Source organism: Anas platyrhynchos, chromosome 17 (assembly GCF_047663525.1).
Source record: "Anas platyrhynchos isolate ZD024472 breed Pekin duck chromosome 17, IASCAAS_PekinDuck_T2T, whole genome shotgun sequence".
NCBI classification, from domain to species: Eukaryota; Metazoa; Chordata; class Aves; order Anseriformes; family Anatidae; genus Anas; species Anas platyrhynchos.
The window spans coordinates 5,693,159-5,764,270 of NC_092603.1; positions in this window are offsets into that span (position 1 = coordinate 5,693,159).

Sequence of the window (71,112 nt, forward strand, 5' to 3'; positions counted from 1 at the left end):
CCCTCCGGGTTCGCTGTTTCCGAGCATCCCTAAACATAGCCCTAGCCGGCATCGAAGACGAATGAAAAATCAGGCCCCAGACAATGCGTTGCGAGCCCTTTTCGCCCATCCAAAAGTGCCCCCAAAGGAAGGCTTTGGGTACAAGAGAACTCCCCAGGGGAGCCTCTACGCAGCCCCACATGCAACTGGACCCTCCGGGTTTGCTGTTCCTGAGCAAACCTAAACGTAGCCCTAGCCGTCATCGGAGACGAATGAAAAATCAGGCCCCAGGAAAGGTGTTGCGAGCCCCATTTCGCCATTCCAGAAGTGCCCCCAAAGGAAGGCTTTGGGTACAAGAGAACTCCCCAGGGGAGCCTCTACGCAGCCCCACATGCAACTGGACCCTCCGGGTTTGCTGTTCCTGAGCAAACCTAAACGTAGCCCTAGCCGGCATCGATGACGACTGAAAAATCAGGCCCCAGGAAAGGTGTTGCGAGCCCCATTTCGCCATTCCAGAAGTGCCCCCAAAGGAAGGCTTTGGGTACAAGTGAACTCCCCAGGGTTGCCTGTACGCAGCCCCACATGCAACTGGACCCTCCAGGTTCGCTGTTTCCGAGCATCCCTAAACATAGCCCTAGCCGGCATCGAAGACGAATGAAAAATCAGGCCCCAGAAAATGCGTTGCGAGCCCTTTTCGCCCATCCAAAAGTGCCTCCAAAGGAAGGCTTTGGGTACAAGAGAACTCCCCAGGGGAGGCTTTACGCAGCCCCACATGCAACTGGACCCTCCGGGTGTGATTTTTCCGAGCAACCCTAAATATATCCCTAGCCAGCATGGGATAAGACTGAAAACCCGAGCCCCAGAAATCGCGTTGAAAGACCCTTTGGACCATCCAAAAGTATCACCAAAGGTAGGCTTTGGGTACAAGTGAACTCCCCAGGGTTGCCTCTACGCAGCACCACATGCACGTGGACCCTCCGGGTTCGCTGTTTCCGACCATCCCTAAACTTACCCTAGCCAGCATCGAAGACGAATGAAAAATCAGGCCCCAGAAAATACGTTCCGAGCCCTTTTCGCCAAACAAAAAGTGCCCCCAAAGGAAGGCTTTGGGTACAAGTGAACTCCCCAGGGGAGCCTTTACGCAGCCCCACATGCAACTGGACCCTCCGGGTTCGCTGTTTCCGAGCATCCCTAAACATAGCCCTAGCCGGCATCGAAGACGAATGAAAAATCAGGCCCCAGAGAATGCGTTGCGAGCCCTTTTCGCCCATCCAAAAGTGCCCCCAAAGGAAGGCTTTGGGTACAAGAGAACTCCCCAGGGGAGCCTTTACGCAGCCCCACATGCAACTGGACCCTCCGGGTTCGCTGTTCCTGAGCAAACCGAAACGTAGCCCTAGCCGTCATCGGAGACGACTGAAAAATCAGGCCCCAGGGAATGCGTTGCGAGCCCCTTTGGACCATCCAAAAGTGCCCCCAAAAGAAGGCTTTGGATACAAGTGAACTCCCCAGGGGAGCCTTCACGCAGCCCCACATGCAACTGGACCCTTCAGGTTCGATTTTTCCGAGCAACCTCAAATACATCCCTAGCCGGCATGGGAGAAGACTGAAAACCCGGGCCCCAGAAATCGCGTTGCAAGCCCCCTTGGACCATCCAAAAGTGTCACCAAAGGAAGGCTTTGGGTACAAGTGAACTCCCCAGGGGAGCCTTCACGCAGCCCCACATGCAACTGGACCCTCCGGGTTCGCTGTTCCTGAGCGAACCTAAATATATCCCTAGACGGCATGGGAGAAGACTGAAAATCAGCCCCAGAAAACGCGTTGCAAGCCCCATTGGACCATCCAAAAGTGCCCCCAAAGGAAGGCTTTGGGTACAAGTGAACTCCCCAGGGGAGCCTTTACGCAGCCCCACATGCACCTGGACCCTCCGGGTTCGCTGTTTCCGAGCATCCCTAAACATAGCCCTAGCCAGCATCGAAGACAACTGAAAAATCAGGCCCCAGGAAATACGTTCCGAGCCCTTTTCGCCCATCCAAAAGTGTCTCCAAAGGAAGGCTTTGGGTACAAGTGAACTCCCCAGGGGAGCCTTTACGCAGCCCCACATGCAACTGGACCCTCCGGGTTCGCTGTTCCTGAGTAAACCTAAACGTAGCCCTAGCTGTCATCGGAGACGACTGAAAAATCAGGCCCCAATAAATACGTTGCAAGCCCCTTTGGACCATCCAAAAGTGCCCCCAAAGGAAGGCTTTGGATACAAGTGAACTCCCCAGGGGAGCCTTAACACAGCCCCACATGACACTGGACCCTTCAGGCTCGATTTTTCCGAGCAACCCTAAATATATCCCTAGCCAGCATGGGAGAAGACTGAAAACCCGGGCCCCAGAAATCGCGTTGCAAGCCCCTTTGGACCATCCAAAAGTGTCACCAAAGGAAGGCTTTGGGTATAAGAGAACTCCCCAGGGGAGCCTTTACGCAGCCCCATATGACACTGGACCCTTCGGGTTTGATTTTTCCGAGCAACCATAAATATATCCGTAGCAGGCATGGGAGAAACTGAAAAAGCGGTCCCCAGAAAACGAGTTGCAAGCCCCATTGGACCATCCAAAACTGTCACCAAAGGAAGGCTTTGGGTACAAGAGAACTCCCCAGGGGAGCCTTTACGCAGCCCGACATGCAACTGGACCCTCCGGGTTCGCTGTTTCCGAGCATCCCTAAACATAGCCCTAGCCGGCATCGAAGACGAATGAAAAATCAGGCCCCAGACAATGCGTTGCGAGCCCTTTTCGCCCATCCAAATGTGTCCCCAAAGGAAGGCTTTGGGTACAAGAGAACTCCCCAGGGGAGCCTCTACGCAGCCCCACATGCAACTGGACCCTCCGGGTTTGCTGTTCCTGAGCAAACCTAAACGTAGCCCTAGCCGTCATCGGAGACGACTGAAAAATCAGGCCCCAGGGAATGCTTTGCGAGCCCCTTTGGACCATCCAAAAGTGTCACCAAAGTAAGTCTTTGGGTACAAGTGAACTCCCCAAGGGAGCCTTTACGCAGCCCCACATGCAACTGGACCCTCCAGGTTCGCTGTTTCCGAGCATCCCTTAACATAGCCCTAGCCGGCATCGATGACGACTGAAAAATCAGGCCCCAGGAAAGGTGTTGCGAGCCCCATTTCGCCATTCCAGAAGTGCCCCCAAAGGAAGGCTTTGGGTACAAGTGAACTCCCCAGGGGAGCCTCTACGCAGCCCCACATGCAACTGGACCCTCCAGGTTCGCTGTTTCCGAGCATCCCTAAACATAGCCCTAGCCGGCATCGAAGACGAATGAAAAATCAGGCCCCAGAAAATGCGTTGCGAGCCCTTTTCGCCCATCCAAAAGTGCCTCCAAAGGAAGGCTTTGGGTACAAGAGAACTCCCCAGGGGAGGCTTTACGCAGCCCCACATGCAACTGGACCCTCCGGGTGTGATTTTTCCGAGCAACCCTAAATATATCCCTAGCCAGCATGGGAGAAGACTGAAAACCCGAGCCCCAGAAATCGCGTTGAAAGACCCTTTGGACCATCCAAAAGTATCACCAAAAGTAGGCTTTGGGTACAAGTGAACTCCCCAGGGGAGCCTTTACGCAGCCCCACATGCAACTGGACCCTCCGGGTTCGCTGTTCCTGAGCAAACCGAAACGTAGCCCTAGCCGTCATCGGAGACGACTGAAAAATCAGGACCCAGGAAATGCGTTCTGAGCCCTTTTCGCCCATCCAAAAGTGCCCCCAAAAGAAGGCTTTGGATACAAGTGAACTCCCCAGGGGAGCCTTCACGCAGCCCCACATGCAACTGGACCCTCCGGGTTCGCTGTTCCTGATCGAACCTAAATATATCCCTAGCCGGCATGGGAGAAGACTGAAAAACCGAGCCCCAGAAAACGCGTTGCAAGCCCCTTTGGACCATCCAAAAGTGCCCCCAAAGGAAGGCTTTGGGTACAAGTGAACTCCCCAGGGGAGCATTTACGCAGCCCCACATGCAACTGGATCCTCCGGGTTCGCTGTTTCCGAGCATCCCTAAACATAGCCCTAACCGGCAAAGACGAATGAAAAATCAGGCCCCAGGAAATGCGTTCTGAGCCCTTTTCGCCCATCCAAAAGTGCCCCCAAAGGAAGGCTTTGGGTACAAGTGAACTCCCCAGGGGAGCCTTTACGCAGCCCCACGTGCAACTGGACCCTCCGGGTTCGCTGTTCCTGAGCAAACCTAAATATATCCCTAGTCGGCATGGGAGAAGACTGAAAATCAGGCCCCTGAAAACGCGTTGCAAGCCCCTTTGGAGCATCAAAAAGTGCCCCCAAAGGAAGACTTTGGATACAAGTGAACTCCCCAGGGGAGCCTTTACGCAGCCCCACATGCAACTGGACCCTCCGGGTTCGCTGTTTCCGAGCATCCCTAAACATAGCACTAGCCGGCATCGAAGACGACTGAAAAATCAGGCCCCAGAAGATGCGTTCCCAGCCCCTTTCGCCCTTCCAAATGTGCCCCCAAAGGAAGGCTTTGGGTACAAGTGAACTCCCCAGGGGAGCCTTTACGCAGCCCCACGTGCAACTGGACCCTCCGGGTTCGCTGTTCCTGAGCAAACCAAAATATATCCCTAGCCGGCCTGGCAGAAGACTGAATAACTGGACCCCAGAAAACGCGTTGCAAGTCCCTTTGGACCATCCAAAAGTGTCACCAAAGGAAGGCTTTGGGTACAAGAGAACTCCCCAGGGGAGCCTTTACGCAGCCCCACATGCAACTGGACCCTCCGGGTTCGCTGTTCCTGAGCAAACCTAAACGTAGCCCTAGCCGTCATCGGAGACGAGTGAAAAATCAGGCCCCAGGAAATGCATTCCGAGCCCTTTTCGTCCATCCAAAAGTGCCCCTAAAGGAAGGCTTTATGTACAAGTCAACTCCCCAGAGGAGCCACTACGCAGCCCCACATGCAACTGGACCCTCCGGGTTCGCTGTTCCTGAGCGAACCTAAATATATCCCTAGACGGCATGGGAGAAGACTGAAAATCAGCCCCAGAAAACGCGTTGCAAGACCCTTTGGACCATCCAAAAGTGCCCCCAAATGAAGGCTTTGGGTACAAGAGAACTCCCCAGGGGAGCCTTTACGCAGCCCCACATGCAACTGGACCCTCCGGGTGTGATTTTTCCGAGCAACCCTAAATATATCCCTAGCCAGCATGGGATAAGACTGAAAACCCGAGCCCCAGAAATCGCGTTGAAAGACCCTTTGGACCATCCAAAAGTATCACCAAAGGTAGGCTTTGGGTACAAGTGAACTCCCCAGGGTTGCCTCTACGCAGCACCACATGCACGTGGACCCTCCGGGTTCGCTGTTTCCGACCATCCCTAAACTTACCCTAGCCAGCATCGAAGACGAATGAAAAATCAGGCCCCAGAAAATACGTTCCGAGCCCTTTTCGCCAAACAAAAAGTGCCCCCAAAGGAAGGCTTTGGGTACAAGTGAACTCCCCAGGGGAGCCTTTACGCAGCCCCACATGCAACTGGACCCTCCGGGTTCGCTGTTTCCGAGCATCCCTAAACATAGCCCTAGCCGGCATCGAAGACGAATGAAAAATCAGGCCCCAGAGAATGCGTTGCGAGCCCTTTTCGCCCATCCAAAAGTGCCCCCAAAGGAAGGCTTTGGGTACAAGAGAACTCCCCAGGGGAGCCTTTACGCAGCCCCACATGCAACTGGACCCTCCGGGTTCGCTGTTCCTGAGCAAACCGAAACGTAGCCCTAGCCGTCATCGGAGACGACTGAAAAATCAGGCCCCAGGGAATGCGTTGCGAGCCCCTTTGGACCATCCAAAAGTGCCCCCAAAAGAAGGCTTTGGATACAAGTGAACTCCCCAGGGGAGCCTTCACGCAGCCCCACATGCAACTGGACCCTTCAGGTTCGATTTTTCCGAGCAACCTCAAATACATCCCTAGCCGGCATGGGAGAAGACTGAAAACCCGGGCCCCAGAAATCGCGTTGCAAGCCCCCTTGGACCATCCAAAAGTGTCACCAAAGGAAGGCTTTGGGTACAAGTGAACTCCCCAGGGGAGCCACTACGCAGCCCCACATGCAACTGGACCCTCCGGGTTCGCTGTTCCTGAGCGAACCTAAATATATCCCTAGACGGCATGGGAGAAGACTGAAAATCAGCCCCAGAAAACGCGTTGCAAGCCCCATTGGACCATCCAAAAGTGCCCCCAAAGGAAGGCTTTGGGTACAAGTGAACTCCCCAGGGGAGCCTTTACGCAGCCCCACATGCACCTGGACCCTCCGGGTTCGCTGTTTCCGAGCATCCCTAAACATAGCCCTAGCCAGCATCGAAGACAACTGAAAAATCAGGCCCCAGGAAATGCGTTCCGAGCCCTTTTCGCCCATCCAAAAGTGTCTCCAAAGGAAGGCTTTGGGTACAAGTGAACTCCCCAGGGGAGCCTTTACGCAGCCCCACATGCAACTGGACCCTCCGGGTTCGCTGTTCCTGAGTAAACCTAAACGTAGCCCTAGCTGTCATCGGAGACGACTGAAAAATCAGGCCCCAATAAATACGTTGCAAGCCCCTTTGGACCATCCAAAAGTGCCCCCAAAGGAAGGCTTTGGATACAAGTGAACTCCCCAGGGGAGCCTTAACACAGCCCCACATGACACTGGACCCTTCAGGCTCGATTTTTCCGAGCAACCCTAAATATATCCCTAGCCAGCATGGGAGAAGACTGAAAACCCGGGCCCCAGAAATCGCGTTGCAAGCCCCTTTGGACCATCCAAAAGTGTCACCAAAGGAAGGCTTTGGGTATAAGAGAACTCCCCAGGGGAGCCTTTACGCAGCCCCATATGACACTGGACCCTTCGGGTTTGATTTTTCCGAGCAACCATAAATATATCCGTAGCAGGCATGGGAGAAACTGAAAAACCGGTCCCCAGAAAACGAGTTGCAAGCCCCATTGGACCATCCAAAAGTGTCACCAAAGGAAGGCTTTGGGTACAAGAGAACTCCCCAGGGGAGCCTTTACGCAGCCCGACATGCAACTGGACCCTCCGGGTTCGCTGTTTCCGAGCATCCCTAAACATAGCCCTAGCCGGCATCGAAGACGAATGAAAAATCAGGCCCCAGACAATGCGTTGCGAGCCCTTTTCGCCCATCCAAATGTGTCCCCAAAGGAAGGCTTTGGGTACAAGAGAACTCCCCAGGGGAGCCTCTACGCAGCCCCACATGCAACTGGACCCTCCGGGTTTGCTGTTCCTGAGCAAACCTAAACGTAGCCCTAGCCGTCATCGGAGACGACTGAAAAATCAGGCCCCAGGGAATGCTTTGCGAGCCCCTTTGGACCATCCAAAAGTGTCACCAAAGTAAGTCTTTGGGTACAAGTGAACTCCCCAAGGGAGCCTTTACGCAGCCCCACATGCAACTGGACCCTCCAGGTTCGCTGTTTCCGAGCATCCCTTAACATAGCCCTAGCCGGCATCGATGACGACTGTAAAATCAGGCCCCAGGAAAGGTGTTGCGAGCCCCATTTCGCCATTCCAGAAGTGCCCCCAAAGGAAGGCTTTGGGTACAAGTGAACTCCCCAGGGGAGCCTCTACGCAGCCCCACATGCAACTGGACCCTCCAGGTTCGCTGTTTCCGAGCATCCCTAAACATAGCCCTAGCCGGCATCGAAGACGAATGAAAAATCAGGCCCCAGAAAATGCGTTGCGAGCCCTTTTCGCCCATCCAAAAGTGCCTCCAAAGGAAGGCTTTGGGTACAAGAGAACTCCCCAGGGGAGGCTTTACGCAGCCCCACATGCAACTGGACCCTCCGGGTGTGATTTTTCCGAGCAACCCTAAATATATCCCTAGCCAGCATGGGAGAAGACTGAAAACCCGAGCCCCAGAAATCGCGTTGAAAGACCCTTTGGACCATCCAAAAGTATCACCAAAGGTAGGCTTTGGGTACAAGTGAACTCCCCAGGGGACCCTTTACGCAGCCCCACATGCAACTGGACCCTCCGGGTTCGCTGTTCCTGAGCAAACCGAAACGTAGCCCTAGCCGTCATCGGAGACGACTGAAAAATCAGGACCCAGGAAATGCGTTCTGAGCCCTTTTCGCCCATCCAAAAGTGCCCACAAAAGAAGGCTTTGGATACAAGTGAAATCCCCAGGGGAGCCTTCACGCAGCCCCACATGCAACTGGACCCTCCGGGTTCGCTGTTCCTGAGCGAACCTAAATATATCCCTAGATGGCATGGGAGAAGACTGAAAATCAGCCCCAGAAAACGCGTTGCAAGCCCCTTTTCGCCATTCCAAAAGTGCCCCCAAAGGAAGGCTTTGGGTACAAGTGAACTCCCCAGGGGAGCCTTTACGCAGCCCCACATGCACCTGGAACCTCCGGGTTCGCTGTTTCCGACCATCCCTAAACTTACCCTAGCCAGCATCGAAGACGAATGAAAAATCAGGCCCCAGAAAATACGTTCCGAGCCCTTTTCGCCAAACAAAAAGTGCCCCAAAAGTAAGGCTTTGGGTACAAGAGAACTCCCCAGGGGAGCCTTTACGCAGCCCCACATGCAACTGGACCCTCCGGGTTCGCTGTTCCTGAGCAAACCTAAATATATCCCTAGCCGGCATGGGAGAAGACTGAAAAACCGAGCCCCAGAAAACGCGTTGCAAGCCCCTTTGGACCATCCAAAAGTGCCCCCAAAGGAAGGCTTTGGGTACAAGTGAACTCCCCAGGGGAGCATTTACGCAGCCCCACATGCAACTGGATCCTCCGGGTTCGCTGTTTCCGAGCATCCCTAAACATAGCCCTAACCGGCAAAGACGAATGAAAAATCAGGCCCCAGGAAATGCGTTCTGAGCCCTTTTCGCCCATCCAAAAGTGCCCCCAAAGGAAGGCTTTGGGTACAAGTGAACTCCCCAGGGGAGCCTTTACGCAGCCCCACGTGCAACTGGACCCTCCGGGTTCGCTGTTCCTGAGCAAACCTAAATATATCCCTAGTCGGCATGGGAGAAGACTGAAAATCAGGCCCCTGAAAACGCGTTGCAAGCCCCTTTGGAGCATCAAAAAGTGCCCCCAAAGGAAGACTTTGGATACAAGTGAACTCCCCAGGGGAGCCTTTACGCAGCCCCACATGCAACTGGACCCTCCGGGTTCGCTGTTTCCGAGCATCCCTAAACATAGCACTAGCCGGCATCGAAGACGACTGAAAAATCAGGCCCCAGAAGATGCGTTCCCAGCCCCTTTCGCCCTTCCAAATGTGCCCCCAAAGGAAGGCTTTGGGTACAAGTGAACTCCCCAGGGGAGCCTTTACGCAGCCCCACGTGCAACTGGACCCTCCGGGTTCGCTGTTCCTGAGCAAACCAAAATATATCCCTAGCCGGCCTGGCAGAAGACTGAATAACTGGACCCCAGAAAACGCGTTGCAAGTCCCTTTGGACCATCCAAAAGTGTCACCAAAGGAAGGCTTTGGGTACAAGAGAACTCCCCAGGGGAGCCTTTACGCAGCCCCACATGCAACTGGACCCTCCGGGTTCGCTGTTCCTGAGCAAACCTAAACGTAGCCCTAGCCGTCATCGGAGACAAGTGAAAAATCAGGCCCCAGGAAATGCATTCCGAGCCCTTTTCGCCCATCCAAAAGTGCCCCTAAAGGAAGGCTTTATGTACAAGTCAACTCCCCAGAGGAGCCTTTACGCAGCCCCACTTGCAACTGGACCCTCCGGGTTCGCTGTTCCTGAGCGAACCTAAATATATCCCTAGACGGCATGGGAGAAGACTGAAAATCAGCCCCAGAAAACGCGTTGCAAGACCCTTTGGACCATCCAAAAGTGCCCCCAAATGAAGGCTTTGGGTACAAGTGAACTCCCCAGGGGAGCATTTACGCAGCCCCACATGCAACTGGACCCTCCGGGTTCGCTGTTTCCGAGCATCCCTAAACATACCCCTAGCCGACATCGAAGACGAATGAAAAATCAGGCCCCAGGAAATGCGTTGCGAGCCCTTTTCGCCCATCCAAAAGTGCCCCCAAAGGAAGGCTTTGGGAACAAGTGAACTCCCCAGGGGAGCCTTTACGCAGCCCCACGTCCAACTGGACCCTCCGGGTTCGCTGTTCCTGAGCAAACCTATATATATCCCTAGCCGGCATGGGAGAAGACTGAAAATCAGGCCCCGGAAAACGCGTTGCAAGCCCCTTTGGACCATCCAAAAGTGCCCCCAAAGGAAGGCTTTGGATACAAGTGAACTCCCCAGGGGAGCCTTTACGCAGCCCCACATGCAACTGGACCCTCCGGGTTCGCTGTTCCTGAGCAAACCTAAACATAGCCCTAGCCGGCATTGAAGACGAATGAAAAATCAGGCCCCAGAAAAATGCGTTGCGAGCCCTTTTTGCCCATCCAAAAGTGCCCCCAAGGGAAGGCTTTGGGTACAAGAGAACTCCCCAGGGGAGCCTTTACGCAGCCCCACATGCAACTGGACCCTCCGGGTTTGCTGTTCCTGAACAAATCTAAACGTAGCCTTAGCCGTCATCGGAGACGAGTGAAAAATCAGGCCCCAGGAAATGCGTTCCGAGCCCCTTTGGAGCATCCAATAGTACCCCCAAAGGAAGGCTTTGGGTACAAGAGAACTCCCCAGGGGAGCCTTTGCGAAGCCCTACATGCAACTGGACCCTCTGGGTTCGCTGTTCCTGAGCAAACCTAAACGTAGCCCTAGCCGTCACCAGAGACGAGTGAAAAATCAGGCCCCAGGAAATGCGTTCCGAGTCCTTTTCGCCTATCCAAAAGTGCCCCAAAAGGAAGGCTTTGGGTAGAAGTGAACTCCCCAGGGGAGCCTTTACGCAGCCCCACATGCAACTGGACCCTCCGGGTTCGCTGTTTCCGAGCATCCCTAAACATAGCCCTAGCCGGCATCGAAGATGAATGAAAAATCAGGCCCCAGGAAAGGTGTTGCGAGCCCCGTTTCGCCATTCCAAAAGTGCCCCCAAAGGAAGGCTTTGGGTACAAGTGAACTCCCCAGGGGAGCCTTTACGCAGCCCCACATGCAACTGGACCCTCCGGGTTCGCTGTTCCTGAGCAAACCGAAACGTAGCCCTAGCTGTCATCGGAGACGACTGAAAAATCAGGCCCCAATAAATACGTTGCAAGCCCCTTTGGACCATCCAAAAGTGCCCCCAAAGGAAGGCTTTGGATACAAGTGAACTCCCCAGGGGAGCCTTTACACAGCCCCACATGACACTGGACCCTTCGGGTTCGATTTTTCCGAGCAACCCTAAATATATCCCTAGCCGGCATGGGAGAAGACTGAAAAACCGGGCCCCAGAAAACGCGTTGAAAGACCCTTTGGACCATCCAAAAGTGCCCCCAAAGGAAGGCTTTGGGTACAAGTGAACTCCCCAGGGTTGCCTCTACGCAGCACCACATGCACCTGGACCCTCCGGGTTCGCTGTTTCCGACCATCCCTAACCTTACCCTAGCCAGCATCGAAGACGAATGAAAAATCAGGCCCCAGAAAACACGTTCCGAGCCCTTTTCGCCAAACAAAAAGTGCCCCCAAAGGAAGGCTTTGGGTACAAGTGAACTCCCCAGGGGAGCCTTTACGCAGCCCCACATGCAACTGGACCTTCCGGGTTCGCTGTTTCCGAACATCCCTAAACATAGCCCTAGCCGGCATCGGAGACGAGTGAAAAATCAGGACCCAGGAAATGCGTTCCGAGCCCTTCTCGCCCATCCAAAAGTGCCCCCAAAGGAAGGCTTTGGGAACAAGTGAACTCCCCAGGGGAGCCTTTACGCAGCCCCACGTGCAACTGGACCCTCCGGGTTCGCTGTTCCTGAGCAAACCTAAATATATCCCTAGCCGGCATGGGAGAAGACTGAAAATCAGGCCCCTGAAAACGCGTTGAAAGCCCCTTTGGACAATCCAAAAGTGCCCCCAAAGGAAGGCTTTGGATACAAGTGAACTCCCCAGGGGAGCCTTTACGCAGCCCCACATGCAACTGGACCCTCCGGGTTCGCTGTTCCTGAGCAAACCTAAACATAGCCCTAGCCGGCATCGAAGACGAATGAAAAATCAGGCCCCAGAAAATGCGTTCCGAGCCCTTTTCGCCCATCCAAAAGTGTCTCCAAAGGAAGGCTTTGGGTACAAGTGAACTCCCCAGGGGAGCCTTTACGCAGCCCCACATGCAACTGGACCCTCCGGGTTTGCAGTTCCTGAACAAATCTAAACGTAGCCTTAGCCGTCATAGGAGACGAGTGAAAAATCAGGCCCCAGGAAATGCGTTCCGAGCCCCTTTGGAGCATCCAATAGTACCCCCAAAGGAAGGCTTTGGGTACAAGAGAACTCCCCAGGGGAGCCTTTGCGAAGCCCCACATGCAACTGGACCCTCTGGGTTCGCTGTTCCTGAGCAAACCTAAACGTAGCCCTAGCCGTCACCAGAGACGAGTGAAAAATCAGGCCCCAGGAAATGCGTTACGAGCCCTTTTCGCCCATCCAAAAGTGCCCCCAAAGGAAGGCTTGATGTACAAGTCAACTCCCCAGAGGAGACTATACACAGCCCCATATGGAACTGGACCCTCCGGGTTCGCTGTTTCCGAGCATCCCTAAACATAGCCCTAGCCGGCATCGAAGACGAATGAAAAATCAGGCCCCAGGCAATGCGTTCCGAGTCCTTTTCGCCTATCCAAAAGTGCCCCAAAAGGAAGGCTTTGGGTAGAAGTGAACTCCCCAGGGGAGCCTTTACGCAGCCCCACATGCAACTGGATCCTCCGGGTTCGCTGTTTCCGAGCATCCCTAAACATAGCCCTAGCCGGCATCGAAGATGAATGAAAAATCAGGCCCCAGGAAATGCGTTCTGAGCCCTTTTCGCCCATCCAAAAGTGCCCCCAAAGGAAGGCTTTGGGTACAAGTGAACTCCCCAGGGGAGCCTTTACGCAGCCCCACGTGCAACTGGACCCTCCGGGTTCACTGTTCCTGATCGAACCTAAATATATCCCTAGCCGGCATGGGAGAAGACTGAAAAACCGGGCCCCAGAAAACACGTTGCAAGCCCCTTTGGACCATCCAAAAGTGCCCCCAAAGGAAGGCTTTGGGTACAAGTGAACTCCCCAGGGGAGCCTTTACGCAGCCCCACATGCAACTGGACCCTCCGGGTTCGCTGTTTCCGAGCATCCCTAAACATAGCACTAGCCGGCATCGAAGACGACTGAAAAATCAGGCCCCAGAAGATGCGTTCCCAGCCCCATTCGCCCTTCCAAAAGTGCCCCCAAAGGAAGGCTTTGGGTACAAGTGAACTCCCCAGGGGAGCCTTTACGCAGCCCCACGTGCAACTGGACCCTCCGGGTTCGCTGTTCCTGAGCAAACCTTAACGTAGCCCTAGCCGTCATCGGAGACGACTGAAAAATCAGGCCCCAGGAAATGCATTCCGAGCCCTTTTCGCCCATCCAAAAGTGCCCCTAAAGGAAGGCTTTATGTACAAGTCAACTCCCCAGAGGAGCCTATACACAGCCCCATATGGAACTGGACAATCCGGGTTCGCTGTTTCCGTGCATCCCTAAACATAGCCCTAGACGGCATCGAAGACGAATGAAAAATCAGGCCCCAGGCAATGCGTTCCGAGTCCTTTTAGCCTATCCAAAAGTGCCCCCAAAGGAAGGCTTTGGGTACAAGTGAACTCCCCAGGGGAGCCTTTACGCAGCCCCACATGCAACTGGACCCTCCGGGTTCGCTGTTCCTGAGCAAACCAAAATATATCCCTAGCCGGCCTGGCTGAAGACTGAATAACTGGACCCCAGAAAACGCGTTGCAAGCCCCTTTGGACCATCCAAAAGTGCCCCCAAAGGAAGGCTTTGGGTACAAGAGAACTCCCCAGGGGAGCCTTTACGCAGCCCCACATGCAACTGGTCCCTCCGGGTTCGCTGTTCCTGAGCAAACCTTAACGTAGCCCTAGCCGTCATCGGAGACGAGTGAAAAATCAGGCCCCAGGAAATGCATTCCGAGCCCTTTTCGCCCATCCAAAAGTGCCCCCAAAGGAAGGCTTTATGTACAAGTCAACTCCCCAGAGGAGCCTATACACAGCCCCATATGGAACTGGACAATCCGGGTTCGCTGTTTCCGAGCATCCCTAAACATAGCCCTAGCTAGCATCGATGACGACTGAAAAATCAGTCCCCAGGAAAGGTGTTGCGAGCCCCGTTTCGCCATTCCAAAAGTGCCCCCAAAGGAAGGCTTTGGGTACAAGTGAACTCCCCAGGGGAGCCTTTACGCAGCCCCACATGCAACTGGACCCTCCGGGTTCGCTGTTTCCGAGCATCCCTAAACATAGCCCTAGCCGGCATCGAAGACGAATGAAAAATCAGGCCCCAGAAAATGCGTTCCGAGCCCTTTTCGCCAAACAAAAAGTGCCCCCAAAGGAAGGCTTTGGGTAACAAGTGAACTCCCCAGGGGAGCCTTTACGCAGCCCCACATGCAACTGGACCCTCCGGGTTCGCTGGTTCCGAGCATCCTTAAACATATCCCTAGCAGGCATCGAAGACGACTGAAAAATCAGGCCCCAGGAAATGCGTTCCGAATCCTTTTCGCCTATCCAAAAGTGCCCCAAAAAGAAGGCTTTTGGTACAAGAGAACTCCCCGGGGGAGCCTTTACGCAGCCCCACATGCAACTGGACCCTCCGGGTTCGCTGTTCCTGAGCAAACCTAAACGTAGCCCTGGCCGTCATAGGAGAAGACTGAAAAATCAGGCCCCAGGAAATGCGTTGCGAGCCCCTTTTCGCCCATCCAAAAGTACCCCCAAAGGAAGGCTTTGGGTACAAGTGAACTCCCCAGGGGAGCCTTTACGCAGCCCCACATGCAACTGGACCCTCTGGGTTCGATTTCTCCGAGCAACCCTAAATATAACCCTAGTCGGCATGGGAGACGAGTAAAAAATCAGGCCCCAGGAAATGCGTTGCGAGAACCTTTCACCCTTTCCAAAAGTACCCCCAAAGGAAGGCTTTGGGTACATCTGAAGTTCCCAGGGAAGCCTTTACGCAGCCCCACATGCAACTGGACCCTCCGGTTTCGCTGTTTCCGAGCATCCCTAAACATAGCCCTAGTCGGCATGGGAGAAGAGTGAAAAATCAGGCCCCAGGAAATGCGTTGCGAGCCCTTTTCGCCCATCAAAAAGTGCCCCCAAAGGAAGGCTTTGGATACAAGTGAACTCCCCAGGGGAGCCTTTACGCAGCCCCACATGCAACTGGACCCTAAGGGTTCGATTTTTCCGAGCAACCCTCAATATATCCCTAGCCGGCATCGGAGACGACTGAAAAATCAGGCCCCAGGAAATGCGTTGCAAGCCCCTTTGGACCATCCAAAAGTGCCCCCAAAGGAAGGCTTTGGGTACAAGTGAACTCCCCAGGGGAGCCTTTACGCAGCCCCACATGCAACTGGACCCTCCGGGTTCGCTGTTCCTGAGCAAACCTAAACGTAGCCCTAGCCGTCATCGCAGACGAGTGAAAAATCAGGCCCCAGGAAATGCGTTGCGAGCCCCTTTGGACCATCCAAAAGTGCCCCCAAAGGAAGGCTTTGGGTAAAAGTGAACTCCCCAGGGGAGCCTTTAGGCAGCCCCACATGCAACTGGACCCTCCAGGTTCGCTGTTTCCGAGCATCCCTAAACATAGCCCTAGCTAGCATCGATGACGACTGAAAAATCAGTCCCCAGGAAAGGTGTTGCGAGCCCCGTTTCGCCATTCCAAAAGTGCCCCCAAAGGAAGGCTTTGGGTACAAGTGAACTCCCCAGGGGAGCCTTTACGCAGCCCCACATGCAACTGGACCCTCCGGGTTCGCTGTTTCCGAGCATCCCTAAACATAGCCCTAGCCGGCATCGAAGACGAATGAAAAATCAGGCCCCAGAAAATGCGTTCCGAGCCCTTTTCGCCAAACAAAAAGTGCCCCCAAAGGAAGGCTTTGGGTAACAAGTGAACTCCCCAGGGGAGCCTTTACGCAGCCCCACATGCAACTGGACCCTCCGGGTTCGCTGTTTCCGAGCATCCTTAAACATAGCCCTAACAGGCATCGAAGACGACTGAAAAATCAGGCCCCAGGAAATGCGTTCCGAGTCCTTTTCGCCTATCCAAAAGTGCCCCAAAAAGAAGGCTTTGGGTACAAGAGAACTCCCCAGGGGAGCCTTTACGCAGCCCCACATGCAACTGGACCCTCCGGGTTCGCTGTTCCTGAGCAAACCTGAACGTAGCCCTGGCCGTCATAGGAGAAGACTGAAAAATCAGGCCCCAGGAAATGCGTTGCGAGCCCCTTTTCGCCCATCCAAAAGTACCCCCAAAGGAAGGCTTTGTGTACAAGTGAACTCCCCAGGGGAGCCTTTACGCAGCCCCACATGCAACTGGACCCTCCGGTTTCGCTGTTTCCGAGCATCCCTAAACATAGCCCTAGTCGGCATGGGAGAAGAGTGAAAAATCAGGCCCCAGGAAATGCGTTGCGAGCCCTTTTCGCCCATCAAAAAGTGCCCCCAAAGGAAGGCTTTGGATACAAGTGAACTCCCCAGGGGAGCCTTTACGCAGCCCCACATGCAACTGGACCCTCAGGGTTCGATTTTTTCGAGCAACCCTAAATATATCCCTAGCCGGCATCGAAGACGACTGAAAAATCAGGCCCCAGGAAATGCGTTGCAAGCCCCTTTGGACCATCCAAAAGTACCCCCAAAGGAAGGCTTTGGGTACAAGTGAACTCCCCAGGGGAGCCTTTACGCAGCCCCACATGCAACTGGACCCTCTGGGTTCGATTTCTCCGAGCAACACTAAATATAACCCTAGTCGGCATGGGAGACGAGTGAAAAATCAGGCCCCAGGAAATTCGTTGCGAGCCCCTTTCACCCTTTCCAAAAGTACCCCCAAAGGAAGGCTTTGGGTACATCTGAAGTTCCCAGGGGAGCCTTTACGCAGCCCCACATGCAACTGGACCCTCCGGGTTCGCTGGTTCCGAGCATCCTTAAACATATCCCTAGCAGGCATCGAAGACGACTGAAAAATCAGGCCCCAGGAAATGAGTAGCGAGCCCCTTTCGCCCATCCAAAAGTGCCCCCAAAGGAAGGCTTAGGGTACGAGAGAACTCCCCAGGGGAGCCTTTACGCAGCCCCACATGCAACTGGACCCTACGGGTTCGCTGTTTCCGAGCATTCCTAAACATAGCCCTAGCAGGCATCGAAGACGACTGAAAAATCAGGCCCCAGGCAATGCGTTCCGAGTCCTTTTCGCCTATCCAAAAGTGCCCCAAAAGGAAGGCTTTGGGTACAAGAGAACTCCCCAGGGGAGCTTTTACGCAGCCCCACATGCAACTGGACCCTCCGGGTTCGCTGTTCCTGAGCAAACCTAAACGTAGCCCTAGCCATCATCGCAGACGAGTGAAAAATCAGGCCCCAGGAAATGCGTTCCGAGCCCCTTTGGACCATCCAAAAGTGCCCCCAAAGGAAGGCTTTGGGTAAAAGTGAACTCCCCAGGGGAGCCTTTAGGCAGCCCCACATGCAACTGGACCCTCCAGGTTCGCTGTTTCCGAGCATCCCTAAACATAGCCCTAGCCAGCATCGATGACGACTGAAAAATCAGTCCCCAGGAAAGGTGTTGCGAGCCCCTTTTCGCCATTCCAAAAGTGCCCCCAAAGGAAGGCTTTGGGTACAAGTGAACTCCCCAGGGGAGCCTTTACGCAGCCCCACATGCAACTGGACCCTCCGGGTTCGCTGTTTCCGAGCATCCCTAAACATAGCCCTAGCCGGCATCGAAGACGAATGAAAAATCAGGCCCCAGAAAATGCGTTCCGAGCCCTTTTCGCCAAACAAAAAGTGCCCCCAAAGGAAGGCTTTGGGTAACAAGTGAACTCCCCAGGGGAGCCTTTACGCAGCCCCACATGCAACTGGACCCTCCGGGTTCGCTGTTTCCGAGCATCCTTAAACATAGCCCTAACAGGCATCGAAGACGACTGAAAAATCAGGCCCCAGGAAATGCGTTCCGAGTCCTTTTCGCCTATCCAAAAGTGCCCCAAAAAGAAGGCTTTGGGTACAAGAGAACTCCCCAGGGGAGCCTTTACGCAGCCCCACATGCAACTGGACCCTCCGGGTTCGCTGTTCCTGAGCAAACCTAAACGTAGCCCTGGCCGTCATCGGAGAAGTATGAAAAATCAGGACCCAGGAAATGCGTTGCGAGCCCCTTTCACCCTTTCCAAAAGCACCCCCAAAGGAAGGCTTTGGATACAAGTGAACTCCCCAGGGGAGCCTTTACGCAGCCCCACATGTAACTGGACCCTAAGGGTTCGATTTTTCCGAGCAACCCTAAATATATCCCTAGCCGGCATCGGAGACGACTGAAAAATTAGGCCCCAGGAAATGCGTTGCGAGCCCCTTTCGCCCATCCAAAAGTGCCCCCAAAGGAAGGCTTTGGGTACGAGAGAACTCCCCAGGGGAGCCTTTACGCAGCCCCACATGCAACTGGACCCTCCGGGTTCGCTCTTTCCGAGCAACCCTAAATATATCCCTAGCCGGCGTGGGAGAAGACTGAAAAACCGAACCCCAGAAAACGCGTTGCAAGCCCCTTTGGACCATCCAAAAGTGTCACCAAAGGAAGGCTTTGGGTACAAGTGAACTCCCCAGGGGAGCCTTTACGCAGCCCCACATGCAACTGGATCGTAAGGGTTCGATTTTTCCGAGCAACCCTAAATATATCCCAAGCCGGCATCGGAGACGACTGAAAAATCAGGCCCAAGGAAATGCGTTGCGAGCCCTTTTCGCCCATCCAAAAGTGCCCCCAAAGGAAGGCTTTGGGTACAAGTGAACTCCCCAGGGGAGCCTTTACGCAGCCCCACATGCAACTAGACCCTTCGGGTTCGATTTTTCCGAGCAAACCTAAATATATCCCTAGCCGGCATGGGAGAACACTGAAATCCCGGGCCCCAGAAATCGCGTTGCAAGCCCCTTTGGACCATCCAAAAGTACCCCCAAAGGAAGGCTTTGGGTACAAGTGAACTCCCCAGGGGAGCCTTTACGCAGCCCCACATGCAACTGGACCCTCCGGGTTCGCTGTTCCTGAGCAAACCTAAACGTAGCCCTAGCCGTCATCGCAGACGAGTGAAAAATCAGGCCCCAGGAAATGCGTTGCGAGCCCCTTTGGACCATCCAAAAGTGCCCCCAAAGGAAGGCTTTGGGTAAAAGTGAACTCCCCAGGGGAGCCTTTAGGCAGCCCCACATGCAACTGGACCCTCCAGGTTCGCTGTTTCCGAGCATCCCTAAACATAGCCCTAGCTAGCATCGATGACGACTGAAAAATCAGTCCCCAGGAAAGGTGTTGCGAGCCCCGTTTCGCCATTCGAATAGTGCCCCCAAAGGAAGGCTTTGGGTACAAGTGAACTCCCCAGGGGAGCCTTTACGCAGCCCCACATGCAACTGGACCCTCCGGGTTCGCTGTTTCCGAGCATCCCTAAACATAGCCCTAGCCGGCATCGAAGACGAATGAAAAATCAGGCCCCAGAAAATGCGTTCCGAGCCCTTTTCGCCAAACAAAAAGTGCCCCCAAAGGAAGGCTTTGGGTAACAAGTGAACCCCCCAGGGGAGCCTTTACGCAGCCCCACATGCAACTGGACCCTCCGGGTTCGCTGTTTCCGAGCATCCTTAAACATAGCCCTAACAGGCATCGAAGACGACTGAAAAATCAGGCCCCAGGAAATGCGTTCCGAGTCCTTTTCGCCTATCCAAAAGTGCCCCAAAAAGAAGGCTTTGGGTACAAGAGAACTCCCCAGGGGAGCCTTTACGCAGCCCCACATGCAACTGGACCCTCCGGGTTCGCTGTTCCTGAGCAAACCTAAACGTAGCCCTGGCCGTCATAGGAGAAGACTGAAAAATCAGGCCCCAGGAAATGCGTTGCAAGCCCCTTTGGACCATCCAAAAGTACACCCAAAGGAAGGCTTTGGGTACAAGTGAACTCCCCAGGGGAGCCTTTACGCAGCCCCACATGCAACTGGACCCTCTGGGTTCGATTTCTCCAAGCAACGCTAAATATAACCCTAGTCGGCATGGGAGACGAGTGAAAAATCAGGCCCCAGGAAATTCGTTGCGAGCCCCTTTCACCCTTTCCAAAAGTACCCCCAAAGGAAGGCTTTGGGTACATCTGAAGTTCCCAGGGGAGCCTTTACGCAGCCCCACATGCAACTGGACCCTCCGGGTTCGCTGTTTCCGAGCATCCCTAAACATAGCCCTAGTCGGCTTTGGAGAAGAGTGAACAATCAGGCCCCAGGAAATGCGTTCCGAGCCCTTTTCGCCAAACAAAAAGTGCCCCCAAAGGAAGGCTTTGGGTACAAGTGAACTCCCCAGGGGAGCCTTTACGCAGCCCCACATGCAACTGGACCCTCCGGGTTCGCTGGTTCCGAGCATCCTTATACATTACCCTAGCAGGCATCGAAGACGACTGAAAAATCAGGCCCCAGGAAATGCGTTCCGAGCCCTTTTCGCCAAACAAAAAGTGCCCCAAAAAGAAGGCTTTGGGTACAAGAGAACTCCCCAGGGGAGCCTTTACGCAGCCCTACATGCAACTGGACCCTCCGGGTTCGCTGTTCCTGAGCAAACCTAAACGTAGCCCTGGCCGTCATCGGAGAAGACTGAAAAATCAGGACCCAGGAAATGCGTTGCGACCCTTTTCCGCCCATCCAAAAGTGCCCCCAAAGGAAGGCTTTGGGTACAAGTGAACTCCCCAGGGGAGCCTTTACGCAGCCCCACATGCAACTGGACCCTCTGGGTTCGATTTCTCCGAGCAACCCTAAATATAACCCTAGTCGGCATGGGAGACGACTGAAAAATCAGGCCCCAGGAAATGCGTTGCGAGCCCCTTTGGACCATCCAAAAGTGCACCCAAAAGAAGGCATTGGGTACAAGAAAACTCCCCAGGGGAGCCTTTACGCAGCCCCACATGCAACTGGACCCTCCGGGTTCGCTGTTCCTGAGTAAACCTAAACGTAGCCCTAGCTGTCATCGGAGACGACTGAAAAATCAGGCCCCAATAAATACGTTGCAAGCCCCTTTGGACCATCCAAAAGTGCCCCCAAAGGAAGGCTTTGGATACAAGTGAACTCCCCAGGGGAGCCTTAACACAGCCCCACATGACACTGGACCCTTCAGGCTCGATTTTTCCGAGCAACCCTAAATATATCCCTAGCCAGCATGGGAGAAGACTGAAAACCCGGGCCCCAGAAATCGCGTTGCAAGCCCCTTTGGACCATCCAAAAGTGTCACCAAAGGAAGGCTTTGGGTATAAGAGAACTCCCCAGGGGAGCCTTTACGCAGCCCCATATGACACTGGACCCTTCGGGTTTGATTTTTCCGAGCAACCATAAATATATCCGTAGCAGGCATGGGAGAAACTGAAAAAGCGGTCCCCAGAAAACGAGTTGCAAGCCCCATTGGACCATCCAAAACTGTCACCAAAGGAAGGCTTTGGGTACAAGAGAACTCCCCAGGGGAGCCTTTACGCAGCCCGACATGCAACTGGACCCTCCGGGTTCGCTGTTTCCGAGCATCCCTAAACATAGCCCTAGCCGGCATCGAAGACGAATGAAAAATCAGGCCCCAGACAATGCGTTGCGAGCCCTTTTCGCCCATCCAAATGTGTCCCCAAAGGAAGGCTTTGGGTACAAGAGAACTCCCCAGGGGAGCCTCTACGCAGCCCCACATGCAACTGGACCCTCCGGGTTTGCTGTTCCTGAGCAAACCTAAACGTAGCCCTAGCCGTCATCGGAGACGACTGAAAAATCAGGCCCCAGGGAATGCTTTGCGAGCCCCTTTGGACCATCCAAAAGTGTCACCAAAGTAAGTCTTTGGGTACAAGTGAACTCCCCAAGGGAGCCTTTACGCAGCCCCACATGCAACTGGACCCTCCAGGTTCGCTGTTTCCGAGCATCCCTTAACATAGCCCTAGCCGGCATCGATGACGACTGAAAAATCAGGCCCCAGGAAAGGTGTTGCGAGCCCCATTTCGCCATTCCAGAAGTGCCCCCAAAGGAAGGCTTTGGGTACAAGTGAACTCCCCAGGGGAGCCTCTACGCAGCCCCACATGCAACTGGACCCTCCAGGTTCGCTGTTTCCGAGCATCCCTAAACATAGCCCTAGCCGGCATCGAAGACGAATGAAAAATCAGGCCCCAGAAAATGCGTTGCGAGCCCTTTTCGCCCATCCAAAAGTGCCTCCAAAGGAAGGCTTTGGGTACAAGAGAACTCCCCAGGGGAGGCTTTACGCAGCCCCACATGCAACTGGACCCTCCGGGTGTGATTTTTCCGAGCAACCCTAAATATATCCCTAGCCAGCATGGGAGAAGACTGAAAACCCGAGCCCCAGAAATCGCGTTGAAAGACCCTTTGGACCATCCAAAAGTATCACCAAAAGTAGGCTTTGGGTACAAGTGAACTCCCCAGGGGAGCCTTTACGCAGCCCCACATGCAACTGGACCCTCCGGGTTCGCTGTTCCTGAGCAAACCGAAACGTAGCCCTAGCCGTCATCGGAGACGACTGAAAAATCAGGACCCAGGAAATGCGTTCTGAGCCCTTTTCGCCCATCCAAAAGTGCCCCCAAAAGAAGGCTTTGGATACAAGTGAACTCCCCAGGGGAGCCTTCACGCAGCCCCACATGCAACTGGACCCTCCGGGTTCGCTGTTCCTGATCGAACCTAAATATATCCCTAGCCGGCATGGGAGAAGACTGAAAAACCGAGCCCCAGAAAACGCGTTGCAAGCCCCTTTGGACCATCCAAAAGTGCCCCCAAAGGAAGGCTTTGGGTACAAGTGAACTCCCCAGGGGAGCATTTACGCAGCCCCACATGCAACTGGATCCTCCGGGTTCGCTGTTTCCGAGCATCCCTAAACATAGCCCTAACCGGCAAAGACGAATGAAAAATCAGGCCCCAGGAAATGCGTTCTGAGCCCTTTTCGCCCATCCAAAAGTGCCCCCAAAGGAAGGCTTTGGGTACAAGTGAACTCCCCAGGGGAGCCTTTACGCAGCCCCACGTGCAACTGGACCCTCCGGGTTCGCTGTTCCTGAGCAAACCTAAATATATCCCTAGTCGGCATGGGAGAAGACTGAAAATCAGGCCCCTGAAAACGCGTTGCAAGCCCCTTTGGAGCATCAAAAAGTGCCCCCAAAGGAAGACTTTGGATACAAGTGAACTCCCCAGGGGAGCCTTTACGCAGCCCCACATGCAACTGGACCCTCCGGGTTCGCTGTTTCCGAGCATCCCTAAACATAGCACTAGCCGGCATCGAAGACGACTGAAAAATCAGGCCCCAGAAGATGCGTTCCCAGCCCCTTTCGCCCTTCCAAATGTGCCCCCAAAGGAAGGCTTTGGGTACAAGTGAACTCCCCAGGGGAGCCTTTACGCAGCCCCACGTGCAACTGGACCCTCCGGGTTCGCTGTTCCTGAGCAAACCAAAATATATCCCTAGCCGGCCTGGCAGAAGACTGAATAACTGGACCCCAGAAAACGCGTTGCAAGTCCCTTTGGACCATCCAAAAGTGTCACCAAAGGAAGGCTTTGGGTACAAGAGAACTCCCCAGGGGAGCCTTTACGCAGCCCCACATGCAACTGGACCCTCCGGGTTCGCTGTTCCTGAGCAAACCTAAACGTAGCCCTAGCCGTCATCGGAGACGAGTGAAAAATCAGGCCCCAGGAAATGCATTCCGAGCCCTTTTCGTCCATCCAAAAGTGCCCCTAAAGGAAGGCTTTATGTACAAGTCAACTCCCCAGAGGAGCCACTACGCAGCCCCACATGCAACTGGACCCTCCGGGTTCGCTGTTCCTGAGCGAACCTAAATATATCCCTAGACGGCATGGGAGAAGACTGAAAATCAGCCCCAGAAAACGCGTTGCAAGACCCTTTGGACCATCCAAAAGTGCCCCCAAATGAAGGCTTTGGGTACAAGAGAACTCCCCAGGGGAGCCTTTACGCAGCCCCACATGCAACTGGACCCTCCGGGTGTGATTTTTCCGAGCAACCCTAAATATATCCCTAGCCAGCATGGGATAAGACTGAAAACCCGAGCCCCAGAAATCGCGTTGAAAGACCCTTTGGACCATCCAAAAGTATCACCAAAGGTAGGCTTTGGGTACAAGTGAACTCCCCAGGGTTGCCTCTACGCAGCACCACATGCACGTGGACCCTCCGGGTTCGCTGTTTCCGACCATCCCTAAACTTACCCTAGCCAGCATCGAAGACGAATGAAAAATCAGGCCCCAGAAAATACGTTCCGAGCCCTTTTCGCCAAACAAAAAGTGCCCCCAAAGGAAGGCTTTGGGTACAAGTGAACTCCCCAGGGGAGCCTTTACGCAGCCCCACATGCAACTGGACCCTCCGGGTTCGCTGTTTCCGAGCATCCCTAAACATAGCCCTAGCCGGCATCGAAGACGAATGAAAAATCAGGCCCCAGAGAATGCGTTGCGAGCCCTTTTCGCCCATCCAAAAGTGCCCCCAAAGGAAGGCTTTGGGTACAAGAGAACTCCCCAGGGGAGCCTTTACGCAGCCCCACATGCAACTGGACCCTCCGGGTTCGCTGTTCCTGAGCAAACCGAAACGTAGCCCTAGCCGTCATCGGAGACGACTGAAAAATCAGGCCCCAGGGAATGCGTTGCGAGCCCCTTTGGACCATCCAAAAGTGCCCCCAAAAGAAGGCTTTGGATACAAGTGAACTCCCCAGGGGAGCCTTCACGCAGCCCCACATGCAACTGGACCCTTCAGGTTCGATTTTTCCGAGCAACCTCAAATACATCCCTAGCCGGCATGGGAGAAGACTGAAAACCCGGGCCCCAGAAATCGCGTTGCAAGCCCCCTTGGACCATCCAAAAGTGTCACCAAAGGAAGGCTTTGGGTACAAGTGAACTCCCCAGGGGAGCCACTACGCAGCCCCACATGCAACTGGACCCTCCGGGTTCGCTGTTCCTGAGCGAACCTAAATATATCCCTAGACGGCATGGGAGAAGACTGAAAATCAGCCCCAGAAAACGCGTTGCAAGCCCCATTGGACCATCCAAAAGTGCCCCCAAAGGAAGGCTTTGGGTACAAGTGAACTCCCCAGGGGAGCCTTTACGCAGCCCCACATGCACCTGGACCCTCCGGGTTCGCTGTTTCCGAGCATCCCTAAACATAGCCCTAGCCAGCATCGAAGACAACTGAAAAATCAGGCCCCAGGAAATGCGTTCCGAGCCCTTTTCGCCCATCCAAAAGTGTCTCCAAAGGAAGGCTTTGGGTACAAGTGAACTCCCCAGGGGAGCCTTTACGCAGCCCCACATGCAACTGGACCCTCCGGGTTCGCTGTTCCTGAGTAAACCTAAACGTAGCCCTAGCTGTCATCGGAGACGACTGAAAAATCAGGCCCCAATAAATACGTTGCAAGCCCCTTTGGACCATCCAAAAGTGCCCCCAAAGGAAGGCTTTGGATACAAGTGAACTCCCCAGGGGAGCCTTAACACAGCCCCACATGACACTGGACCCTTCAGGCTCGATTTTTCCGAGCAACCCTAAATATATCCCTAGCCAGCATGGGAGAAGACTGAAAACCCGGGCCCCAGAAATCGCGTTGCAAGCCCCTTTGGACCATCCAAAAGTGTCACCAAAGGAAGGCTTTGGGTATAAGAGAACTCCCCAGGGGAGCCTTTACGCAGCCCCATATGACACTGGACCCTTCGGGTTTGATTTTTCCGAGCAACCATAAATATATCCGTAGCAGGCATGGGAGAAACTGAAAAACCGGTCCCCAGAAAACGAGTTGCAAGCCCCATTGGACCATCCAAAAGTGTCAACAAAGGAAGGCTTTGGGTACAAGAGAACTCCCCAGGGGAGCCTTTACGCAGCCCGACATGCAACTGGACCCTCCGGGTTCGCTGTTTCCGAGCATCCCTAAACATAGCCCTAGCCGGCATCGAAGACGAATGAAAAATCAGGCCCCAGACAATGCGTTGCGAGCCCTTTTCGCCCATCCAAATGTGTCCCCAAAGGAAGGCTTTGGGTACAAGAGAACTCCCCAGGGGAGCCTCTACGCAGCCCCACATGCAACTGGACCCTCCGGGTTTGCTGTTCCTGAGCAAACCTAAACGTAGCCCTAGCCGTCATCGGAGACGACTGAAAAATCAGGCCCCAGGGAATGCTTTGCGAGCCCCTTTGGACCATCCAAAAGTGTCACCAAAGTAAGTCTTTGGGTACAAGTGAACTCCCCAAGGGAGCCTTTACGCAGCCCCACATGCAACTGGACCCTCCAGGTTCGCTGTTTCCGAGCATCCCTTAACATAGCCCTAGCCGGCATCGATGACGACTGTAAAATCAGGCCCCAGGAAAGGTGTTGCGAGCCCCATTTCGCCATTCCAGAAGTGCCCCCAAAGGAAGGCTTTGGGTACAAGTGAACTCCCCAGGGGAGCCTCTACGCAGCCCCACATGCAACTGGACCCTCCAGGTTCGCTGTTTCCGAGCATCCCTAAACATAGCCCTAGCCGGCATCGAAGACGAATGAAAAATCAGGCCCCAGAAAATGCGTTGCGAGCCCTTTTCGCCCATCCAAAAGTGCCTCCAAAGGAAGGCTTTGGGTACAAGAGAACTCCCCAGGGGAGGCTTTACGCAGCCCCACATGCAACTGGACCCTCCGGGTGTGATTTTTCCGAGCAACCCTAAATATATCCCTAGCCAGCATGGGAGAAGACTGAAAACCCGAGCCCCAGAAATCGCGTTGAAAGACCCTTTGGACCATCCAAAAGTATCACCAAAGGTAGGCTTTGGGTACAAGTGAACTCCCCAGGGGACCCTTTACGCAGCCCCACATGCAACTGGACCCTCCGGGTTCGCTGTTCCTGAGCAAACCGAAACGTAGCCCTAGCCGTCATCGGAGACGACTGAAAAATCAGGACCCAGGAAATGCGTTCTGAGCCCTTTTCGCCCATCCAAAAGTGCCCACAAAAGAAGGCTTTGGATACAAGTGAACTCCCCAGGGGAGCCTTCACGCAGCCCCACATGCAACTGGACCCTCCGGGTTCGCTGTTCCTGAGCGAACCTAAATATATCCCTAGATGGCATGGGAGAAGACTGAAAATCAGCCCCAGAAAACGCGTTGCAAGCCCCTTTTCGCCATTCCAAAAGTGCCCCCAAAGGAAGGCTTTGGGTACAAGTGAACTCCCCAGGGGAGCCTTTACGCAGCCCCACATGCACCTGGAACCTCCGGGTTCGCTGTTTCCGACCATCCCTAAACTTACCCTAGCCAGCATCGAAGACGAATGAAAAATCAGGCCCCAGAAAATACGTTCCGAGCCCTTTTCGCCAAACAAAAAGTGCCCCAAAAGTAAGGCTTTGGGTACAAGAGAACTCCCCAGGGGAGCCTTTACGCAGCCCCACATGCAACTGGACCCTCCGGGTTCGCTGTTCCTGAGCAAACCTAAATATATCCCTAGCCGGCATGGGAGAAGACTGAAAAACCGAGCCCCAGAAAACGCGTTGCAAGCCCCTTTGGACCATCCAAAAGTGCCCCCAAAGGAAGGCTTTGGGTACAAGTGAACTCCCCAGGGGAGCATTTACGCAGCCCCACATGCAACTGGATCCTCCGGGTTCGCTGTTTCCGAGCATCCCTAAACATAGCCCTAACCGGCAAAGACGAATGAAAAATCAGGCCCCAGGAAATGCGTTCTGAGCCCTTTTCGCCCATCCAAAAGTGCCCCCAAAGGAAGGCTTTGGGTACAAGTGAACTCCCCAGGGGAGCCTTTACGCAGCCCCACGTGCAACTGGACCCTCCGGGTTCGCTGTTCCTGAGCAAACCTAAATATATCCCTAGTCGGCATGGGAGAAGACTGAAAATCAGGCCCCTGAAAACGCGTTGCAAGCCCCTTTGGAGCATCAAAAAGTGCCCCCAAAGGAAGACTTTGGATACAAGTGAACTCCCCAGGGGAGCCTTTACGCAGCCCCACATGCAACTGGACCCTCCGGGTTCGCTGTTTCCGAGCATCCCTAAACATAGCACTAGCCGGCATCGAAGACGACTGAAAAATCAGGCCCCAGAAGATGCGTTCCCAGCCCCTTTCGCCCTTCCAAATGTGCCCCCAAAGGAAGGCTTTGGGTACAAGTGAACTCCCCAGGGGAGCCTTTACGCAGCCCCACGTGCAACTGGACCCTCCGGGTTCGCTGTTCCTGAGCAAACCAAAATATATCCCTAGCCGGCCTGGCAGAAGACTGAATAACTGGACCCCAGAAAACGCGTTGCAAGTCCCTTTGGACCATCCAAAAGTGTCACCAAAGGAAGGCTTTGGGTACAAGAGAACTCCCCAGGGGAGCCTTTACGCAGCCCCACATGCAACTGGACCCTCCGGGTTCGCTGTTCCTGAGCAAACCTAAACGTAGCCCTAGCCGTCATCGGAGACAAGTGAAAAATCAGGCCCCAGGAAATGCATTCCGAGCCCTTTTCGCCCATCCAAAAGTGCCCCTAAAGGAAGGCTTTATGTACAAGTCAACTCCCCAGAGGAGCCACTACGCAGCCCCACTTGCAACTGGACCCTCCGGGTTCGCTGTTCCTGAGCGAACCTAAATATATCCCTAGACGGCATGGGAGAAGACTGAAAATCAGCCCCAGAAAACGCGTTGCAAGACCCTTTGGACCATCCAAAAGTGCCCCCAAATGAAGGCTTTGGGTACAAGTGAACTCCCCAGGGGAGCATTTACGCAGCCCCACATGCAACTGGACCCTCCGGGTTCGCTGTTTCCGAGCATCCCTAAACATACCCCTAGCCGACATCGAAGACGAATGAAAAATCAGGCCCCAGGAAATGCGTTGCGAGCCCTTTTCGCCCATCCAAAAGTGCCCCCAAAGGAAGGCTTTGGGAACAAGTGAACTCCCCAGGGGAGCCTTTACGCAGCCCCACGTCCAACTGGACCCTCCGGGTTCGCTGTTCCTGAGCAAACCTATATATATCCCTAGCCGGCATGGGAGAAGACTGAAAATCAGGCCCCGGAAAACGCGTTGCAAGCCCCTTTGGACCATCCAAAAGTGCCCCCAAAGGAAGGCTTTGGATACAAGTGAACTCCCCAGGGGAGCCTTTACGCAGCCCCACATGCAACTGGACCCTCCGGGTTCGCTGTTCCTGAGCAAACCTAAACATAGCCCTAGCCGGCATTGAAGACGAATGAAAAATCAGGCCCCAGAAAAATGCGTTGCGAGCCCTTTTTGCCCATCCAAAAGTGCCCCCAAGGGAAGGCTTTGGGTACAAGAGAACTCCCCAGGGGAGCCTTTACGCAGCCCCACATGCAACTGGACCCTCCGGGTTTGCTGTTCCTGAACAAATCTAAACGTAGCCTTAGCCGTCATCGGAGACGAGTGAAAAATCAGGCCCCAGGAAATGCGTTCCGAGCCCCTTTGGAGCATCCAATAGTACCCCCAAAGGAAGGCTTTGGGTACAAGAGAACTCCCCAGGGGAGCCTTTGCGAAGCCCTACATGCAACTGGACCCTCTGGGTTCGCTGTTCCTGAGCAAACCTAAACGTAGCCCTAGCCGTCACCAGAGACGAGTGAAAAATCAGGCCCCAGGAAATGCGTTCCGAGTCCTTTTCGCCTATCCAAAAGTGCCCCAAAAGGAAGGCTTTGGGTAGAAGTGAACTCCCCAGGGGAGCCTTTACGCAGCCCCACATGCAACTGGACCCTCCGGGTTCGCTGTTTCCGAGCATCCCTAAACATAGCCCTAGCCGGCATCGAAGATGAATGAAAAATCAGGCCCCAGGAAAGGTGTTGCGAGCCCCGTTTCGCCATTCCAAAAGTGCCCCCAAAGGAAGGCTTTGGGTACAAGTGAACTCCCCAGGGGAGCCTTTACGCAGCCCCACATGCAACTGGACCCTCCGGGTTCGCTGTTCCTGAGCAAACCGAAACGTAGCCCTAGCTGTCATCGGAGACGACTGAAAAATCAGGCCCCAATAAATACGTTGCAAGCCCCTTTGGACCATCCAAAAGTGCCCCCAAAGGAAGGCTTTGGATACAAGTGAACTCCCCAGGGGAGCCTTTACACAGCCCCACATGACACTGGACCCTTCGGGTTCGATTTTTCCGAGCAACCCTAAATATATCCCTAGCCGGCATGGGAGAAGACTGAAAAACCGGGCCCCAGAAAACGCGTTGAAAGACCCTTTGGACCATCCAAAAGTGCCCCCAAAGGAAGGCTTTGGGTACAAGTGAACTCCCCAGGGTTGCCTCTACGCAGCACCACATGCACCTGGACCCTCCGGGTTCGCTGTTTCCGACCATCCCTAACCTTACCCTAGCCAGCATCGAAGACGAATGAAAAATCAGGCCCCAGAAAACACGTTCCGAGCCCTTTTCGCCAAACAAAAAGTGCCCCCAAAGGAAGGCTTTGGGTACAAGTGAACTCCCCAGGGGAGCCTTTACGCAGCCCCACATGCAACTGGACCTTCCGGGTTCGCTGTTTCCGAACATCCCTAAACATAGCCCTAGCCGGCATCGGAGACGAGTGAAAAATCAGGACCCAGGAAATGCGTTCCGAGCCCTTCTCGCCCATCCAAAAGTGCCCCCAAAGGAAGGCTTTGGGAACAAGTGAACTCCCCAGGGGAGCCTTTACGCAGCCCCACGTGCAACTGGACCCTCCGGGTTCGCTGTTCCTGAGCAAACCTAAATATATCCCTAGCCGGCATGGGAGAAGACTGAAAATCAGGCCCCTGAAAACGCGTTGAAAGCCCCTTTGGACAATCCAAAAGTGCCCCCAAAGGAAGGCTTTGGATACAAGTGAACTCCCCAGGGGAGCCTTTACGCAGCCCCACATGCAACTGGACCCTCCGGGTTCGCTGTTCCTGAGCAAACCTAAACATAGCCCTAGCCGGCATCGAAGACGAATGAAAAATCAGGCCCCAGAAAATGCGTTCCGAGCCCTTTTCGCCCATCCAAAAGTGTCTCCAAAGGAAGGCTTTGGGTACAAGTGAACTCCCCAGGGGAGCCTTTACGCAGCCCCACATGCAACTGGACCCTCCGGGTTTGCAGTTCCTGAACAAATCTAAACGTAGCCTTAGCCGTCATAGGAGACGAGTGAAAAATCAGGCCCCAGGAAATGCGTTCCGAGCCCCTTTGGAGCATCCAATAGTACCCCCAAAGGAAGGCTTTGGGTACAAGAGAACTCCCCAGGGGAGCCTTTGCGAAGCCCCACATGCAACTGGACCCTCTGGGTTCGCTGTTCCTGAGCAAACCTAAACGTAGCCCTAGCCGTCACCAGAGACGAGTGAAAAATCAGGCCCCAGGAAATGCGTTACGAGCCCTTTTCGCCCATCCAAAAGTGCCCCCAAAGGAAGGCTTGATGTACAAGTCAACTCCCCAGAGGAGACTATACACAGCCCCATATGGAACTGGACCCTCCGGGTTCGCTGTTTCCGAGCATCCCTAAACATAGCCCTAGCCGGCATCGAAGACGAATGAAAAATCAGGCCCCAGGCAATGCGTTCCGAGTCCTTTTCGCCTATCCAAAAGTGCCCCAAAAGGAAGGCTTTGGGTAGAAGTGAACTCCCCAGGGGAGCCTTTACGCAGCCCCACATGCAACTGGATCCTCCGGGTTCGCTGTTTCCGAGCATCCCTAAACATAGCCCTAGCCGGCATCGAAGATGAATGAAAAATCAGGCCCCAGGAAATGCGTTCTGAGCCCTTTTCGCCCATCCAAAAGTGCCCCCAAAGGAAGGCTTTGGGTACAAGTGAACTCCCCAGGGGAGCCTTTACGCAGCCCCACGTGCAACTGGACCCTCCGGGTTCACTGTTCCTGATCGAACCTAAATATATCCCTAGCCGGCATGGGAGAAGACTGAAAAACCGGGCCCCAGAAAACACGTTGCAAGCCCCTTTGGACCATCCAAAAGTGCCCCCAAAGGAAGGCTTTGGGTACAAGTGAACTCCCCAGGGGAGCCTTTACGCAGCCCCACATGCAACTGGACCCTCCGGGTTCGCTGTTTCCGAGCATCCCTAAACATAGCACTAGCCGGCATCGAAGACGACTGAAAAATCAGGCCCCAGAAGATGCGTTCCCAGCCCCATTCGCCCTTCCAAAAGTGCCCCCAAAGGAAGGCTTTGGGTACAAGTGAACTCCCCAGGGGAGCCTTTACGCAGCCCCACGTGCAACTGGACCCTCCGGGTTCGCTGTTCCTGAGCAAACCTTAACGTAGCCCTAGCCGTCATCGGAGACGACTGAAAAATCAGGCCCCAGGAAATGCATTCCGAGCCCTTTTCGCCCATCCAAAAGTGCCCCTAAAGGAAGGCTTTATGTACAAGTCAACTCCCCAGAGGAGCCTATACACAGCCCCATATGGAACTGGACAATCCGGGTTCGCTGTTTCCGTGCATCCCTAAACATAGCCCTAGACGGCATCGAAGACGAATGAAAAATCAGGCCCCAGGCAATGCGTTCCGAGTCCTTTTAGCCTATCCAAAAGTGCCCCCAAAGGAAGGCTTTGGGTACAAGTGAACTCCCCAGGGGAGCCTTTACGCAGCCCCACATGCAACTGGACCCTCCGGGTTCGCTGTTCCTGAGCAAACCAAAATATATCCCTAGCCGGCCTGGCTGAAGACTGAATAACTGGACCCCAGAAAACGCGTTGCAAGCCCCTTTGGACCATCCAAAAGTGCCCCCAAAGGAAGGCTTTGGGTACAAGAGAACTCCCCAGGGGAGCCTTTACGCAGCCCCACATGCAACTGGTCCCTCCGGGTTCGCTGTTCCTGAGCAAACCTTAACGTAGCCCTAGCCGTCATCGGAGACGAGTGAAAAATCAGGCCCCAGGAAATGCATTCCGAGCCCTTTTCGCCCATCCAAAAGTGCCCCCAAAGGAAGGCTTTATGTACAAGTCAACTCCCCAGAGGAGCCTATACACAGCCCCATATGGAACTGGACAATCCGGGTTCGCTGTTTCCGAGCATCCCTAAACATAGCCCTAGCTAGCATCGATGACGACTGAAAAATCAGTCCCCAGGAAAGGTGTTGCGAGCCCCGTTTCGCCATTCCAAAAGTGCCCCCAAAGGAAGGCTTTGGGTACAAGTGAACTCCCCAGGGGAGCCTTTACGCAGCCCCACATGCAACTGGACCCTCCGGGTTCGCTGTTTCCGAGCATCCCTAAACATAGCCCTAGCCGGCATCGAAGACGAATGAAAAATCAGGCCCCAGAAAATGCGTTCCGAGCCCTTTTCGCCAAACAAAAAGTGCCCCCAAAGGAAGGCTTTGGGTAACAAGTGAACTCCCCAGGGGAGCCTTTACGCAGCCCCACATGCAACTGGACCCTCCGGGTTCGCTGGTTCCGAGCATCCTTAAACATATCCCTAGCAGGCATCGAAGACGACTGAAAAATCAGGCCCCAGGAAATGCGTTCCGAATCCTTTTCGCCTATCCAAAAGTGCCCCAAAAAGAAGGCTTTTGGTACAAGAGAACTCCCCGGGGGAGCCTTTACGCAGCCCCACATGCAACTGGACCCTCCGGGTTCGCTGTTCCTGAGCAAACCTAAACGTAGCCCTGGCCGTCATAGGAGAAGACTGAAAAATCAGGCCCCAGGAAATGCGTTGCGAGCCCCTTTTCGCCCATCCAAAAGTACCCCCAAAGGAAGGCTTTGGGTACAAGTGAACTCCCCAGGGGAGCCTTTACGCAGCCCCACATGCAACTGGACCCTCTGGGTTCGATTTCTCCGAGCAACCCTAAATATAACCCTAGTCGGCATGGGAGACGAGTAAAAAATCAGGCCCCAGGAAATGCGTTGCGAGAACCTTTCACCCTTTCCAAAAGTACCCCCAAAGGAAGGCTTTGGGTACATCTGAAGTTCCCAGGGAAGCCTTTACGCAGCCCCACATGCAACTGGACCCTCCGGTTTCGCTGTTTCCGAGCATCCCTAAACATAGCCCTAGTCGGCATGGGAGAAGAGTGAAAAATCAGGCCCCAGGAAATGCGTTGCGAGCCCTTTTCGCCCATCAAAAAGTGCCCCCAAAGGAAGGCTTTGGATACAAGTGAACTCCCCAGGGGAGCCTTTACGCAGCCCCACATGCAACTGGACCCTAAGGGTTCGATTTTTCCGAGCAACCCTCAATATATCCCTAGCCGGCATCGGAGACGACTGAAAAATCAGGCCCCAGGAAATGCGTTGCAAGCCCCTTTGGACCATCCAAAAGTGCCCCCAAAGGAAGGCTTTGGGTACAAGTGAACTCCCCAGGGGAGCCTTTACGCAGCCCCACATGCAACTGGACCCTCCGGGTTCGCTGTTCCTGAGCAAACCTAAACGTAGCCCTAGCCGTCATCGCAGACGAGTGAAAAATCAGGCCCCAGGAAATGCGTTGCGAGCCCCTTTGGACCATCCAAAAGTGCCCCCAAAGGAAGGCTTTGGGTAAAAGTGAACTCCCCAGGGGAGCCTTTAGGCAGCCCCACATGCAACTGGACCCTCCAGGTTCGCTGTTTCCGAGCATCCCTAAACATAGCCCTAGCTAGCATCGATGACGACTGAAAAATCAGTCCCCAGGAAAGGTGTTGCGAGCCCCGTTTCGCCATTCCAAAAGTGCCCCCAAAGGAAGGCTTTGGGTACAAGTGAACTCCCCAGGGGAGCCTTTACGCAGCCCCACATGCAACTGGACCCTCCGGGTTCGCTGTTTCCGAGCATCCCTAAACATAGCCCTAGCCGGCATCGAAGACGAATGAAAAATCAGGCCCCAGAAAATGCGTTCCGAGCCCTTTTCGCCAAACAAAAAGTGCCCCCAAAGGAAGGCTTTGGGTAACAAGTGAACTCCCCAGGGGAGCCTTTACGCAGCCCCACATGCAACTGGACCCTCCGGGTTCGCTGTTTCCGAGCATCCTTAAACATAGCCCTAACAGGCATCGAAGACGACTGAAAAATCAGGCCCCAGGAAATGCGTTCCGAGTCCTTTTCGCCTATCCAAAAGTGCCCCAAAAAGAAGGCTTTGGGTACAAGAGAACTCCCCAGGGGAGCCTTTACGCAGCCCCACATGCAACTGGACCCTCCGGGTTCGCTGTTCCTGAGCAAACCTGAACGTAGCCCTGGCCGTCATAGGAGAAGACTGAAAAATCAGGCCCCAGGAAATGCGTTGCGAGCCCCTTTTCGCCCATCCAAAAGTACCCCCAAAGGAAGGCTTTGTGTACAAGTGAACTCCCCAGGGGAGCCTTTACGCAGCCCCACATGCAACTGGACCCTCCGGTTTCGCTGTTTCCGAGCATCCCTAAACATAGCCCTAGTCGGCATGGGAGAAGAGTGAAAAATCAGGCCCCAGGAAATGCGTTGCGAGCCCTTTTCGCCCATCAAAAAGTGCCCCCAAAGGAAGGCTTTGGATACAAGTGAACTCCCCAGGGGAGCCTTTACGCAGCCCCACATGCAACTGGACCCTCAGGGTTCGATTTTTTCGAGCAACCCTAAATATATCCCTAGCCGGCATCGAAGACGACTGAAAAATCAGGCCCCAGGAAATGCGTTGCAAGCCCCTTTGGACCATCCAAAAGTACCCCCAAAGGAAGGCTTTGGGTACAAGTGAACTCCCCAGGGGAGCCTTTACGCAGCCCCACATGCAACTGGACCCTCTGGGTTCGATTTCTCCGAGCAACACTAAATATAACCCTAGTCGGCATGGGAGACGAGTGAAAAATCAGGCCCCAGGAAATTCGTTGCGAGCCCCTTTCACCCTTTCCAAAAGTACCCCCAAAGGAAGGCTTTGGGTACATCTGAAGTTCCCAGGGGAGCCTTTACGCAGCCCCACATGCAACTGGACCCTCCGGGTTCGCTGGTTCCGAGCATCCTTAAACATATCCCTAGCAGGCATCGAAGACGACTGAAAAATCAGGCCCCAGGAAATGAGTAGCGAGCCCCTTTCGCCCATCCAAAAGTGCCCCCAAAGGAAGGCTTAGGGTACGAGAGAACTCCCCAGGGGAGCCTTTACGCAGCCCCACATGCAACTGGACCCTACGGGTTCGCTGTTTCCGAGCATTCCTAAACATAGCCCTAGCAGGCATCGAAGACGACTGAAAAATCAGGCCCCAGGCAATGCGTTCCGAGTCCTTTTCGCCTATCCAAAAGTGCCCCAAAAGGAAGGCTTTGGGTACAAGAGAACTCCCCAGGGGAGCTTTTACGCAGCCCCACATGCAACTGGACCCTCCGGGTTCGCTGTTCCTGAGCAAACCTAAACGTAGCCCTAGCCATCATCGCAGACGAGTGAAAAATCAGGCCCCAGGAAATGCGTTCCGAGCCCCTTTGGACCATCCAAAAGTGCCCCCAAAGGAAGGCTTTGGGTAAAAGTGAACTCCCCAGGGGAGCCTTTAGGCAGCCCCACATGCAACTGGACCCTCCAGGTTCGCTGTTTCCGAGCATCCCTAAACATAGCCCTAGCCAGCATCGATGACGACTGAAAAATCAGTCCCCAGGAAAGGTGTTGCGAGCCCCTTTTCGCCATTCCAAAAGTGCCCCCAAAGGAAGGCTTTGGGTACAAGTGAACTCCCCAGGGGAGCCTTTACGCAGCCCCACATGCAACTGGACCCTCCGGGTTCGCTGTTTCCGAGCATCCCTAAACATAGCCCTAGCCGGCATCGAAGACGAATGAAAAATCAGGCCCCAGAAAATGCGTTCCGAGCCCTTTTCGCCAAACAAAAAGTGCCCCCAAAGGAAGGCTTTGGGTAACAAGTGAACTCCCCAGGGGAGCCTTTACGCAGCCCCACATGCAACTGGACCCTCCGGGTTCGCTGTTTCCGAGCATCCTTAAACATAGCCCTAACAGGCATCGAAGACGACTGAAAAATCAGGCCCCAGGAAATGCGTTCCGAGTCCTTTTCGCCTATCCAAAAGTGCCCCAAAAAGAAGGCTTTGGGTACAAGAGAACTCCCCAGGGGAGCCTTTACGCAGCCCCACATGCAACTGGACCCTCCGGGTTCGCTGTTCCTGAGCAAACCTAAACGTAGCCCTGGCCGTCATCGGAGAAGTATGAAAAATCAGGACCCAGGAAATGCGTTGCGAGCCCCTTTCACCCTTTCCAAAAGCACCCCCAAAGGAAGGCTTTGGATACAAGTGAACTCCCCAGGGGAGCCTTTACGCAGCCCCACATGTAACTGGACCCTAAGGGTTCGATTTTTCCGAGCAACCCTAAATATATCCCTAGCCGGCATCGGAGACGACTGAAAAATTAGGCCCCAGGAAATGCGTTGCGAGCCCCTTTCGCCCATCCAAAAGTGCCCCCAAAGGAAGGCTTTGGGTACGAGAGAACTCCCCAGGGGAGCCTTTACGCAGCCCCACATGCAACTGGACCCTCCGGGTTCGCTCTTTCCGAGCAACCCTAAATATATCCCTAGCCGGCGTGGGAGAAGACTGAAAAACCGAACCCCAGAAAACGCGTTGCAAGCCCCTTTGGACCATCCAAAAGTGTCACCAAAGGAAGGCTTTGGGTACAAGTGAACTCCCCAGGGGAGCCTTTACGCAGCCCCACATGCAACTGGATCGTAAGGGTTCGATTTTTCCGAGCAACCCTAAATATATCCCAAGCCGGCATCGGAGACGACTGAAAAATCAGGCCCAAGGAAATGCGTTGCGAGCCCTTTTCGCCCATCCAAAAGTGCCCCCAAAGGAAGGCTTTGGGTACAAGTGAACTCCCCAGGGGAGCCTTTACGCAGCCCCACATGCAACTAGACCCTTCGGGTTCGATTTTTCCGAGCAAACCTAAATATATCCCTAGCCGGCATGGGAGAACACTGAAATCCCGGGCCCCAGAAATCGCGTTGCAAGCCCCTTTGGACCATCCAAAAGTACCCCCAAAGGAAGGCTTTGGGTACAAGTGAACTCCCCAGGGGAGCCTTTACGCAGCCCCACATGCAACTGGACCCTCCGGGTTCGCTGTTCCTGAGCAAACCTAAACGTAGCCCTAGCCGTCATCGCAGACGAGTGAAAAATCAGGCCCCAGGAAATGCGTTGCGAGCCCCTTTGGACCATCCAAAAGTGCCCCCAAAGGAAGGCTTTGGGTAAAAGTGAACTCCCCAGGGGAGCCTTTAGGCAGCCCCACATGCAACTGGACCCTCCAGGTTCGCTGTTTCCGAGCATCCCTAAACATAGCCCTAGCTAGCATCGATGACGACTGAAAAATCAGTCCCCAGGAAAGGTGTTGCGAGCCCCGTTTCGCCATTCGAATAGTGCCCCCAAAGGAAGGCTTTGGGTACAAGTGAACTCCCCAGGGGAGCCTTTACGCAGCCCCACATGCAACTGGACCCTCCGGGTTCGCTGTTTCCGAGCATCCCTAAACATAGCCCTAGCCGGCATCGAAGACGAATGAAAAATCAGGCCCCAGAAAATGCGTTCCGAGCCCTTTTCGCCAAACAAAAAGTGCCCCCAAAGGAAGGCTTTGGGTAACAAGTGAACCCCCCAGGGGAGCCTTTACGCAGCCCCACATGCAACTGGACCCTCCGGGTTCGATTTCTCCGAGCAACCCTAAATATAACCCTAGTCGGCATGGGAGACGAGTAAAAAATCAGGCCCCAGGAAATGCGTTGCGAGAACCTTTCACCCTTTCCAAAAGTACCCCCAAAGGAAGGCTTTGGGTACATCTGAAGTTCCCAGGGAAGCCTTTACGCAGCCCCACATGCAACTGGACCCTCCGGTTTCGCTGTTTCCGAGCATCCCTAAACATAGCCCTAGTCGGCATGGGAGAAGAGTGAAAAATCAGGCCCCAGGAAATGCGTTGCGAGCCCTTTTCGCCCATCAAAAAGTGCCCCCAAAGGAAGGCTTTGGATACAAGTGAACTCCCCAGGGGAGCCTTTACGCAGCCCCACATGCAACTGGACCCTAAGGGTTCGATTTTTCCGAGCAACCCTCAATATATCCCTAGCCGGCATCGGAGACGACTGAAAAATCAGGCCCCAGGAAATGCGTTGCAAGCCCCTTTGGACCATCCAAAAGTGCCCCCAAAGGAAGGCTTTGGGTACAAGTGAACTCCCCAGGGGAGCCTTTACGCAGCCCCACATGCAACTGGACCCTCCGGGTTCGCTGTTCCTGAGCAAACCTAAACGTAGCCCTAGCCGTCATCGCAGACGAGTGAAAAATCAGGCCCCAGGAAATGCGTTGCGAGCCCCTTTGGACCATCCAAAAGTGCCCCCAAAGGAAGGCTTTGGGTAAAAGTGAACTCCCCAGGGGAGCCTTTAGGCAGCCCCACATGCAACTGGACCCTCCAGGTTCGCTGTTTCCGAGCATCCCTAAACATAGCCCTAGCTAGCATCGATGACGACTGAAAAATCAGTCCCCAGGAAAGGTGTTGCGAGCCCCGTTTCGCCATTCCAAAAGTGCCCCCAAAGGAAGGCTTTGGGTACAAGTGAACTCCCCAGGGGAGCCTTTACGCAGCCCCACATGCAACTGGACCCTCCGGGTTCGCTGTTTCCGAGCATCCCTAAACATAGCCCTAGCCGGCATCGAAGACGAATGAAAAATCAGGCCCCAGAAAATGCGTTCCGAGCCCTTTTCGCCAAACAAAAAGTGCCCCCAAAGGAAGGCTTTGGGTAACAAGTGAACTCCCCAGGGGAGCCTTTACGCAGCCCCACATGCAACTGGACCCTCCGGGTTCGCTGTTTCCGAGCATCCTTAAACATAGCCCTAACAGGCATCGAAGACGACTGAAAAATCAGGCCCCAGGAAATGCGTTCCGAGTCCTTTTCGCCTATCCAAAAGTGCCCCAAAAAGAAGGCTTTGGGTACAAGAGAACTCCCCAGGGGAGCCTTTACGCAGCCCCACATGCAACTGGACCCTCCGGGTTCGCTGTTCCTGAGCAAACCTGAACGTAGCCCTGGCCGTCATAGGAGAAGACTGAAAAATCAGGCCCCAGGAAATGCGTTGCGAGCCCCTTTTCGCCCATCCAAAAGTACCCCCAAAGGAAGGCTTTGTGTACAAGTGAACTCCCCAGGGGAGCCTTTACGCAGCCCCACATGCAACTGGACCCTCCGGTTTCGCTGTTTCCGAGCATCCCTAAACATAGCCCTAGTCGGCATGGGAGAAGAGTGAAAAATCAGGCCCCAGGAAATGCGTTGCGAGCCCTTTTCGCCCATCAAAAAGTGCCCCCAAAGGAAGGCTTTGGATACAAGTGAACTCCCCAGGGGAGCCTTTACGCAGCCCCACATGCAACTGGACCCTCAGGGTTCGATTTTTTCGAGCAACCCTAAATATATCCCTAGCCGGCATCGAAGACGACTGAAAAATCAGGCCCCAGGAAATGCGTTGCAAGCCCCTTTGGACCATCCAAAAGTACCCCCAAAGGAAGGCTTTGGGTACAAGTGAACTCCCCAGGGGAGCCTTTACGCAGCCCCACATGCAACTGGACCCTCTGGGTTCGATTTCTCCGAGCAACACTAAATATAACCCTAGTCGGCATGGGAGACGAGTGAAAAATCAGGCCCCAGGAAATTCGTTGCGAGCCCCTTTCACCCTTTCCAAAAGTACCCCCAAAGGAAGGCTTTGGGTACATCTGAAGTTCCCAGGGGAGCCTTTACGCAGCCCCACATGCAACTGGACCCTCCGGGTTCGCTGGTTCCGAGCATCCTTAAACATATCCCTAGCAGGCATCGAAGACGACTGAAAAATCAGGCCCCAGGAAATGAGTAGCGAGCCCCTTTCGCCCATCCAAAAGTGCCCCCAAAGGAAGGCTTAGGGTACGAGAGAACTCCCCAGGGGAGCCTTTACGCAGCCCCACATGCAACTGGACCCTACGGGTTCGCTGTTTCCGAGCATTCCTAAACATAGCCCTAGCAGGCATCGAAGACGACTGAAAAATCAGGCCCCAGGCAATGCGTTCCGAGTCCTTTTCGCCTATCCAAAAGTGCCCCAAAAGGAAGGCTTTGGGTACAAGAGAACTCCCCAGGGGAGCTTTTACGCAGCCCCACATGCAACTGGACCCTCCGGGTTCGCTGTTCCTGAGCAAACCTAAACGTAGCCCTAGCCATCATCGCAGACGAGTGAAAAATCAGGCCCCAGGAAATGCGTTCCGAGCCCCTTTGGACCATCCAAAAGTGCCCCCAAAGGAAGGCTTTGGGTAAAAGTGAACTCCCCAGGGGAGCCTTTAGGCAGCCCCACATGCAACTGGACCCTCCAGGTTCGCTGTTTCCGAGCATCCCTAAACATAGCCCTAGCCAGCATCGATGACGACTGAAAAATCAGTCCCCAGGAAAGGTGTTGCGAGCCCCTTTTCGCCATTCCAAAAGTGCCCCCAAAGGAAGGCTTTGGGTACAAGTGAACTCCCCAGGGGAGCCTTTACGCAGCCCCACATGCAACTGGACCCTCCGGGTTCGCTGTTTCCGAGCATCCCTAAACATAGCCCTAGCCGGCATCGAAGACGAATGAAAAATCAGGCCCCAGAAAATGCGTTCCGAGCCCTTTTCGCCAAACAAAAAGTGCCCCCAAAGGAAGGCTTTGGGTAACAAGTGAACTCCCCAGGGGAGCCTTTACGCAGCCCCACATGCAACTGGACCCTCCGGGTTCGCTGTTTCCGAGCATCCTTAAACATAGCCCTAACAGGCATCGAAGACGACTGAAAAATCAGGCCCCAGGAAATGCGTTCCGAGTCCTTTTCGCCTATCCAAAAGTGCCCCAAAAAGAAGGCTTTGGGTACAAGAGAACTCCCCAGGGGAGCCTTTACGCAGCCCCACATGCAACTGGACCCTCCGGGTTCGCTGTTCCTGAGCAAACCTAAACGTAGCCCTGGCCGTCATCGGAGAAGTATGAAAAATCAGGACCCAGGAAATGCGTTGCGAGCCCCTTTCACCCTTTCCAAAAGCACCCCCAAAGGAAGGCTTTGGATACAAGTGAACTCCCCAGGGGAGCCTTTACGCAGCCCCACATGTAACTGGACCCTAAGGGTTCGATTTTTCCGAGCAACCCTAAATATATCCCTAGCCGGCATCGGAGACGACTGAAAAATTAGGCCCCAGGAAATGCGTTGCGAGCCCCTTTCGCCCATCCAAAAGTGCCCCCAAAGGAAGGCTTTGGGTACGAGAGAACTCCCCAGGGGAGCCTTTACGCAGCCCCACATGCAACTGGACCCTCCGGGTTCGCTCTTTCCGAGCAACCCTAAATATATCCCTAGCCGGCGTGGGAGAAGACTGAAAAACCGAACCCCAGAAAACGCGTTGCAAGCCCCTTTGGACCATCCAAAAGTGTCACCAAAGGAAGGCTTTGGGTACAAGTGAACTCCCCAGGGGAGCCTTTACGCAGCCCCACATGCAACTGGATCGTAAGGGTTCGATTTTTCCGAGCAACCCTAAATATATCCCAAGCCGGCATCGGAGACGACTGAAAAATCAGGCCCAAGGAAATGCGTTGCGAGCCCTTTTCGCCCATCCAAAAGTGCCCCCAAAGGAAGGCTTTGGGTACAAGTGAACTCCCCAGGGGAGCCTTTACGCAGCCCCACATGCAACTAGACCCTTCGGGTTCGATTTTTCCGAGCAAACCTAAATATATCCCTAGCCGGCATGGGAGAACACTGAAATCCCGGGCCCCAGAAATCGCGTTGCAAGCCCCTTTGGACCATCCAAAAGTACCCCCAAAGGAAGGCTTTGGGTACAAGTGAACTCCCCAGGGGAGCCTTTACGCAGCCCCACATGCAACTGGACCCTCCGGGTTCGCTGTTCCTGAGCAAACCTAAACGTAGCCCTAGCCGTCATCGCAGACGAGTGAAAAATCAGGCCCCAGGAAATGCGTTGCGAGCCCCTTTGGACCATCCAAAAGTGCCCCCAAAGGAAGGCTTTGGGTAAAAGTGAACTCCCCAGGGGAGCCTTTAGGCAGCCCCACATGCAACTGGACCCTCCAGGTTCGCTGTTTCCGAGCATCCCTAAACATAGCCCTAGCTAGCATCGATGACGACTGAAAAATCAGTCCCCAGGAAAGGTGTTGCGAGCCCCGTTTCGCCATTCGAATAGTGCCCCCAAAGGAAGGCTTTGGGTACAAGTGAACTCCCCAGGGGAGCCTTTACGCAGCCCCACATGCAACTGGACCCTCCGGGTTCGCTGTTTCCGAGCATCCCTAAACATAGCCCTAGCCGGCATCGAAGACGAATGAAAAATCAGGCCCCAGAAAATGCGTTCCGAGCCCTTTTCGCCAAACAAAAAGTGCCCCCAAAGGAAGGCTTTGGGTAACAAGTGAACCCCCCAGGGGAGCCTTTACGCAGCCCCACATGCAACTGGACCCTCCGGGTTCGCTGTTTCCGAGCATCCTTAAACATAGCCCTAACAGGCATCGAAGACGACTGAAAAATCAGGCCCCAGGAAATGCGTTCCGAGTCCTTTTCGCCTATCCAAAAGTGCCCCAAAAAGAAGGCTTTGGGTACAAGAGAACTCCCCAGGGGAGCCTTTACGCAGCCCCACATGCAACTGGACCCTCCGGGTTCGCTGTTCCTGAGCAAACCTAAACGTAGCCCTGGCCGTCATAGGAGAAGACTGAAAAATCAGGCCCCAGGAAATGCGTTGCAAGCCCCTTTGGACCATCCAAAAGTACCCCCAAAGGAAGGCTTTGGGTACAAGTGAACTCCCCAGGGGAGCCTTTACGCAGCCCCACATGCAACTGGACCCTCTGGGTTCGATTTCTCCAAGCAACGCTAAATATAACCCTAGTCGGCATGGGAGACGAGTGAAAAATCAGGCCCCAGGAAATTCGTTGCGAGCCCCTTTCACCCTTTCCAAAAGTACCCCCAAAGGAAGGCTTTGGGTACATCTGAAGTTCCCAGGGGAGCCTTTACGCAGCCCCACATGCAACTGGACCCTCCGGGTTCGCTGTTTCCGAGCATCCCTAAACATAGCCCTAGTCGGCTTTGGAGAAGAGTGAACAATCAGGCCCCAGGAAATGCGTTCCGAGCCCTTTTCGCCAAACAAAAAGTGCCCCCAAAGGAAGGCTTTGGGTACAAGTGAACTCCCCAGGGGAGCCTTTACGCAGCCCCACATGCAACTGGACCCTCCGGGTTCGCTGGTTCCGAGCATCCTTATACATTACCCTAGCAGGCATCGAAGACGACTGAAAAATCAGGCCCCAGGAAATGCGTTCCGAGCCCTTTTCGCCAAACAAAAAGTGCCCCAAAAAGAAGGCTTTGGGTACAAGAGAACTCCCCAGGGGAGCCTTTACGCAGCCCTACATGCAACTGGACCCTCCGGGTTCGCTGTTCCTGAGCAAACCTAAACGTAGCCCTGGCCGTCATCGGAGAAGACTGAAAAATCAGGACCCAGGAAATGCGTTGCGACCCTTTTCCGCCCATCCAAAAGTGCCCCCAAAGGAAGGCTTTGGGTACAAGTGAACTCCCCAGGGGAGCCTTTACGCAGCCCCACATGCAACTGGACCCTCTGGGTTCGATTTCTCCGAGCAACCCTAAATATAACCCTAGTCGGCATGGGAGACGACTGAAAAATCAGGCCCCAGGAAATGCGTTGCGAGCCCCTTTGGACCATCCAAAAGTGCACCCAAAAGAAGGCATTGGGTACAAGAAAACTCCCCAGGGGAGCCTTTACGCAGCCCCACATGCAACTGGACCCTCCGGGTTCGCTGTTCCTGAGGAAACCTAAATATATCCCTAGCTGGCATGGGAGAAGACTGAAAAACCCGGCCCCAGAAAACGCGTTGCAAGCCCCTTTGGACCATCCAAAAGTGCCCGCAAAGGAAGGCTTTGGATACAAGTGAACTCCCCAGGGGAGCCTTTAGGCAGCCCCACATGCAACTGGACCCTCCGGTTTTGCTGTTTCCGAGCATCCCTAAACATAGCCCTAGCCGGCATCGAAGACGACTGAAAAATCAGGCCCCAGGAAATGCGTTGCGAGCCACTTTGGACCATCGAAAAGTGCCCCCAAAGGAAGGCATTGGGTACAAGAAAACTTCCCAGGAGAGCCTTTACGCAGCCCCACATGCAACTGGACCCTACGGGTTCGATGTTTCCGAGCATCCCTAAACATAGCCCTAGCTTTGGGTACAAGAGAACTCCCCAGGGGAGCCTTTACGCAGCCCCACATGCAACTGGACCCTCCGGGTTCGCTGTTCCTGAGCATACCTAAATATATCCCTAGCCGGCATGGGAGAAAACTGAAAAACCGCGCCCCAGAAAACGCGTTGCAAGCCCCTTTGGACCATCCAACTGTGCCCCCAAAGGAAGGCTTTGGGTACAAGTGAACTCCCCAGGAGAGCCTTTACGCAGCCCCACATGCAAATGGACCCTCCGGGTTCGCTGTTCCTGAGCAAACCTAAACGTAGCCCTAGCCGTCATCGGAGACGAATGAAAAATCAGGCCCCAGGAAATGCGTTCCGAGCCCCTTTGGAGCATCCAAAAATACCCCCAAAGGAAGGCTTTGGGTACAAGAGAACTCCCCAGGGGAACCTTTACGCAGCCCCACATGCAACTGGACCCTCCGGGTTCGCTGTTCCTGAGCAAACCTAAACGTAGCCCTGTCCGTCATCGGAGAAGTATGAAAAATCAGGCCCCAGGAAATGCGTTGCGTGTCCCTTTTCGCCCATCCAAAAGTGCCCCCACAGGAAGGCTTTGGGTACATCTGAAGTTCCCAGGGGAGCCTTTACGCAGCCCCACATGCAACTGGACCCTCTGGGTTCGATTTCTCCGAGCAACCCTAAATATAACCCTAGTCGGCATGGGAGACGAGTGAAAAATCAGGCCCCAGGAAATGCGTTGCGAGCCCCTTTCACCCATCCAAAAGTACCCCCAAAGGAAGGCTTTGGGTACATCTGAAGTTCCCAGGGGAGCCTTTACGCAGCCCCACATGCAACTGGACCCTTCGGGTTCGCTGTTTCCGAGCAACCCTAAATATATCCCTAGCCGGCATGGGAGAAGACTGAAAAACCGAACCCTAGAAAACGAGTTGCAAGCCCCTTTGGACCATCCAAAAGTGTCACCAAAAGAAGGCTTTGGATACAAGTGAACTCCCCAGGCGAGCCTTTACGCAGCCCCACATGCAACTGGACCCTAAGGGTTCGATTTTTACGAGCAACCCTAAATATAACCCTAGTCGGCATTGGAGAAGACTGACAAACCGGGCCCCAGAAAACGCGTTGCAAGCCCCATTGGACTATCCAAATGTGTCACCAAAGGAAGGTTTTGGGTACAAGTGAACTCCCCAGGGGAGCCTTTACGCAGCCCCACATGCAACTGCACCCTCCGGGTTCGCTGTTTCCAAGCATCCCTAAACATAGCCCTAGCAGGCATCGAAGACGACTGAAAAATCAGGCCCCAGGAAATGCGTTGCGAGCCCCTTTGGACCATCCAAAAGTGTCACCAAAGGAAGGCATTGGGTACAAGAAAACTCCCCAGGGGAGCCTTTACGCAGCCCCACATGCAACTGGACCCTCCGGGTTCGCTGTTCCTGAGCAAACCTAAATATATCCCTAGCTGGCATGGGAGAAGACTGAAAAACCGGGCCCCAGAAAACGCGTTGCAAGCCCCTTTGGACCATCCAAAAGTGCCCCCAAAGGAAGGCTTTGGATACAAGTGAACTCCCCAGGGGAGCCTTTACGCAGCCCCACATGCAACTGGACCCTCCGGGTTCGCTGTTCCTGAGCAAACCTAAACGTAGTCCTAGCCGTCATCGGAGACGAGTGAAAAATCAGGCCCCAGGAAATGCGTTCCGAGCCCCTTTGGACCATCCAAAAGTGCCCCCAAAGGAAGGCTTTGGGTACAAGTGAACTCCCCAGGGGAGCCTTTACGCAGCCCCAAATGGAACTGGACCCTCTGGGTTCGCTGTTTCCGAGCAACCCTAAATATATCCCTAGCCGGCATGGGAGAAGACTGAAAAATCAGGCCCCAGAAAACGCGTTGCAAGCCCCTTTGGACCATCCAAAAGTGCCCCCAAAGGAAGGCTTTGGGTACAAGTGAACTCCCCAGGGGAGCCTTTACGCAGCCCCACATGCAACTGGACCCTCCGGGTTCGCTGTTCCTGAGGAAACCTAAACGTACCCCTAGCCGTCTTCGGAGACGAGTGAAAAATCAGGCCCCAGGAAATGCGTTGCGAGCCCTTTTCGCCCATCCAAAAGTACCCCGAAAGGAAGGCTTTGGGTACAAGAGAACTCCCCAGGGGAGCCTTTACGCAGCTCCACATGCAACTGGACCCTCCGGTTTTGCTGTTTCCGAGCATCCCTAAACATAGCCCTAGCCGGCATCGAAGACGACTGAAAAATCAGGCCCCAGGAAATGCGTTTCGAGCCCCTTTGGACCATCGAAAAGTGCCCCCAAAGGAAGGCATTGGGTACAAGAAAACTCCCCAGGAGAGCCTTTACGCAGCCCCACATGCAACTGGACCCTACGGGTTCGCTGTTTCCGAGCATCCCTAAACATAGCCCTAGCTTTGGGTAAAAGAGAACTCCCCAGGGGAGCCTTTACGCAGCCCCACATGCAACTGGACCCTCCGGGTTCGCTGTTCCTGAGCAAACCTAAACGTAGCCCCAGCTGTCATCGGAGACGACTGAAAAATCAGGCCCCAATAAATACGTTGCAAGCCCCTTTGGACCATCCAAAAGTGCCCCCAAAGGAAGGCTTTGGATACAAGTGAACTCCCCAGGGGAGCCTTTACACAGCCCCACATGACACTGGACCCTTCGGGTTCGATTTTTCCGAGCAACCCTAAATATATCCCTAGCCAGCATGGGAGAAGACTGAAAACCCGGGCCCCAGAAATCGCGTTGCAAGCCCCTTTGGACCATCCAAAAGTGTCACCAAAGGAAGGCTTTGGGTACAAGAGAACTCCCCAGGGGAGCCTTTACGCAGCCCCACATGCAACTGGACCCTCCGGGTTCGCTGTTTCCGAGCATCCCTAAACATAGCCCTAGCCGGCATCGAAGACGAATGAAAAATCAGGCCCCAGAAAATGCGTTCCGAGCCCTTTTCGCCCATCCAAATGTGCCCCCAAAGGAAGGCTTTGGGTACAAGTGAACTCCCCAGGGGAGCCTCTACGCAGCCCCACATGCAACTGGACCCTCCGGGTTCGCTGTTTCCGAGCATCCCTAAACGTAGCCCTAGCCGTCATCGGAGACGACTGAAAAATCAGGCCCCAGGAAATGCTTTGCGAGCCCCTTTGGACCATCCAAAAGTGCCCACAAAAGAAGGCTTTGGATACAAGTGAACTCCCCAGGGGAGCCTTTACGCAGCCCCACATGACACTGGACCCTTCGGGTTCGATTTTTACGAGCAACCCTATATATATCCCTAGCCGGCATGGGAGAAGACTGAAAACCCGGGCTCCAGAAATCGCGTTGCAAGCCCCTTTGGACAATCCAAAAGTGTCACCAAAGGAAGGTTTTGGGTACAAGTAAACTCCCCAGGGGAGCCTTGACGCAGCCCCACATGCAACTGGACCCTCCGGGTTCGCTGTTCCTGAGCAAACCTAAACGTACCCCTAGCCGTCATCGGAGACGAGTGAAAAATCAGGCCTCAGGAAATGCGTTTCGAGCCCGTTTGGAGCATCCTAAAGTGCCCCCAAAGGAAGGCTTTGGGTACAAGAGAACTCCCCAGGGGAGCCTTTACGCAGCCCCACATGCAACTGGACCCTCCGGGTTCGCTGTTCCTGAGCAAACCTTAACGTAGCCCTAGCCGTCATCGGAGACGAGTGAAAAATCAGGCCCCTGGAAATGCATTCCGAGCCATTTTCGCCCATCCAAAAGAGCCCCTAAAGGAAGGCTTTATGTACAAGTCAACTCCCCAGAGGAGCCTTTACGCAGCCCCACATGCAACTGGACCCTCCGGGTTCGCTGTTCCTGAGGAAACCTAAACGTACCCCTAGCCGTCTTCGGAGACGAGTGAAAAATCAGGCCCCAGGAAATGCGTTGCGAGCCCTTTTCGCCCATCCAAAAGTACCCCGAAAGGAAGGCTTTGGGTACAAGAGAACTCCCCAGGGGAGCCTTTACGCAGCTCCACATGCAACTGGACCCTCCGGTTTTGCTGTTTCCGAGCATCCCTAAACATAGCCCTAGCCGGCATCGAAGACGACTGAAAAATCAGGCCCCAGGAAATGCGTTTCGAGCCCCTTTGGACCATCGAAAAGTGCCCCCAAAGGAAGGCATTGGGTACAAGAAAACTCCCCAGGAGAGCCTTTACGCAGCCCCACATGCAACTGGACCCTACGGGTTCGCTGTTTCCGAGCATCCCTAAACATAGCCCTAGCTTTGGGTAAAAGAGAACTCCCCAGGGGAGCCTTTACGCAGCCCCACATGCAACTGGACCCTCCGGGTTCGCTGTTCCTGAGCAAACCTAAACGTAGCCCCAGCTGTCATCGGAGACGACTGAAAAATCAGGCCCCAATAAATACGTTGCAAGCCCCTTTGGACCATCCAAAAGTGCCCCCAAAGGAAGGCTTTGGATACAAGTGAACTCCCCAGGGGAGCCTTTACACAGCCCCACATGACACTGGACCCTTCGGGTTCGATTTTTCCGAGCAACCCTAAATATATCCCTAGCCAGCATGGGAGAAGACTGAAAACCCGGGCCCCAGAAATCGCGTTGCAAGCCCCTTTGGACCATCCAAAAGTGTCACCAAAGGAAGGCTTTGGGTACAAGAGAACTCCCCAGGGGAGCCTTTACGCAGCCCCACATGCAACTGGACCCTCCGGGTTCGCTGTTTCCGAGCATCCCTAAACATAGCCCTAGCCGGCATCGAAGACGAATGAAAAATCAGGCCCCAGAAAATGCGTTCCGAGCCCTTTTCGCCCATCCAAATGTGCCCCCAAAGGAAGGCTTTGGGTACAAGTGAACTCCCCAGGGGAGCCTCTACGCAGCCCCACATGCAACTGGACCCTCCGGGTTCGCTGTTTCCGAGCATCCCTAAACGTAGCCCTAGCCGTCATCGGAGACGACTGAAAAATCAGGCCCCAGGAAATGCTTTGCGAGCCCCTTTGGACCATCCAAAAGTGCCCACAAAAGAAGGCTTTGGATACAAGTGAACTCCCCAGGGGAGCCTTTACGCAGCCCCACATGACACTGGACCCTTCGGGTTCGATTTTTACGAGCAACCCTATATATATCCCTAGCCGGCATGGGAGAAGACTGAAAACCCGGGCTCCAGAAATCGCGTTGCAAGCCCCTTTGGACAATCCAAAAGTGTCACCAAAGGAAGGCTTTGGGTACAAGTGAACTCCCCAGGGGAGCCTTGACGCAGCCCCACATGCAACTGGACCCTCCGGGTTCGCTGTTCCTGAGCAAACCTAAACGTACCCCTAGCCGTCATCGGAGACGAGTGAAAAATCAGGCCTCAGGAAATGCGTTTCGAGCCCGTTTGGAGCATCCTAAAGTGCCCCCAAAGGAAGGCTTTGGGTACAAGAGAACTCCCCAGGGGAGCCTTTACGCAGCCCCACATGCAACTGGACCCTCCGGGTTCGCTGTTCCTGAGCAAACCTTAACGTAGCCCTAGCCGTCATCGGAGACGAGTGAAAAATCAGGCCCCTGGAAATGCATTCCGAGCCATTTTCGCCCATCCAAAAGAGCCCCTAAAGGAAGGCTTTATGTACAAGTCAACTCCCCAGAGGAGCCTTTACGTAGCCCCACATGCAACTGGACCCTCCGGGTTCGCTGTTTCCGAGCATCCCTAAACATAGCCCTAGCCGGCATCGAAGACGACTGAAAAATCAGGCCCCAGGAAATGCGTTCCGAGCCCTTTTCGCCCATCCAAAAGTGCCACCAAAGGAAGGCTTTGGGTACATCTGAATTTCTCATGGGAGCCTTTACACAGCCCCACATGCAACTGGACCCTCTGGGTTCGATTTCTCCGAGCAACCCTAAATATAACCCTAGTCGGCATGGGAGAAGAGTGAAAAATCAGGCCCCAGGAAATGCGTTGCGAGCCCTTTTCGCCCATCAAAAAGTGCCCCCAAAGGAAGGCTTTGGATACAAGTGAACTCCCCAGGGGAGCCTTTACGCAGCCCCACATGCAACTGGACCCTAAGGGTTCGATTTTTCCGAGCAACCCTAAATATATCCCTAGCCGGCATCGGAGACGACTGAAAAATCAGGCCCCAGGAAATGCGTTGCGAGCCCCTTTCGCCCATCCAAAAGTGCCCCCAAAAGAAGGCTTTGGGTACGAGAGAACTCCCCAGGGGAGCATTTACGCAGCCCCACATGCAACTGGACCCTCCGGGTTCGCTGTTCCTGAGCAAACCTATATATATCCCTAGCCGGCATGGGAGAAGACTGCAAAACCGGGCCCCAGAAAACGCGTTGCAAGCCCCTTTGGACCATCCAAAAGTGCCCCCAAAGGAAGGCTTTGGATACAAGTGAACTCCCCAGGGGAGCCTTTACGCAGCCCCACATGCAACTGGACCCTCCAGGTTCGCTGTTTCCGAGCATCCCTAAACATAGCCCTAGCCGGCATCGAAGACGACTGAAAAATCAGGCCCCAGGAAATGCTTTGCGAGCCCCTTTGGACCATCCAAAAGTGCCCACAAAAGAAGGCTTTGGATACAAGTGAACTCCCCAGGGGAGCCTTTACGCAGCCCCACATGACACTGGACCCTTCGGGTTCGATTTTTACGAGCAACCCTATATATATCCCTAGCCGGCATGGGAGAAGACTGAAAACCCGGGCTCCAGAAATCGCATTGCAAGCCCCTTTGGACAATCCAAAAGTGCCCCCAAAGGAAGGCTTTGGGTACAAGTGAACTCCCCAGGGGAGCCTTTACGCAGCCCCACATGCAACTGGACCCTCTGGGTTCGATTTCTCCGAGCAACCCTAAATATAACCCTAGTCGGCATGGGAGACGACTGAAAAATCAGGCCCCAGGAAATGCGTTGCGAGCCCCTTTGGACCATCCAAAAGTGCACCCAAAAGAAGGCATTGGGTACAAGAAAACTCCCCAGGGGAGCCTTTACGCAGCCCCACATGCAACTGGACCCTCCGGGTTCGCTGTTCCTGAGGAAACCTAAATATATCCCTAGCTGGCATGGGAGAAGACTGAAAAACCCGGCCCCAGAAAACGCGTTGCAAGCCCCTTTGGACCATCCAAAAGTGCCCGCAAAGGAAGGCTTTGGATACAAGTGAACTCCCCAGGGGAGCCTTTACGCAGCCCCACATGCAACTGGACCCTCCGGGTTCGCTGTTTCCGAGCATCCCTAAACATAGCCCTAGCCGGCATCGAAGACGACTGAAAAATCAGGCCCCAGGAAATGCGTTCCGAGCCCTTTTCGCCCATCCAAAAGTGCCACCAAAGGAAGGCTTTGGGTACATCTGAATTTCTCATGGGAGCCTTTACACAGCCCCACATGCAACTGGACCCTCTGGGTTCGATTTCTCCGAGCAACCCTAAATATAACCCTAGTCGGCATGGGAGAAGAGTGAAAAATCAGGCCCCAGGAAATGCGTTGCGAGCCCTTTTCGCCCATCAAAAAGTGCCCCCAAAGGAAGGCTTTGGATACAAGTGAACTCCCCAGGGGAGCCTTTACGCAGCCCCACATGCAACTGGACCCTAAGGGTTCGATTTTTCCGAGCAACCCTAAATATATCCCTAGCCGGCATCGGAGACGACTGAAAAATCAGGCCCCAGGAAATGCGTTGCGAGCCCCTTTCGCCCATCCAAAAGTGCCCCCAAAGGAAGGCTTTGGGTACGAGAGAACTCCCCAGGGGAGCATTTACGCAGCCCCACATGCAACTGGACCCTCCGGGTTCGCTGTTCCTGAGCAAACCTATATATATCCCTAGCCGGCATGGGAGAAGACTGCAAAACCGGGCCCCAGAAAACGCGTTGCAAGCCCCTTTGGACCATCCAAAAGTGCCCCCAAAGGAAGGCTTTGGATACAAGTGAACTCCCTAGGGGAGCCTTTACGCAGCCCCACATGCAACTGGACCCTCCAGGTTCACTGTTTCCGAGCATCCCTAAACATAGCCCTAGCCGGCATCGATGACGACTGAAAAATCAGGCCCCAGGAAAGGTGTTGCGAGCCCCATTTCGCCATTCCAGAATTGCCCCCAAAGGAAGGCTTTGGGTACAAGTGAACTCCCCAGGGGAGCCTTTACGCAGCCCCACATGCAACTGGATCCTAAGGGTTCGATTTTTCCGAGCAACCCTAAACATAGCCCTAGCCAGCATCGATGACGACTGAAAAATCAGGCCACAGGAAAGGTGTTGCGAGCCCCTTTTCGCCCATCCAAAAGTGCCCCCAAAGGAAGGCTTTGGGTACAAGTGAACTCCCCAGGGGAGCCTTTACGCAGCCCCACATGCAACTGGACCCTCCAGGTTCGCTGTTTCCGAGCATCCCTCAACATAGCCCTAGCCAGCATCGATGACGACTGAAAAATCAGGCCACAGGAAAGGTGTTGCGAGCCCCTTTGGACCATCCAAAAGTGCCCACAAAAGAAGGCTTTGGATACAAGTGAACTCCCCAGGGGAGCCTTTACGCAGCCCCACATGACACTGGACCCTTCGGGTTCGATTTTTACGAGCAACCCTATATATATCCCTAGCCGGCATGGGAGAAGACTGAAAACCCGGGCTCCAGAAATCGCGTTGCAAGCCCCTTTGGACAATCCAAAAGTGTCACCAAAGGAAGGCTTTGGGTACAAGAGAACTCCCCAGGGGAGCCTTTACGCAGCCCCACATGCAACTGGACCCTCTGGGTTCGATTTCTCCGAGCAACCCTAAATATAACCCTAGTCGGCATGGGAGACGAGTAAAAAATCAGGCCCCAGGAAATGCGTTGCGAGCCCCTTTCACCCTTTCCAAAAGTACCCCCAAAGGAAGGCTTTGGATACAAGTGAACTCCCCAGGGGATCCTTTACGCAGCCCCACATGCAACTGGACCCTAAGGGTTCGATTTTTCCGAGCAACCCTAAATATATCCCTAGCCGGCATCGGAGACGACTGAAAAATCAGGCCCCAGGAAATGCGTTGCGAGCCCCTTTCGCCCATCCAAAAGTGCCCCCAAAAGAAGGCTTTGGGTACGAGAGAACTCCCCAGGGGAGCATTTACGCAGCCCCACATGCAACTGGACCCTCCGGGTTCGCTGTTCCTGAGCAAACCTATATATATCCCTAGCCGGCATGGGAGAAGACTGCAAAACCGGGCCCCAGAAAACACGTTGCAAGCCCCTTTGGACCATCCAAAAGTGCCCCCAAAGGAAGGCTTTGGATACAAGTGAACTCCCCAGGGGAGCCTTTACGCAGCCCCACATGACACTGGACCCTCCGGGTTCGCTGTTCCTGAGCAAGCCGAAACATCGCCCATGGGAGACCGAACCCTAACCCTAACCCGAACCCAAAGCCTAACCCGAACCCTGGATCTAACCCTAACCTCACAGCCACAGCGTACCTGCTGCAATGCCTCTCTCTTCCCAGCTCCAGTTCTTCAGCTGCTCACCAGCTCTAACTCAGAATCTTCGCTCACAGCTCCACGGCAAACTCTGCCCGGGCCACACAACACACTGCACAAGCTACGTTGCTTCATACACACAAAAGCTGGAACGTTCCAGCCCAACAATTAGTCACGTCGCACAGGAAGGATGCCGCGTACTCCTAGAAACCAAACCTTCCAGTCCTGAGCAGCTCCCCACCTCCTCCTGCCACCCACGCTCAGCACACACACTATGCGCCCCTCAAAAAAACAAAAAGTTAGAACATAAACAGACAGAAAAAAAAAAACAACTGAGCTCCATAAATGCCAAAAAGACATGCACACACAGCAGCCCCGGCAGGGGTAATCACAGTCTCACCCTTGACAGATGAAAGAGGAGACTCTGATACAACCCTGCTCAGTCTCTTGGCAATGCTGCGTATCTACGCTGCCGAGCCACAGGTACCATGCAATCAAGCTGCTTTTAGTCCTCAGGAGAGTTACACAGGTGGGTTTAGACATTTAGAGATTGAAGTATAGGTCAAAACCAGAAGAGTGTCCCACCACCCCAAAAAACAGTGAGCCAGCGGCCTCTGCTAAATAGAGCTCTATTAAATGAATTCCAAGCACTTAAAATCCAGAAATCCATAGACTTTGACCCACCTAAAGAACCCTGCAACTGACTGAAGGAAACACAAAGCACTTACCCCAAAGAGCAGCCCAGGCAGAAGGAGCTCTCTGGTGGCATGCCTGGGGCTCATATACCTTTTGCCCCCGCCCCCAGCACCCAAACCCAATCACCTGGGAAAGGGGAGGGGCAAAGCACAGGACATCAGAAAGAGGAGCAGCAGCTGTGCTTTATTTACTTATTTTTATGGCTTAGCTCAACAGCACGCAGAGTGCAGGCAGGAGACCTGGGGTGTTTCTAGAAGCAAAAATCCCCTTTCGCTTTTGCTGCAGCTTTGAATATTGAACTGACAATATCACCAAGCTAGTAACTGAAACTTTCTCAACTGGAATTAGTTTCAACAGGCTCATCCACAGAATCACAGAATTTCTAGGTTGGAAGAGACCTCAAGATTATCGAGTCCAACCTCTGACCTAACACTAACAGTCCCCACTAAACCATATCCCTAAGCTCTACATCTAAACATCTTTTGAAGACTTCCAGGGATGGTGACTCCACCACTTCCCTGGGCAGCCCGTTCCAGTGCCTAACAACCCTTTCGGTAAAGAAATTCTTCCTAACGTCTAACCTAAAACTCCCCTGGCACAATTTTAGCCCATTCCCCCCCGTCCTGTCACCAGGCATGTGGGAGAACAGACCAACCCCCACCTCGCTACAGCCTCCTTTAAGGTATCTGTAGAGCGCAATAAGGTCACCCCTGAGCCTCCTCTTCTCCAGGCTGAACAAGCCCAGCTCTCTCAGCCGATCCTTGTAGGACTTGTTCTCCAGGCCCCTCACCAGCTTCGTCGCCCTTCTTTGGACCCGCTCAAGCACCTCGATGTCCTTCTTGTAGCGAGGGGCCCAAAACTGAACACAGTACTTGAGGTGCGGCCTCACCAGAGCCGAGTACAGGGGGACAATCACCTCCCTAGCCCTGCTGGTCACACTGTTTCTGATACAAGCCAGGATGCCGTTGGCCTTCTTGGCCACCTGAGCACACTGCTGGCTCATATTCAGCCGACTGTCCACCATCACTCCCAGGTCCTTCTCTGCCTGGCAGCTCTCCAACCACTCCTCTCTGTATGACCATCCCCAGCTGTCTGTATGTCCGTCCCCATCGGAACGCATTTCCTGGGGCCTGATTTTTCATTCGTCTCCGATGACGGCTAGGGCTACGCTTAGGTTTGCTCAGGAACAGCGAACCCGGAGAGTCCAGTTGCATGTGGGGCTGCGTAAAGGCTCCCCTGGGGAGTTCACTTGTACCCAAAGCCTTCCCAGCCCCTTTCGCCCATCAAAAACCAACGCAAAGGCACCGAGAGGAAGGTTCTAGAAACTTTATTTTGTTCTGGGGGGGTCGGGGTCTGGTGAGGGGCAGGGGAGGGGCTCTGGGGGGGCTCTGAGGTTGGGGGGGGGTCCCGGCGGGGTCACGGGGCGGCGTCGGGGGGGCAGTCGATGAAGTCAGCCAGCATGGAGGCCGTGGGGTCGGGGGCCTGGGGGCACAGCGGGGTCAGCGCCTGACCCCCGACCCCTGGCCCCACCCCATCCCACCCCCACCACCCCCTTCTCACCCCAAGTGCCCCAAAACCACCCCATCTTGCCCCAAACCACCTCAATCACACCCAAAACTGTCCCAAACCCGCTCGATCTTGCCCCAAACCACCCCAGTTCCACACAAACTGCCCCAAAACCCCCCAATCTTGCCCCAAACCCCCCCACACTCACCTCTCCCTTGTCCGGGGGGGGCGGGGGCTCTTCCTCCTCCTCCTCCTCCTCTCCCTGCAGCTGGGGGGGGTCCGGGGGGGGTGCGGGGGGGGGGTTCAGGGCTGCCACCGTCCCCCTTGGGCCCCTCGGGGGGGGGCGGCTCCGGAGGGCGAGGGGGGGGCGCAGCTTCCAGGGCTGGGGGGGGACCCTCGGGGGGGGGCGGGGGGGGCTGGGGGCTACCCGGGGGGAGCTGCCCTTCCTCCCCCCCATCATCTCCTCCTCCTCCTCCTGATTCGCTGGGGGCTGCTGGCCCCCCCCCTTCCTCCTCCTCCTCCTCGCAGGGGGGGGGCTGGCCTTCATCCACCTCCATCAGCAGGGCGCCCATCTCCTCTTCCTCCTCCTCCTCCTCCTCCTCCGGCAGCGTCACCGCGGGGGGGGCCGTGGGGGGGGGCGCCTTCCTCAGCCTTGCCGCCTTCCTCCTCCTCCTCTTCCTCCTCCTCGTCCTCCTCCTCCGAGAGGCCTTCCTCCTCCTCGAACTCCTCCTCCTCCTCCTCGAAGTCCTCCTCGCCCAGCTCTTCCTCCAGCTCGTCCTCCTCCTCCTCCTCCTCGAAGAACTCTTCCTCCTCTTAGGAACCCCGAAGAACTCTTCCTCCTCTTAGGAACCCCGAACCCGAACCCTAACCCCCTAACCATAACCATAACCATAACCCTAAGCCCTAACCCTAACCCTAACCCTAATGAACCCTAAGCCTAACCCTATCCCTAACCCTAACCCCCTGGCAACCGCACACTTGGTTCCCCCTCATTTTGGTTCCCACTCCCCACGGTGCGCCCCGCAAATGCGTCCCCCCGGCAACCACACCCCGCACACTTGTTTCCCCACTCATTTTGGTTCCCCCGCCCCGGTTCGCACCGCAAATGCGTCCCCCCGGCAACCGCACCCGCACACTTGGTTCCCCCCTCATTTTGGTTCCCCACCGGTGCGCCCCGCAAATGCGTCCCCCCGGCAACCGCACCCCGCACACTTGGTTCCCCCCTCATTTTGGTTCCCCCCCACCCCGCGGGTGCGCCCCGCAAATGCGTCCCCCCGGAAACTGCAGCCCGCACACTTGGTTCCCCGCTCATTTTGTCCCCACCCCCCTCACCTTGGGGTCCCCCCAAGCCCCATGGACCCCCCCCCGGTGAGCCCCGCAAATGCCGCTGACCCGCTAAAATGTGTCCGGCGGCGTTGCGCTTAAATGTGTCCAGGCAGTGCCGCGCTAAAATGTGTCCGGGCAGCATTGCGCTTAAATGTGTCCGGGCGGTGCCGAACCCGAACCCTAACCTGAACCAGCACCCGAACCCGAACCCGGACCCTAACCCAATCCCTGACCCTAACCCTAACTCGAACCCGAACCCTAAACCTAACCCGAAACCGAACCCTAACAGTAACTCAAACACGAACCTGAACACGAACCCGAAACCAAACACAAACCCGAACCCAAACACAAAGCCAAACCCGAACCCTAAGCTGAACCCGAACCCTAAGCCGAACCCTAACCGAAACCCTAACTCGAACCCAAACCCTAACGCTAACGCTAACCCTAACCCTAACCCCTAACCCCAACAACACTCACCCTCACCCTCAACCTCACCCTCACCCTAATGCACCTTGACACTCCGTGTACGCTACTTCACATTAAGATTAAATATAGGCCTAGCCGGCATGGGAGAAGACTAAAAAAACGGGCCCCAGAAAACGCGTTGCGAGCCCCTTTCGCCCATCCAAAAGTGCCCCCAAAGGAAGGCTTTGGGCACATCTGAACTCCCCAGGGGAGCCTTTACGCAGCCCCACATGCACCTTGACACACCGTGTACGCTCTTTCACATTAAGGTTAAATATATCCCTAGCCGGAATGGGAGCAGATTGGAAAACCGGGCCCCCGAAAAAGCGTTGCAAGCCCCTTTCGCCCATCCAAAAGTGCCCCCAAAGGAAGGCTTTGGGTACAAGTGAACTCCCCAGGGGAGCCTATACACAGCGCCATATGGAACTGGACCCTCCGGGTTCGCTGTTTCCGAGCATCCCTAAACATATCCCTAGCCAGCATCGAAGACGACTGAAAAATCAGGCCCAAGGAAATGCCTTCGGAGCCCTTTTCGCCCATCCAAAAATGCCCCCAAAGGAAGGCATTGGGTACAAGTGAACTCCCCAGGGGAGCCACTACGCAGCCCCACATGCAACTGGACCCTCCGGGTTCGCTGTTCCTGAGCGAACCTAAATATATCCCTAGCCGGCATGGGAGAAGACTGAAAATCAGGCCCCTGAAAACGCGTTGCAAGCCCCTTTGGACCATCCAAAAGTGCCCCCAAAGGAAGGCTTTGGATACAAGTGAACTCCCCAGGGGATCCTTTACGCAGCCCCACATGCAACTGGACCCTCCGGGTTCGCTGTTCCTGAGCAAACCTAAACATAGCCCTAGCCGGCATCGAAGACGACTGAAAAATCAGGCCACAGAAAATGTGTTGCGATCCCTTTTTGCCCATCCAAAAGTGCCCCCAAAGGAAGGCTTTGGGTACAAGAGAACTCCCCAGGGGAGCCTTTACGCAGCCCCACATGCAACTGGACCCTCCGGGTTTGCTGTTCCTGAACAAACCTAAACGTAGCCTTAGCCGTCATCGGAGACGAGTGAAAAATCAGGCCCCAGGAAATGCGTTCCGAGCCCCTTTGGAGCATCCAATAGTACCCCCAAAGGAAGGCTTTGGGTACAAGAGAACTCCCCAGGGGAGCCTTTGCGAAGCCCCACATGCAACTGGACCCTCCGGGTTCGCTGTTCCTGAGCAAACCTTAACGTAGTCCTAGCAGTCATCGGAGACGAGTGAAAAATCAGGCCCCAGGCAATGCGTTCCGAGTCCTTTTCGCCTATCCAAAAGTGCCCCAAAAAGAAGGCTTTGGGTACAAGTGAACTCCCCAGGGGAGCCTTTACGCAGCCCCACATGCAACTGGACCCTCCGGGTTCGCTGTTTCCGAGCATCCCTAAACATAGCTCTAGCCGGCATCGAAGATGAATGAAAAATCAGGCCCCAGGAAATGCCTTCGGAGCCCTTTTCGCCCATCCAAAAGTGCCCCCAAAACAAGGCTTTGGGAACAAGTGAACTCCCCAGGGGAGCCTTTACGCAGCCCCACGTGCAACTGGACCCTCCGGGTTCGCTGTTCCTGAGCAAACCAAAATATATCCCTAGCCGGCCTGGCAGAAGACTGAATAACTGGACCCCAGAAAACGCGTTGCAAGCCCCTTTGGACCATCCAAAAGTGTAACCAAAGGAAGGCTTTGGATACAAGTGAACTCCCCAGGGGAGCCTTTACGCAGCCCCACATGCAACTGGACCCTCCGGGTTCACTGTTTCCGAACATCCCTAAACATAGCCCTAGACGGCATCGAAGACGACTGAAAAATCAGGCCCCAGGAAATGCGTTCGGAGCCCTTTTCGCCCATCCAAAAGTGCCCCCAAAGGAAGGCTTTGGGTACAAGTGAACTCCCCAGGGGAGCCACTACGCAGCCCCACATGCAACTGGACCCTCCGGGTTCGCTGTTCCTGAGCGAACCTAAATATATCACTAGCCGGCATGGGAGAAGACTGAAAAACCGGGCCCCAGAGAACGCGTTGCAAGCCCCTTAGGACCATCCAAAAGTGCCCCCAAAGGAAGGCTTTGGGTACAAGTGAACTCCCCAGGGGAGCCTTTACGCAGCCCCACATGCAACTGGATCCTCCGGGTTCGCTGTTTCCGAGCATCCCTAAACATAGCCCTAGCCGGCATCGAAGACGAATGAAAAATCAGGCCCCAGGAAATGCATTCTGAGCCCTTTTCGCCCATCCAAAAGTGACCCCAAAGGAAGGCTTTGGGAATAAATGAACTCCCCAGGGGAGCCTTTACGCAGCCCCACGTGCAACTGGACCCTCCGCGTTCGCTGTTCCTGAGCAAACCTAAATATATCCCTGGCCGGCAAGGGAGAAGAGTGAAAAATCAGGCCCCTGAAAATGCGTTGCAAGCCCCTTTGTACCATCCAAAAGTGCCCCCAAAGGAAGGCTTTGGATACAAGTGAACTCCCCAGGGGAGCCTTTACGCAGCCCCACATGCAACTGGACCCTCCGGGTTCGCTGTTCCTCAGCAAACCTAAATATATCCCTAGCCGGCATGGGAGAAGACTGGAAAACCGGGCCCCAGAAATCGCGTTTCAAGCCCCTTTGGACCATCCAAAAGTTTCACCAAAGGAAGGCTATGGGTACAAGAGAACTCCCCAGGGGAGCCTTTACGCAGCCCCACATGCAACTGGACCCTCCGGTTTCGCTGTTTCCGAGCATCCCTAAACATAGCCCTAGCCGTCATCGGAGACGAGTGAAAAATCAGGCCCCAGGAAATGCGTTGCGAGCCCTTTTCGCCCATCCAAAAGTGCCCCCAAAGGAAGGATTTGGGTACAAGTGAACTCCCCAGGGGAGCCTTTACGCAGCCCCACATGCAACTGGACCCTCCGGCTTCGATTTCTCCGAGCAACCCTAAATATAACCCTAGTCGGCATGGGAGACGAGTGAAAAATCAGGCCCCAGGAAATGCGTTCCGAGCCCCTTTCACCCTTTCCAAAAGTACCCCCAAAGGAAGGCTTTGGGTACATCTGAAGTTCCCAGGGGAGCCTTTACGCAGCCCCACATGCAACTGGACCCTCCGGGTTCGCTGTTTCCGAGCATCCTTAAACATAGCCCTAGCAGGCATCGAAGACTACTGAAAAATCAGGCCCCAGGAAATGCGTTCCGAGTCCTTTTCGCCTATCCAAAAGTGCCCCAAAAAGAAGGCTTTGGGTACAAGAGAACTCCCCAGGGAAGCCTTTACGCAGCCCCACATGCAACTGGACCCTCCGGGTTCGCTGTTCCTGAGCAAACCTAAACGTAGCCCTGGCCGTCATCGGAGAAGACTGAAAAATCAGGCCCCAGGAAATGCGTTGCGAGCCCCTATTCGCCCATCCAAATGTACCCCCAAAGGAAGGTTTTGTGTACAAGTGAACTCCCCAGGGGAGCCTTTACGCAGCCCCACATGCAACTGGACCCTCTGGGTTCGATTTCTCCGAGCAACCCTAAATATAACCCTAGTCGGCATGGGAGACGAGTGAAAAATCAGGCCCCAGGAAATGCGTTGCGAGCCCCTTTCACCCTTTCCAAAAGTACCCCCAAAGGAAGTCTTTGGGTACATCTGACGTTCCCAGAGGACCCTTTACGCAGCCCCACATGCAACTGGACCCTCCGGGTTCGCTGTTTCCGAGCATCCCTAAACATAGCCCTAGCCGGCATCAAAGACGACTGAAAAATCAGGCCCCAGGAAATGCGTTGCGAGCCCTTTTCGCCCATCCAAAAGTGCCCCCAAAGGAAGGCTTTGGGTACATCTGAAGTTCCCAGGGGAGCCTTTACGCAGCCCCACATGCAACTGGACCCTCCGGTTTCGCTGTTTCCGAGCAACCCTAAATATAATCCTAGTCGGCATGGGAGACGACTGAAAAATCAGGCCCCAGGAAATGCGTTGCAATCCCCTTTGGACCATCCAAAAGTGTCACCAAAGGAAGGCTTTGGGTACAAGTGAACTCCCCAGGGGAGCCTTTACGCAGCCCCACATGCAACTGGATCCTAAGGGTTCGATTTTTCCAGCAACCCTAAATATAACCCTAGCCGGCATCAGAGACGACTGAAAAATCAGGCCCCAGGAAATGCATTGCGAGCCCTTTTCGCCCATCCAAAAGTGCCCCCAAAGGAAGGCTTTGGGTACAAGTGAACTCCCATGGGGAGCCTTTATGCAGCCCCATATGCAACTGGACCCTCCTGGTTCGCTGTTTCCTGAGCAAACCTAAACCTAGCCCTAGCCGTCATCGGAGACGAGTGAAAAATCAGGCCCCAGGAAATGCGTTGCGAGCCCCTTTGGACCATCCAAAAGTGCCACCAAAGGAAGGCTTTGGATACAAGTGAACTCCCCAGGGGAGCCTTTACGCAGCCCCACATGCAACTGGACCCTTCAGGTTCGATTTTTCCGAGCAAAGCTAAATATATCCCTAGCCGGCATGGGAGAACACTGAAAACCCAGGCCCCAGTAATCGCGTTGCAAGCCCCTTTGGACCATCCAAAAGTGCTCCCAAAGGAAGGCTTTGGGTACAAGAGAACTCCCCAGGGGAGCCTTTACGCAGCCCCACATGCAACTGGACTCTCCGGGTTCGCTGTTCCTGAGCAAACCTAAATGTAGCCCTAGCCGTCATCGGAGACGAGTGAAAAATCAGGCCCCAGGAAATGCGTTACAAGGCCTTTTAGGCCATCCAAAAGTGCCCCTAAAGGAAGGCTTTGGGTACAAGTCAACTCCCCATGGGAGCCTATACACAGCCCCATAAGGAACTGGACAATCCGGATTCGCTGTTTCCGAGCATCCCTAAACAGAGCCCTAGCAGGCATCGAAGACGACTGAAAAATCAGGCCCCAGGAAACGCTTTGCGAACCCCTTTGGACCATCCAAAAGTGTCTCCAAAGGAAGGCTTTGGGTACAAGTGAACTCCCCAGGGGAGCCTTTACGCAGCCCCACATGCAACTGGACCCTCTGGGTTCGCTGTTTCCGAGCATCCTTAAATATAGCCCAAGCAGGCATCGAAGACGACTGAAAAATCAGGCCCCAGGAAACGCTTTGCGAACCCCTTTGGACCATCCAAAAGTGCCTGCAAAGGAAGGCTTTGGGTACAAGAGAATTCCCCAGGGAAGCCTTTACGCAGCCCCACATGCAACTGGACCCTCCGGGTTCGCTGGTTCCGAGCATCCCTAAACATCGCCCTAGTCGGCATCGAAGACGACTGAAAAATCAGGCCCCAGGAAATGCGTTTCGAGTCCTTTTAGCCTATCCAAAAGTGCCCCCAAAGGAAGGCTTTGGGTACAAGAGAACTCCCCAGGGGAGCCTTTACGCAGCCCCACATGCAACTGAACCCTCCGGGTTCGCTGTTCCTGAGCAAACCTAAACGTAGCCCTGTCCGTCATCGGAGAAGACTGAAAAATCAGGCCCCAGGAAATGCGTTGTGAGCCCCTTTTCGCCCATCCAAAAGTGCCCCCACAGGAAGGCTTTGGGTACATCTGAAGTTCCCAGGGGAGCCTTTACGCAGCCCCACATGCAACTGGACCCTGTGGGTTCGATTTCTCCGAGCAACCCTAAATATAACCCTAGTCGGCATGGGAGACGAGTGAAAAATCAGGCCCCAGGAAATGCGTTGCGAGCCCCTTTCACCCATCCAAAAGTACTCCCAAAGGAAGGCTTTCGGTACATCTGAAGTTCCCAGGGGAGCCTTTACGCAGCCCCACATGCAACTGGACCCTCCGGGTTCGCTGGTTCCGAGCATCCCTAAACATCGCCCTAGTCGGCATCGAAGACGACTGAAAAATCAGGCCACAGGAAATGCGTTTCGAGTCCTTTTAGCCTATCCAAAAGTGCCCCCAAAGGAAGGCTTTGGGTACAAGAGAACTCCCCAGGGGAGCCTTTACGCAGCCCCACATGCAACTGGACCCTCCGGGTTCGCTGTTCCTGAGCAAACCTAAACGTAGCCCTGTCCGTCATCGGAGAAGACTGAAAAATCAGGCCCCAGGAAATGCGTTGCGAGCCCCTTTCACCCATCCAAAAGTACTCTCAAAGGAAGGCTTTCGGTACATCTGAAGTTCCCAGGGGAGCCTTTACGCAGCCCCACATGCAACTGGACCCTCCGGGTTCGATTTTTCCGAGCATCCCTAAACATAGCCCTAGCCGGCATTGGAGAAGAGTGAAAAATCAGGCCCCAGGAAATGCGTTGCGAGCCCTTTTCGCCCATCCAAAAGTGCCGCCAAAGGAAGGCTTTGGATACAAGTGAACTCCCCAGGGGAGCTTTTACGCAGCCCCACATGCAACTGGACCCTAAGGGTTCGATTTTTCCGAGCAACCCTAAATATAACCCTAGTCGGCATTGGAGAAGACTGACAAACCAGGCCCCAGAAAACGCGTTGCAAGCCCCATTGGACTATCCAAATGTGTCACCAAAGGAAGGCTTTGGGTATAAGTGAACTGCCCAGGGGAGCCTTTACACAGCCCCACATGCAACTGGACCCTCCAGTTTCGCTGTTTCCGAGCATCCCTAAACATAGCCCTAGCCGTCATCGGAGACGAGTGAAAAATCAGGCCCCAGGAAATGCGTTGCGAGCCCTTTTCGCCCATCCAAAAGTGCCCCCAAAGGAAGGATTTGGGTACAAGAGAACTCCCGAGGGGAGCTTTTACGCAGCCCCACATGCAACTGGACCCTCCGGGTTCGCTGTTCCTGAGCAAAACTAAACGTAGCCCTAGCCGTTATCGGAGACGAGTGAAAAATCAGGCCCCAGGAAATGCGTTGCGAGCCCCTTTGGACCATCCAAAAGTGCCCCCAAAAGAAGGCTTTGGGTAAAAGTGAACTCCCCAGGGGAGCCTTTAGGCAGCCCCACATGCAACTGGACCCTCCAGGTTCGCTGTTTCCGAGCATCCCTAAACATAGCCCTAGCCAGCATCGATGACGACTGAAAAATCAGGCCCCAGGAAAGGTGTTGCGAGCCCCTTATTGCCCATCCAAAAGTGCCCCCAAAGGAAGGCTTTGGGTACAAGTGAACTCCCCAGGGGAGCCTTTACGCAGCCCCACATGCAACTGGACCCTCCGGGTTAGCTGTTTCCGAGCATCCCTAAACATAGCCCTAGCCGGCATCGAAGACGACTGAAAAATCAGGCCCCAGAAAATGCGTTCCGAGTCCTTTTCGCCTATCCAAAAGTGCCCCCAAAGGAAGGCTTTGGGTACAAGTGAACTCCCCAGGGGAGCCTTTACGCAGCCCCACATGCAACTGGACCCTCCGGGTTCGCTGTTTCCGAGCATCCCTAAACATAGCCCTAGCCGGCATCGAAGACGACTGAAAAATCAGGCCCCAGGAAATGCGTTCCGAGTCCTTTTCGCCAATCCAAAAGTGCCCCAAAAAGAAGGCTTTGGGTACAAGAGAACTCCCCAGGGGAGCCTTTACGCAGCCCGACATGCAGCTGGACCCTCCGGCTTCGATTTCTCCGAGCAACCCTAAATATAACCCTAGTCGGCATGGGAGACGAATGAAAAATCAGGCCCCAGGAAATGCGTTGCGAGCCCTTTTCGCCCATCCAAAAGTGCCCCAAAAGGAAGGCGTTGGGTACAAATGAACTCCCCAGGGGATCCTTTACGCAGCCCCACATGCAACTGGACCCTCCGGTTTCGCTGTTTCCGAGCATCCCTAAACATAGCCCTAGTCGGCATCGAAGACGAGTGAAAAATCAGGCCCCAGGAAATGCGTTGCGAGCCCTTTTCGCCCATCAAAAAGTGCCCCCAAAGGAAGGCTTTGGATACAAGTAAACTCCCCAGGGGAGCCTTTACGCAGCCCCACATGCAACTGGACCCTCCGGGTTCGCTGTTCCTGAGCAAACCTAAACGTAGCCCTGGCCGTCATCGGAGAAGACTGAAAAATCAGGCCCCAGGAAATGCGTTGCGAGACCCTTTTCGCCCATCCAAATGTACCCCCAAAGGAAGGGTTTGTGTACAAGTGAACTCCCCAGGGGAGCCTTTACGCAGCCCCACATGCAACTGGACCCTCTGGGTTCGATTTCTCCGCGCAACCCTAAATATAACCCTAGTCGGCATGGGAGACGAGTGAAAAATCATGCCCCAGGAAATGCGTTGTGAGCCCCTTTCACCCTTTCCAAAAGTACCCCCAAAGGAAGTCTTTGGGTACATCTGACGTTCCCAGAGGAGCCTTTACGCAGCCCCACATGCAACTGGACCCTCCGGGTTAGCTGTTTCCGAGCATCCCTAAACATAGCCCTAGCCGGTATCAAAGACGACTGAAAAATCAGGCCCCAGGAAATGCGTTGCGAGCCCTTTTCGCCCATCCAAAAGTGCCCCCAAAGGAAGGCTTTGGGTACAAGTGAACTCCCCAGGGGAGCCTTTAGGCAGCCCCACATGCAAATGGACCCTCCGGTTTCGCTGTTTCCGAGCAACCCTAAATATAGCCCTAGTCGGCATGGGAGACGACTGAAAAATCAGGCCCCAGGAAATGCGTTGCGAGCCCCTTTCGCCCATCCAAAAGTGCCCCCAGAGAAAGGCGTTGGGTACGAGAGAACTCCCCAGGGGAGCCTTTACGCAGCCCCACATGCAACTGGACCCTCCGGGTTCGCTGATTCCGAGCAACCCTAAATATACCCCTAGCCGGCATGGGAGAAGACTGAAAAACCATACCCCAGAAAACGCGTTGCAAGCCCCTTTGGACCATCCAAAAGTGTCACCAAAGGAAGGCTTTGGGTACAAGTGAACTCCCCAGGGGAGCCTTTACGCAGCCCCACATGCAACTGGATCCTAAGGGTTCGATTTTTCCGAGCAACCCTAAATATAACCCTAGCCGGCATCGGAAACGACTGAAAAATCAGGCCCCAGGAAATGGGTTGCGAGCCCTTTTCGCCCATCCAAAAGTGCCCCAAAAGGAAGGCTTTGGGTACAAGTGAACTCCCCAGGGGAGCCTTTACGCAGCCCCACATGCAACTGGACCCTCCGGTTTCGCTGTTCCTGAGCAAACCTATATATATCCCTAGCCGGCATGAGAGAAGACTGCAAAACCGGGCCCCAGAAAACGCGTTGCAAGCCCCTTTGGACCATCCAAAAGTGCCCCCAAAGGAAGGCTTTGGATACAAGTGAACTCCCCAGGGGAGCCTTTACGCAGCCCCACATGCAACTGGACCCTTCGGGTTCGATTTTCCGAGCAAACCTAACTATAACCCTAGCCGGCATGGAAGAACACTGAAAACCCAGGCCCCAGAAATCGCGTTGCAAGCCCCTTTGGACCATCCAAAAGTGCCCCCAAAGGAAGGCTTTGGGTACAAGTGAACTCCCCAGGGGAGTCTTTAGGCAGCCACACATGCAACTGGACCCTCCAGGTTCGCTGTTTCCGAGCATCCCTAAACATATCCCTAGCCAGCATCGATGACGACTGAAAAATCAGGCCCCAGGAAAGGTGTTGCGAGCCCCTTTTCGCCATTCCAAAAGTGCTCCCAAAGGAAGTCTTTGGGTACAAGTGAACTCCCCAGGGGAGCCTTTACGCAGCCCCATGTGCAAATGGACCCTCCGGGTTCGCTGTTTCCGAGCATCCTTAAACATAGCCCTAGCAGGCATCGAAGACGACTGAAAAATCAGGCCCCAGGAAATGCGTTCCGAGTCCTTTTCGCCTATCCAAAAGTGCCCCAAAAAGAAGGCTTTGGGTACAAGAGAACTCCCCAGGGAAGCCTTTACGCAGCCCCACATGCAACTGGACCCTCCGGGTTCGCTGTTCCTGAGCAAACCTAAACGTAGCCCTAGCCGTCATCGGAGAAGACTGAAAAATCAGGCCCCAGGAAATGCGTTGCGAGACCCTTTTCGCCCATCCAAATGTACCCCCAAAGGAAGGGTTTGTGTACAAGTGAACTCCCCAGGGGAGCCTTTACGCAGCCCCACATGCAACTGGACCCTCTGGGTTCGATTTCTCCGAGCAACCCTAAATATAACCCTAGTCGGCATGGGAGACGAGTGAAAAATCAGGCCCCAGGAAATGCGTTGTGAGCCCCTTTCACCCTTTCCAAAAGTACCCCCAAAGGAAGTCTTTGGGTACATCTGACGTTCCCAGAGGAGACTTTACGCAGCCCCACATGCAACTGGACCCTCCGGGTTAGCTGTTTCCGAGCATCCCTAAACATAGCCCTAGCCGGTATCAAAGACGACTGAAAAATCAGGCCCCAGGAAATGCGTTGCGAGCCCCTTTCGCCCATCCAAAAGTGCCCCCAGAGAAAGGCTTTGGGTACGAGAGAACTCCCCAGGGGAGCCTTTACGCAGCCCCACATGCAACTGGACCCTCCGGGTTCGCTGTTTCCGAGCAACCCTAAATATACCCCTAGCCGGCATGGGAGAAGACTGAAAAACCGAACCCCAGAAAACGCGTTGCAAGCCCCTTTGGACCATCCAAAAGTGTCACCAAAGGAAGGCTTTGGGTACAAGTGAACTCCCCAGGGGAGCCTTTACGCAGCCCCACATGCAACTGGATCCTAAGGGTTCGATTTTTCCGAGCAACCCTAAATATAACCCTAGCCGGCATCTGAGACGACTGAAAAATCAGGCCCCAGGAAATGCATTGCGAGCCCTTTTCCCCCATCCAAAAGTGCCCCCAAAGGAAGGCTTTGGATACAAGTGAACTCCCATGGGGAGCCTTTACGCAGCCCCACATGCAACTGGACCCTTCAGGTTCGATTTTTCCGAGCAAACCTAAATATATCCCTAGCCGGCATGGGAGAACACTGAAAACCCAGGCCCCAGTAATCGCGTTGCAAGCCCCTTTGGACCATCCAAAAGTATCACCAAAGGAAGGCTTTGGGTACAAGAGAACTCCCCAGGGGAGCCTTTACGCAGCCCCACATGCAACTGGACTCTCCGGGTTCGCTGTTCCTGAGCAAACCTAAACGTAGCCCTAGCCGTCATCGGAGACGAGTGAAAAATCAGGCCCCAGGAAATGCGTTACAAGGCCTTTTAGGCCATCCAAAAGTGCCCCTAAAGGAAGGCTTTGGGTACAAGTCAACTCCCCATGGGAGCCTATACGCAGCCCCATAAGGAACTGGACAATCCGGATTCGCTGTTTCCGAGCATCCCTAAACATAGCCCTAGCAGGCATCGAAGACGACTGAAAAATCAGGCCCCAGGAAATGCGTTCCGAGTCCTTTTCGCCTATCCAAATGTACCCCAAAAGGAAGGCTTTGGGTACAAGAGAACTCCCCAGGGGAGCCTTTACGCAGCCCCACATGCAACTGGACTCTCCGGGTTCGCTGTTCCTGAGCATACCTAAACGTAGCCCTAGCCGTCATCGGAGACGAGTGAAAAATCAGGCCCCAGGAAATGCGTGGCGAGCCCCTTTGGACCATCCAAAAGTGCCCCCAAAGGAAGGCTTTGGGTAAAAGTGAAATCCCCAGGGGAGCCTTTACGCAGCGCCATATGCAACTGGACCCTTCGGGTTCGATTTTTCCGAGCAACCCTAAATATATCCCTAGCCGGCATGGGAGAAGACTGAAAATCCGGGCCCCAGAAAACGCGTTGCAAGCCCCTTTGGACCATCCAAAAGTGCCCCCAAAGGAAGGCTTTGGGTACAAGTGAACTCCCCAGGGGAGCCTTTAGCAGCCCCACATGGAACTGGACCCTCTGGGTTCGCTGTTTCCGAGCATCCTTAAATATAGACCTAGCAGGCATCGAAGACGACTGAAAAATCAGGCCCCAGGAAACGCTTTGCGAACCCCTTTGGACCATCCAAAAGTGTCACCAATGGAAGGCTTTGGGTACAAGAGAATTACTCAGGGAAGCCTTTACGCAGCCCCACATGCAACTGGACCCTCCGGGTTCGCTGGTTCCGAGCATCCCTAAACATCGCCCTAGTCGGCATCGAAGACGACTGAAAAATCAGGCCCCAGGAAATGCGTTTCGGGTCCTTTTAGCCTATCCAAAAGTGCCCCCAAAGGAAGGCTTTGGGTACAAGAGAACTCCCCAGGGGAGCCTTTACGCAGCCCCACATGCAACTGGATCCTAAGGGTTCGATTTTTCCGAGCAACCCTAAATATAAACCTAGCCGGCATCGGAGACGACTGAAAAATCAGGCCCCAGGAAATGCATTGCAAGCCCTTTCCACCCATCCAAAAGTGCCCCCAAAGGAAGGCTTTGGATACAAGTGAACTCCCATGGGGAGCCTTTATGCAGCCCCACATGCAACTGGACCCTCCGGGTTCGCTGTTTCCTGAGCAAACCTAAACCTAGCCCTAGCCGTCATCGGAGACGAGTGAAAAATCAGGCCCCAGGAAATGCGTTGCGAGCCCCTTTGGACCATCCAAAAGTGCCACCAAAGGAAGGCTTTGGATACAAGTGAACACCCCAGGGGAGCCTTTACGCAGCCCCACATGCAACTGGACCCTTCAGGTTCGATTTTTCCGAGCAAACCTAAATATATCCCTAGCCGGCATGGGAGAACACTGAAAACCCAGGCCCCAGTAATCGCGTTGCAAGCCCCTTTGGACCATCCAAAAGTATCACCAAAGGAAGGCTTTGGGTACAAGAGAACTCCCCAGGGGAGCCTTTACGCAGCCCCACATGCAACTGGACTCTCCGGGTTCGCTGTTCCTGAGCAAACCTAAACGTAGCCCTAGCCGTCATCGGAGACGAGTGAAAAATCAGGCCCCAGGAAATGCGTTACAAGGCCTTTTAGGCCATCCAAAAGTGCCCCTAAAGGAAGGCTTTGGGTACAAGTCAACTCCCCATGGGAGCCTATACGCAGCCCCATAAGGAACTGGACAATCCGGATTCGCTGTTTCCGAGCATCCCTAAACATAGCCCTAGCAGGCATCGAAGACGACTGAAAAATCAGGCCCCAGGAAATGCGTTCCGAGTCCTTTTCGCCTATCCAAATGTA